The sequence below is a fragment of the Haemorhous mexicanus genome, chromosome 20, assembly GCF_027477595.1.
Source record: "Haemorhous mexicanus isolate bHaeMex1 chromosome 20, bHaeMex1.pri, whole genome shotgun sequence".
Taxonomy (NCBI): Eukaryota; Metazoa; Chordata; class Aves; order Passeriformes; family Fringillidae; genus Haemorhous; species Haemorhous mexicanus.
In genome coordinates, this window is record NC_082360.1 from 4,342,874 (window position 1) to 4,403,821 (window position 60,948).

General features: G+C 56.9%; 3 protein-coding genes across 4 annotated transcripts; 2 read left to right on the forward strand and 1 right to left on the reverse strand.

Moving 5' to 3' along the window:
• Positions 1 to 9,425: 9,425 nt before the first annotated feature.
• CYGB (cytoglobin) lies at positions 9,426 to 25,722 on the forward strand. The gene is made up of 3 exons (XM_059863971.1): positions 9,426 to 9,986; positions 20,168 to 20,399; positions 21,073 to 25,722. Exons 1-3 carry the CDS (start codon positions 9,844 to 9,846, stop codon positions 21,235 to 21,237), a joined length of 540 nt encoding a protein of 179 aa, XP_059719954.1. The 5' UTR covers positions 9,426 to 9,843; the 3' UTR covers positions 21,238 to 25,722.
• Positions 25,723 to 35,210: 9,488 nt separating this feature from the next.
• RHBDF2 (rhomboid 5 homolog 2) lies at positions 35,211 to 55,310 on the forward strand. Of its 2 annotated transcripts, none has more exons than XM_059864367.1 (19): positions 35,211 to 35,287; positions 44,482 to 44,588; positions 46,184 to 46,333; positions 46,422 to 46,528; positions 47,190 to 47,382; positions 47,454 to 47,666; positions 48,217 to 48,342; positions 48,670 to 48,803; positions 49,011 to 49,223; positions 49,358 to 49,469; positions 49,821 to 49,895; positions 50,218 to 50,379; positions 50,976 to 51,076; positions 51,526 to 51,589; positions 51,715 to 51,809; positions 52,023 to 52,098; positions 52,436 to 52,536; positions 52,732 to 52,885; positions 53,469 to 55,310. In XM_059864367.1, exons 3-19 carry the CDS (start codon positions 46,208 to 46,210, stop codon positions 53,886 to 53,888), a joined length of 2,472 nt encoding a protein of 823 aa, XP_059720350.1. In that variant the 5' UTR covers positions 35,211 to 35,287; positions 44,482 to 44,588; positions 46,184 to 46,207; the 3' UTR covers positions 53,889 to 55,310. The 2 variants fall into 2 exon arrangements, with proteins under 2 accessions (XP_059720350.1, XP_059720348.1); XM_059864365.1 differs by having other exon boundaries at positions 46,184 to 46,332; positions 46,403 to 46,528.
• Positions 55,311 to 55,721: 411 nt separating this feature from the next.
• Positions 55,722 to 59,035, reverse strand: AANAT (aralkylamine N-acetyltransferase). The gene is made up of 3 exons (XM_059864362.1): positions 58,762 to 59,035; positions 57,872 to 58,026; positions 55,722 to 56,703 (listed from the first exon to the last, which is right to left on the reverse strand). The coding sequence occupies exons 1-3, from the start codon at positions 58,916 to 58,918 to the stop codon at positions 56,398 to 56,400; spliced, it is 618 nt and encodes a 205-aa protein (XP_059720345.1). The 5' UTR covers positions 58,919 to 59,035; the 3' UTR covers positions 55,722 to 56,397.
• Positions 59,036 to 60,948: the final 1,913 nt, after the last annotated feature.

Here is a 60,948-nt window from a genome sequence, read left to right on the forward strand (position 1 = left end):
CTGGATCTGCCTGTCCAGGGCTGGGGCACTGGGCTGTCTGAACACTGCCAGCTCTGTGCCATCATTCCCAGTAACTTTTCCCCCAGCCATGCACCTTCCCATTCCTCCTGCAGTTTCCCAAGGGATGGATCTGCAGTCTGCCAGCCTTGCCAGTTATCCCTGCACCCTCTGCCCAGAGACAGCCCCTACCTCTGCAGCTCATTTGCTCAGACTCTTAATGAGTGTTTCATCCAGCCAGTGCTGCAGGTAGCACGGGGAAACCCAGGGGCACAGAGGCCAGGAGATGCCTTCCCTGCTTTGAGACTTCTTTCTCCCTCCCCTGACTTAATCGGCTCATTAAGTGCCAATTTGACCTCCCCACTTTCAGATGTCTCCAGTCTCCACTGGTAAATATATTTGTGCGTCTCCAGCAGAAACCTCCCGAGCTGAGCCTGGCATTGGAGCAGGCACAGGGAGAGAGGGCGATGCTCGGGCTTGCCATGAGCACGGCCCTGCTGCCACCGAGCTGAAGCCAAGCGAGCGCTGAACGGGAGCAGGACGGAGCAGGAGCTCCTCCCAAAAGGCACGGGGAGCTGCAGGTAGCGGAAGCCGCAGCCGCCGGCACCGTGCCCGTGGCGCAGCGGGGATGCACCGAGCAGGAGGTGACCCTGCCCTCCTGTCGCAGCTTTTTCATTGCCTTGGTGTGGGACTGCAGCAAGTCCCTTCCCATCTGCTCCCTGCCTTCGCCTTGGAGCCGGGATGAGTGTGAGCGTGTGTGAGCACGGAGCACAGCGCAACAGGGTGTGGGGGGGTGGCTGCTGGCTGTCCCCAAAGCCCACATGCAGCTGGTGCTCTCAAGCATTCCACACAGCCAGACACTCATCCAACCTCCCAGAACAGCAAGGGTGGAGTGGGACCTCCCAAGGGCTGTTTAACATCAGTTGAGTGTCAGTGTCAGCCTGGTGATGTCCCCACAGCTGAAGTCACTGCTCAATCTCCTCTCAAGCCAAGGCATGAAGACAGTCAGGCAGCCAGGCTGCAGGACTGCTCCATTTGGGAAACCTTGTTCAGTGCATTTAAAAGCATCCCAGTGGTTTATCCCTGGCCCTTCACACCAGACAAACAGGAGGACCAGTCCTGCATTTCCTCCTTACTGGCACTGGCGCACAGAAGGCTCCTCTCTACCCAGCTCGAGCGAATGTCTCCTGGTGTCATCCAGAGAACCAAAACCAGCAGGAACCCAAATATCTCCATGAATCTCCATAGGCTGAGGAGTGAGATCCTCCATCCCAGCCCCCGTCCCCCTCACCCTTCCATCCCCAGACCCAGAGCCCAGGAGGGGGTCAGGAGAGCACGTACGGTTCCACTTTGTTGCAGAAGCGGCGCCGCAGCAGGAGGACCAGTGGACCCAGGATCAGGATGGTGGTGCACATGGTGCTTCCTCCATCACCACCACAGCCCTTCACATCCCTCTGGAGGCACTGCTCAGCCCAGGGCTGTCACCCGTGCCTGGCTGGCCTACCACCCCAGCTCAGGGGCGCCTCTCCCCAGCAGCCACCTGAAAGCTCTCAGGGAGGGTTTTAGGAGGAATTAAGGCAGGATCAGATGTATTTAAGAGGCAGCAAATGAGGACGCTCTCCTCTGACCTCTGGATGGGAGGGAGCCCTGGAGCTGGTCTGTGACCCCTTGAGCATTTAATTGGTTTTGGCGTGTGGTGCTCCTGTCCTGGCTGGTCCCAGCCCTGCACCTTGGCCAGGTGGGTGCTGGGGTTGAGGTGTCATGGACCAGGCCAGTTCCCACCTCATCCACTCCATGGCACCCCCAGTCTGTCTTCCTGCCCCCAGCAGCCCCACACCACCAGGGTTGGGTACTCCCCTCTTCTCCCCCCTTTCCCGTGTGCCTCCCTCCCCTCTGTGCCCTGTAGGAGTGACAGTGGGTAGCACGGTCAGGACGGATGGAGATAAGAGATCTCTGAAGCCAGGTCTTGGAAATTGTGGTTTATTGCAAAGGGCCTGGGTGCAGGGGCCCTGCTTGGAGCTGCTAGCCACAGCTCGGAGCAGGCACAAAGAGGAGCCTCAAAGAGAGAGAGAAAGAGAGAAAGCAAAGAATAAAAGCAAGAGGGAAAGAGAGCGAGGTTCCCATTACAATAAAATGAATCATCTTCTTCTTTGCTGAATATTCTAATTTTCACTAGCCAATCTAGTACAAGATACGAATCCTATAGCGTTTACATGCAGCCTATAAGAATCATTACATTACCATACTGTGTTACATTTTAAACCCTAAAAACTCCTCTTTGGGCCCCTTCTGCCAAGCTAGCAGGGTCTGCTCTGACCCTTGGACCTCTCTGCAAGCAAAGGGTATTGTCTGATCAAAAAGGGATTACCTTCAGCTGGCCATACCATTGTTTTCCAGTTGTTCAGTAACTAAGGTATCTCAAAGCTGCTTTCATTTCAATCTTGCCTATAGTTTCTATATTCTCAAAATCTTTTGCCAGGCAATCATATTTATAAGACTTTCCTGTTTTATCTTCCCTTCTGTGCCCACCTTGCCCTGCTCTTCTCTTTCCCTCCAGCTCCTCCATCCCTCCTCCTGCCAGACCTGCCTCAACCCACTCCCCCCCTTCCCGGCTCCAGTAATCTGACAGGCTCAGACCTGCTGTAATTCCCTGTGGACTCCTCTCAGCCAGCTGATCCCAAGACCTTGTCTGCATCCTTCCCTCACCCGGGCTGGGTTTGCCTCCTCCTCCCTGCTCTCCCATAGCTCAGCAGCACACTCACCTTTCTTCTCAGAGCTTCTCTGGCCCTGTGCTCTCCCCCAGATCTCCTTGCCCATCCCATTCTCCTGACAGGGAAGCTTTTCCCTCTGCTGAAGCTCCATGGGCAGTGAATTGCCTTCGCACATCTTGTCCCAGCTCAGCCCTTTGCAAAGCAGAACATGTTCTGGAGTGACTTTGTGGGTTTAGGTTAAAGAGAACAAGTGGCAAGCCCCTCTGCAGGAGGGGCAGGGGGAAGACAGCTTTGTGTGCCATGCAGATCTGTGGACACACACATGGGGCTTGATGGTGATAATGGTGCTGACCTGGAGAGGAGCCCTGGAGCAGGCAGGGAGCTGCAGACCCTGGCTGTGGGGTTTTGGGCCCAGGTGGGGTTTCACCATAAGGGTCCTGCAGTGAATGCTCTCTGCCCCCACCCCCAGCACTGCCTGTCCCACATGGACACTGTGGCTTGGACTCTGATCCATGGAGTCCAACACTGGTGCTGATCAAAGTTGGGATGTGTCTCCCTTTGGGGCTGTGCACACAACCCTGAGGGTTCTCCCCATGCCCAGTTCCATTGTGGCCCCAGGGCATGAGACAGGGGCTGACATGAGATGGACATTGACCTCAGCAGGGCAGCTGAGAAAAGCCCCAGTCTGGGCATTCCCATAACTCAGGCAGAAAACAGCTTCCTCCTGCAAAAGGGTTTTGAAACCAGAAGCAAATGCAAGCAGACTAGAAGGGTCTGGGTTCATTGAGTGCTTGAGTCTGAAAGAAAGCAAAACTGAGCTTTCCAGGAGGCCTGGCTTTCCATCCCCACCCAGCCAGGGCCAGAGATGCCCCCTGAGTCCAGCCATGGCAGGGGTCTGGGACAGCTATGGTTAATTCTCTCCTGGTGGACATGTCCTCTCAAAGTACTCCAAGCCCTGAAAACAACAGTCTCAAGCAGCTCTTGAAATGTCAGTGAAACCAAATTCCTCTAAGGCAATCCAGTAAACAGCCCCCACTCCTGAACCTGGGGGTCGGCTGGGAGCAAAGGGGATGGATTTGGCCTCGTTACTGGCACCAGCAGGATGGGAAACCTCTATGAGAGCGGTGGAAGAAACATCCCAAGTGTGTCCTGCAGCCAGATGGAGACAGGAGTGACTAATTCCTTCCTGAGTGTAAGTCAGGCCGGCTGGAGGAGCGGAGCTGCCTTGCGCAAGGCACCGGGGAGCGCATGGGGTGGCCGAGCCCCGTGTCCCTGCCAGCCAACCCAGAGCATGCTGAGCCCCCAGGAGGCTGCTATGCTGGGAACTCACTGGAGCCAAACAAACAGTGGCTTCTGGCTGAGCTGAAGCCCAAGAGGCTGAAGGACCTTCCTTTCCCTGGCAATTGGCAGCCTGGCTTTTGTAATCCCTGGGAGGACTCCATGGAGGAATCCATTGCTGCTTGTAAACTCTGCTCCCCTCGCTGAGACCCAGCCAGGCTGACACCAGCAAAGTCCCCGTTCTTGCGCCCCAGATGCTGCCTGAGGCCCTGAGCTTTCTCCTTCAGGGACTTGTTTATAAGTACACAGCCCTTCTTAACCAAACAGGGCATCATCACTGGGCTGCTCGAGCATCCCCCTGTGGGCATGAGCTCTGGGTGCCCCCCAAGTGTGAAAGGCAGCATGGTGCAGGGGGCAGTGCCTGAGTGCTGGCTCCTGCACTCACTTGGGTGACCTCTGCAATGCAAAACACATCTTCTGGAATCAATTGGCTCTGGCACTGAGGTCACTGGGTGATCTTGGCAGCCAAAACACGCCTCCTGTGCAGGAACGTATCACCTCCAAACACTCTTGATTGATGCTGAGAGGTGCTTGGTTCAAAGGCAAGGTAATGTGAGCAGATTAGTTAATGCTTCTTGGCCTGGCCCTTGAGAGCAGGGCTGGAATGACGGGGCAGACAATGGGTTTTGAAGGCTTTCCTTGTTAAGATATGAATCAATGAAGCTGTACAAGGAGCATGGATGATGTGATCGGAATAAGAATCACGGCTTGCCTTTGAACCAGAGTGAAGTCCCTGATGGTGTTTACTTCATGTCCTGGCACCAAATGTGAGATGATATGAATATATTAGCCTATTGGCTTTCCTGAGCAACCCCTGCCATGCTCAGACCAGCTTCAGGAAGGAAAAGAGCAGCAAAGAGAATCAGTTTGGAAATGTCAACTTGTTTGCCAATAACCCTGTCACTCTTGCTTACCACTGAAGGGTCTGGCTGTGACAGGGGCTCTGCTCCAGGGGGAAAGAGCTGGGCATTGGGGGTGACACCGGGGGCTGTTTAGGATCTGGGGAAATTTACCAGCTGGCTAATGCCTTGTTCATGAAGCCCTGTGGTGCTGGATCTGTCATCTGCTTCCTGAGTGTCTCTTGCTTCATCTCTCCCAGTTGCATCACAGGGTTTCAGTTTCTTCCAAATGCCAGTGGGGAACTGGGAGTTTTTGCAACATTCCCAATCCAGGAACAGGTTAATCTGGGTTGGAAATGTTCTCCAGGGTTGTCTCACCCTGCCCTGCCCCACCTTAACCTGCCCTGTCCTGACAGAGAGCCCTGGGCAGCACCAGCCCCTCTCCCAGGGCTCCATTTTCCCTATTGCCCTGGATTTCCTAATCCTTGGAGGTTTTTAGATTGTGTGAGTTGGTAGGGATTTTTGGGGGAGGAAACCAGCAAAACTGTCCTAAGGTTTAAGGTCATGGGGAGGTTGTGCTGTCCCCATCACACTCAGTGCCTCCACCCTGCCTGCTGCTGCCAAGGGTCTCCAACCCATTCTTCCTTCCCAGGCATCACGTCAGTGCTGCTGCTGTCCCAGTCCTCCACATCCCACACCTTCCTGCTCCCACACATGGGGGTGGGAACTGAGTGGCCACAGGGTCCCTCTGGGAGCTGGGGGCTTGGGACAGGGTCCCACTGGAAGGTTTGCTCTGGTGGCACCTCAGTCTACACAAAGCCACATTTGCTGCACTGGGAGCCCAGGGCAGAGGAGCCCTGTTCCCATGTCAGAAGGAGCACCTGGGCTGGTTTGGTTTAAGCACATTCCCCACAGCTCCAGCAGCACCTCCTGCAGTCTGGATTCCATCAGTTAGGAATGTCTGCTCCAGGCTTTGCCTTTGGGATGGAGATTCAGGCAGCAATCCAACCCCAGCTGGATCTGGGGGGGTTCCTGCTGCCTGCAGCCCCTTTTGCCCTCCATCCTAACCCTGCAGAGATGCTCAGGCTACAGGTACTGCCAGCACAGAGTTGGAGCATCAGAATTGCACATGGATCTCCTGGGATCAGAGAAGCTGGGGGAAGGAAACCTGCAATAAGCACAGAGCATTTGTACAGGCTTTAGGCTAAATCCTTCCCTCCCTGGGTAGCAACACTGCAAAGCTGTTTCCTGAAGTCTTGTTATTCCTTTTCAGGCTGGGACACTGCAGCTGGCAGCAGAGCTGGATTAGGAAAGGGGAGAGAGACGCCTGGCCTGCTGAGGGCATTGCTGGGTGAGCTGGGCTGGCAAGCAGAGGCTTTGCTTCAGCAAAGGTCAGGGTGACAATCCAATATCTCCAGGTCAGTAGTCCAGAATGTCTCTGGGAGGAGAATGAAGGAGGAGCTGGTGCCTTCAGCCTAATTCCACTCAGAATCCCAGGACTGCTCCTGTTCTGGCCAGGTTGGTATCTTGAGGGTCTGGAGAAGGGATCCTCGCTGCAGCCCCGGAATGCCACCTGCACCAAAGCCTTGGGGCAGCTCCTGCAGCTCCTTCCCAAAGCACTCCCTGGTGGATCTCATGTGGTGTCTTCTGGGACCACCCCAAGTAATGGTGTCTGTCAGAAGGTCCCAGGGAGCTGACATTGCAAGGGACAGAAGAAATGGCCTGTTATTCTCCAGGAAACAAATGACAAGGCTGTCCCCAAGCACCAGGAAGGGTGGACTTAGACCCAAAGGTCTGGATTTGAGGTGTCTGCCTTCATCCCAGAGACAGTGGAGAAGTCAAAGGTGGGGATCTGCCATCATCCACATCCCACACGCTGTGGAGCTGAAGTCTTGGGTTTTTTGCCTTTACCTCCCACTCAAGGATTAGGAGCCAAGTACATTTCTCATTGCACCCAGCACATGAGAAGGGGAGAGGCAACGTGGGAGGGCACGGGAGGAGTGGGAGAAGCCATCAGCAGGTGGGGACAGACCCCTCAGGAACATGGCATGCCACAAGCAGAGGCTTGGAGGGCCTGGAAACCCATCCTCACCCTCTGCAGCTGGCATGGAGGATGGCTTGGACAAGCAATTGATCTCTTCCTGATGTGCAGAAGCTCTGGGAGAAGCAGGCTCAGGCTCAACAGGGACAGGGCACCACAGTGTCACCCCTTCATGGGGACAGTACCACAAGAAGGAGATGGAAAGCCAGGGGGCTGTGATGCTCAGCTGGTGAGGGGAGAGGGATCAGGGTGCTGAATCACCTGAGAGAGATGGATTGATTTCTTCAGTATGGATTATGTAGGCTGACCCCATCTCAGTGTCTGCACTGGCCATGGGGAGAGAGTTCTCTGTCCCCCTCTCTGAGCCCCACAGGCCTGGACTGCCCTGTCTGAGCAGCAGGCACCAATCTGAGCTCTCCCTGGGCCAGCAGGCAGCAATGGTGTCAAGGCAGCATCTTTCTCCTTCTGGAATAAGGAGAAGCAAGCCTCCTAACCCCAAGCCCTTGAGAGCAACAGTCATGGGAAACCATGGAAACGGGTGGCAGGCACGTGACAGCGTGTGCTGCACTCCTGCCCTTGATTTATGTCCCACCTCTGGGACCAGATGCAAAAATGCAGGGCTGTTGGGATGGTTTGGGATTTTGAGGCAATGGAGAATCACCACTGCTTCACTCCCCACCTCCTTTTGTGGAGCAGGATGGCAGGGCTGGGCTCCTGCCAGGGCCAGACGTGATGAGCCCAGGGAAGGAGACAGAAATCTGGAAAAAGCTGGGGATTTCTCACTTACTTTTCTAATGTTTTCTAATATTTCTAAATTGAGACTTCTGAGCCCAGACATTTTGACTCCTGGTGCCAAGGAGAGAGAAAAACTCCTGCTGCACCCAGGAACCATGTGCCAGGCTCTGAGCCCGGGGTGGACTAAGGCACCAGGTACAAAAGCTTGAAGATTTCTTTTCTTTAAACACACAGCAAGTGATAACCAACACTTGACCCACATTATCCCCCCAGCGTACACATTGGTCAGTATTTGATTTTTCCCCTTTTTGAAATGGGACTTTTTCCCCTTGCACTGCTCTGCAATTTTGCTGTGGGTTTAAGCTGGGTCTCTCTGGGTTTAAGCTAAGTCTAAAGCACCTCTTCCCCTGCACCTCAAGGGAAGGTGATAAACTCAGCTGTGCCATCCCATGTCCAGAGGGGTTTCTCTGCTGCCTGGTGACCACCCGGGGACATTGTTTGAGCTGGGGCTCATGGCTGTTCATCCCAGTGACTAATGGGCAGAAGGGAAATGCAAACTTGGTGAAAATCTGATGATTCAGCAGCTGCTGGTGGTGTTATTGAACAATTCCTGACCTCTGGCAGGGTTGGGTTGGCCACACTGCTCTGTTGTCACACTGGTGGGTTCAGCAGCTCCCAGCTGAGCTTTGCTCTTGAACCAAGGGGTTCAAGGCTGTGTGGAGCTCCCAGTCTGTCCCAGCACGTGTTCCCTGAGGGACCCACAGTGGGGGATCTGTGGGCAGCATGTTCTCTACCAGCTCCCACTAGCTCTACAAGAGCAAGTCTGCTGACACCACCAGCCTGGCGGCTGCTAATGGGGAGGTGGCCAAGGCTGGTTTGGAGAAGAAATACAGCAAAAAGCCTCGACACCTCTGCAATAACAAAGCTCCAGCTCCTCAAGGGGCTCAGCCATCCCTCAGGCTGTCAGAGCAGCACCCGCAGCCCATCTGTCCGTCTGTCTGCCCGTCTGCCCTGGCAGGGTGCGCAGGGCACACCCGCAGCTCCTCTCGTCTCTGATCCCCCCCGGGGCACTCGCGGTTATTACAAGTCTCCGTAGGATTTTCCGGCTCTCTGTGCTAATGGACTGTGCTGTGAGTTTAACATGCCGGATTGCCAGCGAGCTGGGAATGGCATTTGGGTAAAAACCAGCCCCAAAAGCACACCCACGAAGGCGGCGGGAAGCCTGGAGTGGAGGTGTTCCCTGCCAAGACGCTGCCAGGAGCGATGCAACAGACAATAATACCTTCATTTCACGAGTGCCTGAACTCTGAATCCCTTTCAGCTGGGTCGTGCCACGAGAAGGGAGAGCAAATTGTCAGCATTAAAAAAGTCCCCATGGGACAGACCATGATCTCTTTTGGGGTGGCAGAGAGATTCTCGCAGTGGGGAACCCTCGTGCTCCCCTCTCAAGCCGAATCTCTTCGCAGCCCAAGAATTGGAGGTGAGGGGTCTGTCCTTCAAAACATCACCTCCTGCAAAGAGCAAAGCCGGGGCAGGACTCGGCGCAGCCAGCGGTTGGGCTAACTTTAACTCAGCACTGGATTCTGAATTTCCTCTGAGCTGTTTACAAAGGGCTGAAAAAAAACTTCTAGCACTACCTCCCCACGCCAGCCCCGTCCTGATGTTGCCCAGAACATCTCTCTCATCCCTCCCTTTCAGGGAGGAAAGGAAAAAAAAAAAAAAAAAAAAAAAAGGAAAGGAGGGAGGAGTGGGAGAGAGGAGGAGAGAGGGAGAAAGTGAGCTCACGTTCACACATTGGTGAAGAGGCTGGTCTTGCAATGCCTTTGAATATTTTACTTTTAGGCAGTTCTCATCAGTCAGCCACACACATCCGAGGCGAGCTGAAGCTAACTACAGCCATGGACAGCACTAGGAGATCTCAAATCTAATCGCACGCATCATTCCTCCGGGATATTTTTTAAATTCCATATCCAAACACGCTGACAGGCAGCGGCACTCACACACACGCACTCACGCTCACACACTCACACACACACACACACACACACACACACACACACACATCCACACGTCGCAGAGACGCCGAGCAAACACCTTGTCTGCTCTCGCAGGATATACCCGCTCACACACATCTCTCTTTATCTCCTCCTGGCTTCCCGGAGGATCCTGCCGGCTGTTTTTCATGGAGAAAGTCCAGGGAGAAATGGAGATTGAGAGATGGGAAAGAAGTGAAGAAATTTCAGACGCAGAAAAAAAGGTTATTCAAGACATATGGAGCAGAGTATATGCAAACTGCGAGGACGTTGGGGTCTCCATACTCATCAGGTATTTAAAAAACAAACCAAAAAAAGGAAGCAGCAAATCCAACTCAATCTCTATATAGCTCAGAAAGAGGCAGAACAATATATAGAACTGAGTGGAGATGAATGACAGCGAGTGGGGAGCTGGCTGGGTGTATTTGCTGCCTGGGAGCAGGGAGGGATTCACAGCGCTCCTCGGATTCCCACACCTTTGAGCCGGGTGGCAGCGGCGGGGGGAGCGAGGGGAGCCTTGCCGGGGACTTTGGGGGAAGCTGCTTCCATGCTAAGGTCACCTTAACCTGCGGCCGGCGCCGGGGGGGCGGCGGAGGCGGGGGGAGCTCAGCCCCGGGTGCGGGCGGGTCGGGGCTCTGGGGTTTTTGGCCCCCCCAGGGAGGGCGTGCGGATGGCACGGGTCCGTTGCAGGCTGGCGGGTGAAATAATGCAAGTTGGGAGCCAAGATAAAACCCAAGCAGGTGTGTCTCCGAGGGCACCATCTGTCCCTCCGGCGGCAGCGTCGGCGGGAAGGAGAGCGCTGAAGTTGGCGGTGGAAGGGGCTGTGGGGGGCACGAGCAGGAGAGGGGGCAGGGGGGGACAGCAGCCCCGGAGGGGGGTGTGGAGCATCTCCCGATGGCAATGGGGCACAGACAGCAGCTCAAAGCTCTGCACCTGCAGCCAGAGCAGGGGAGATGCTCTGGAGCTGGGGAGCAGAGGCAGGCGGGGGTTATGTTGTCTGGGAGTAAAACCATACCCAGGTACACCGGGAAAGAGCCAAGAGGAAATCCCACAGGGTCCCACTGACACTGGGAGTTTGAGGTATCAGTGGGGTATGGCACCAACAGGCCATTTCCCTTATTGAAGAGGACAAGGAGAGGGGCAGGTGAGATGCCTGCAATGGCCAAACGGCAAAGAGCAAAGATCCTGTCCAGAGCCACACCACCCATCCCTGGTGTCAGGAATGCTGGGATGTCCCTGGTCAGACCCCACCTGGACCAAACACCAGGCACCCCAGGTAGGGGTTGTGTCCTTCCCGTTTTCTCCTGAACCAGGGCACTGTGGGTGTGCAGGGAACCCCTTGGAAGGATGTGCTGTTCACTAATAATCATCTTGAAAGTTTTCCACTTGACTGAGCTAAAGCCCTGAGCCCACAGGGTCTGCAGGGAGCAGAGCCTCCCTGGACATCACAATGAGCAGAGCCAGTTCCCCTCCAGGCTTACTGCCAGCACTGCAATGGGATTTTCTTACCAAAACCCCTCTGCAGATTCCAAAATGACATTGGAGACCCCTCTCCACCTCCTTCACAAACATTTCCTTCTCTCAGAGCCAGATGATGGCTGAGCCCATTCTCCCATGGCCCCCACTCTGTGTAGGCAGTCAGGGCAGTCGGGAGGTGACAGTTCCATGGCTGGGGACACCAAACCCACCTAGGCTGGGTCTGAAATGGAAATGGCAACAATCTGTGGGTCACAAGATTCCCTCAGCCCCATCTCACAAGGTTCAGTTCATGGCTTGGCCACCAGCCATGCATGGCCAGCCCCTTGCCCAGCAGCTGGGTCATGCCACGGTCCCATCTGCCAGCCCTTCCAGGTGCCCACTGCCCACAGACAGAGGGAGGGTGGCTCTGTGCCCACAGCTGGCACTGAGGGACACGTGGAAATGCCAGATTCACCCAGGGCAACTCATTGCTTTTGGAGTCCCCATGGTACTTGGAGCAGGGTTGGGCATGAGGGGAATCAAGGTGTAGCAGTGGGGACTGGGTGGCCGAGCTCTGATCCCAAGTCAAACTTTCCCAGCAGAAGTTTTTGGTGCAGTTTGGGGTTTTTTAAATCCAGACAGAGTTGTGCACTGTGGTGAAGGTTTTCTCCTGCTGTGACAACAGGGCAGGACAGAACTGCCTGCTAGGGTGAACCCTGGCTCTTTGGGAACCTTTACATCCTTAGTCATGGCACGTGCCCTGGCCCATCCCAGTTAAACCCACCACCTGCTCCCTCAGCCAGAGCTTCCCTGGGATGCTTAAAGTGAGGTCTGGCCTTGTGCATATCCCTGGGGAGACCCATGCCATGTGGGAGAGGTACCATCCCCTCCAGCAGCACCGGCTGGAGCAGCAGATCTGCCCGCACCCGCCTGGCACAGCCAGTTTGTGTCCATCCGGTGACAATCCCTGTCCCCAAAGTGGTCTTTGCACCGCCACTCTGAGCCCAGCTGTGAGCTCGGAGCTGCACCTGAGGTCCCAGGGGAAGCACGTGGCGGCCCAAAGCAGGGCAGCTCTGGCCGGGGCTGGGAGCACGGGGCTCGGAGCTCAGGGCAGCTCTGGCCGGGGCTGGGAGCACGGGGCTGGGAGCTCAGGGCAGCTCTGGCTGGGGCTGGGAGCACGGGGCTCGGAGCTCAGGGCAGCTCTGGCCGGGGCTGGGAGCACGGGGCTGGGAGCGCAGGGCAGCCCTGGCCGGGGCTGGGAGCACCGCGCTGCCGCGCCCCCAGCTGCGCTCGCAGCTGGCAGAGCTGCGGGAGAAGTGGGTCACGCGTGGGGGCCGCCGGGAGCCCGGGCCGGCGGCAGCCGCTTCCCAAGACGTGATTCAGCAGCTCCAGAGGTCGGGGCTGGGGAGGGGGCAGCGGGCGGCCGCTGGTGGGGTCGGTGCGAGGTGACCCCCCCAGCACATTTTGGGTGGGCACACACACAACGTGCCAGGGGCTGGGAGCTGCCCCAGTCAGCCTCTGCTTCACCACTGCCTGTCTGGTGCTCCCGCTCACCTTGCTAGGGAAACTGAGGCAGAGAGGGGTTTGCACAGGTGGGGCCAGGGAGAAGAAAGGGGGTGCGTGGCTGTGGACCCCCCTTTGGTGCAACCCCCACGGGCAGAGTGGTGAGAGCAGGCAAATGTGTCAGCACTTCTGTGGCTGGGGTTGTGACCAGGGTCTTGGCTGTGGGTCTGTCCCAGGTGGCAGAGGGTCTGTCCCTGCTTACCTGCTCCATCCTCTCTACATCCCTTCAGAGCTGCTGAGGGCAGGGAATTACATTTTCCCATGTGGGAAGGGCTGGGGGGTTGCAGCTCTTCTGAAATTAATCTGGGACCTGATCCTGTGCTCCGAGGCTGGAGGCAGGGGGGCAATGCCCACCCAAAGGCAGTGATGGGGGGATCTGCAGTGCTGCCATCCTGCAGGAACCCAGCCCAATTCCCTTTGTCCCTAACCAGCATCCCACCCCTCCACCCCCAGCCTTTCTATGCATTGCAGGTGGGGAAACTGAGGCACAGAGCTGGGCATCATGTTCCCATCCCTCATGGCTGCTTCTGATGCTTGAACCCACAGCAAACCGCTGGGGTCCTGCCCAAGCACCATGAGTCCCTGATCTCACAGAGCTCTGGGACCCCGGGGAACACAAACAAGAATAATGGGGACTGTGGCTGAGCAGCCACCGGATCCTGGGAATCTGCACTCTGTGGTTAAAACGATGTCGCTAATTGACAATTTCCTCGGTGGGGAGCCTCGCCCCGGAGGAAGCAGAGTCTCCTCGACACGCTCAGCTTCCTCCTCGGGAGCTCTGGGGCCTCTGCAGGCTCCATCTCACAGCTGCCTTAACCCTTGCTGGAGCTGGAGCAGGAGTTGGGGCTGGAGATGGAGCTGCTCATCTGGGGCTGTGCCTGCTGGCAGAGAGGTTCCCAAGGAGGCTGGCTGGGACCCCTGGGCTGAAGCTCCTCTGTAGACTCCCCATGGCCCCGGGCTCGTTTCTGTGCCTCAGTTTCCCCATCTGTTATTCAGGAATGAGTCTTTTTTGACCCCTCTGTCAGCACAGAGCTCCCAGCCAGAGAGCAGGGCAGCCTTCAGAGCCTGCTGTGCAGTGCAAGAGCCCTGCAGCCCGTGGCTGTCCCTCCCCAGGGTCCCCCTTTTCTCCTTCCAATAGTTTATTGGCAATGCTGTGACACAGGGCTGGGGCATGCAAACACCTGGGGATGGCTCAGCCCTCCACAGCACACAGGGGCTGAGAGCACCCCGGGGTGAACATCAGAGGGGCGTTGGGACCCTCTGTCCTTTGCAGACCCCAGCACCCCAGGGCTGAAAGCTCCGCCTGTCCCGGCCGGCGCAGGCGCTCACTCCCACACCCACACACACGTACCATAGGCACAGATGTGAGACCACAGAACTTTGTGGATTCCAGAGGGGATAAAACCCAGTTTAGATCCCAGGAGAACCTGGACCAAATGGTAATGCCATGCCAAGTGCAGACAATGCGACCTGGCTCAGCCACCGCAGGCTGTGCCACCTTCACAGGGCTTCTCCATCACTGTTCCCTCTGTCTGCACTTCAGAGCCATCAGCTTTCTAAATTTCCGCCTTCTCCATTGCTCCTGATGTGCTCTTTCCCCCTCAAGAGGTGTAGGAGGGGAAGCAAAAGGTTTGCCAATGCAGGATCAGGCCCCTGGATTTTGGCTGCTGCTTAGTCTGAGCAAACACACCTGGATTCAGACACTTTGCAAAGAGCTTTAAAATATGAAAGCACTCCTTGGATGCAAGGTATTATTGTGAGTTCTAGGTTAAAATAGTAAAAATTCTGACTAATGAGTCTGGCAATGCAGAAAAAACCTTTTTTTTTTTTTTTTTTCCAGCTGAATCAAAAAAGTATGGGCTGATTCTACCCAAAAATGGCATTTAAAGAAGTGATTTTGCAGCTACCCCCAAAGCCAGCATGTTTTGTGGAGGCGTCCATAGGGAAAGGCTCCATTCCCGGCTGCTGAAGGACACATTTCAGGGCAAAGTGGCTCAGAGAGGTGCAATATCTCTCTTTGAAAAGGGCCCAGTGAAGACCAGCAGCAGTGTCCCTGTCCCACCCTCATGAATGGTTGTGGTCAAGCTGGGGAGATGTTTTTGTGAGGACAAGGAGAGCCAGAGAGCAGCAGGGCTCTTCTCTGCTGGTACAGGCACGCATAAGGGACATTTCCCAACTAACAAGCACTCCATGAGCACTGAGGGGGTGAGTGAGGCTTTAACAAGCTCGTTCTCAAAACAGCCCCTTCTCCTACCGCTGCACTGTCTCTGATCACAGCTCCCAGGACCAGCCCTTCTGGCTTCTCCATGGCCAAGGCAGCCCGGTGGCAAAACCTCGGGGCTGCCAGCAGCTCTTGGCATATCCAGAGAAGAGCCTTTCCCATGTCCCCTCTTTCCATGCTGCCCTTGCATCACCTGCAAGCCACGTGGGGGTAAATCTCCCACTCAGCACCCCGAGACCCGCAAGGATATCGGGGACCAAGGCAAGCGCAGAGAGCCAGCAGTTTGCCCGGGCAGTTTCCCTGGCTGTGGAGAAAGATGGGTCGGTCCCAGCGCTGACAATTCCCCTCCAGAGCAGGCGGGGATGGCCAAGCCACGGCGGTGCCAGCCGGCCCCGCTAATGAGGCTGCGGTGGAGCGGGGCCGCACCCGGAGCGGCTCGGCGGAGCTTCAGGGCTCATTAAGTGCAGGGAAATGTCAGGACAGCCCCGGCCAGGCTGGCAGGCGCTCAGAGTGCCTGGGGAACGCTGAGTGCCGGCTGGCTGGTGATCCTGCCTGAGCTGAGCCGGCTGGAAATCACCCAGGGAGTGCTGGGTGGGTGAGGTGGCGGTGGGCAGCAGCCACACACAGGTTCACAGTTTGAGTGGAACATGGACCACGTCCTTGTGGATGTGTCTTACTCACCCCTCTACCCAGCCAGGGGTCTTCTTCCAGCTCCAAGGGAGGTGGGTCTCCAGAGACACGTGGGAAAGCCACTTTGGTGCTGTTAATTCACTTCTCCTGTGAAAGCTGTCCTTACCCCTGCCCTAAAGGTTCATCTGTGCTTGGGCTGAATCCACTTATGTGGTAGGGAAAACAACAGCAACGAGGGCTTGGAGGTGTGAGCTGTGCACACAGAAGTGAGCAGCACCTGCCCCTGGGGGTTTCTAGCTCATGTCCAAATGTATTTGGTGGAATCTTTGCTGAGGAATCTGCTCCCAGCCTCACTGGGATGTCCTGGTCCCTCTGCCTTGGGCATTGGGGCATTACAGCCTCTGAGCATTGTGCTGGATTCTGCTCCCAAGCCTTTGCAGTGGGATGTGGGCTTCACCTGGAGGAAGGCCAGCTACACATTTCTCTCAGCTGCAGAAGAAGTTGAATTTAGCATTAGTGTGTGGATGGGGGGGCTTGGCTCTTTTCCCTCCAGACCTCCCATGGCAGAGCTGGAGATGTTTCCCACCACCATCTCCACCTGCCCAGGAGCTTTCAGAGAGAGGACACAGGAGCAGGCAGGCACCATCCTCTTCCTAGTCATTGGATTTGCCTTTTTCTGTCTTGCTGAGCTGTGGCATCGACATGGCTGAGACCTTCCTCACCCTGGGCTGGTTAAACACCCAGGCAGCACCCAGCAGCCTTTCCCCAGCCTGAAAAGGAGATGATGGGCTACAGGTGGCTGGGAGGAGCAGGGGGAACATGCAGGCAAAGCAGTGAGCCAGCCCTCGGCATAATAAATAGCAGCAGCACACAGCACCTGCCTACCCATTATCAGCTGCTTTGTAGGCACCCCAGAGAGGAGCTGGAAGGAGAGGTTTGAAAGGGACACAGAGGCTCCAGGCTGCCTTAGAGTTTCTCCCACGTAGAGGGACGAGGCGAGAGAAAACATGAAAGCATTGGTAGGTTGAGTCACCAACCCTGGAGGGATTTAAGAGATGTGTAGATGTGGCACTTGGGGATGTGTTTTAGTGGTGGGCGTGGCAGTGCTGGGTTAAGAGTTGGACTTGGTGATCTTGAAGGCCTCTTCCGACCTAAATGATTCTGTGGAAATCTAGGAAAAAAACCAGTCTCCTAGTGCTGGCTGGGGGTTCAGCTGAAGCCTCCCAGCAGATCTGAGGGCTCACGAGCATTTTTACCCCACAGTTTGCAAACAGGGGAAGTGAAGTAGCAAGGGTTTAGGTGCCTGGGGGGACCAGGCAGCATCCAGGTGTTCTCTTTACAGCTGGGGAGGAAAAGATGGCTGGGCTTGGAGCTTTGCTCCATGCAGGATTTGCTCTGTATGCTCGGGGGAAAGGGAAGAAGGTGGGGGAGATGGAGGAGATGCCTCTCCTAACAGAAAACAGGTTTCCAGTAACTGCAGTGGGTTTGCACCTAATTATTTCCTTTGGCTCTGCTACTGGGAATGGTTGTGTCCTTAAAGTTGTTACAAGGGCAAAAGAGAGAGGAAAAGCAATGCTGACATCCTGTCCTCTGGGTCCAGATGTAGCTGGCAGAGTACAAATTAGCGGGTGGAGAATGGAGTCGCTTAAAAAGAAATTTAATGAGATTGGTATGCAGGCATCTGGTTCCTATCAATCATCATTTTGTGTGATATGCAATGGTAAATATCATCTTTTAATGACTCTGATGGAGAAAAAAAAGCCCAAACCACACACATGCACACATAATGATCCAAAAAACTTCCAGAGCCCGAGAGGTTTGAAGTCTCCAAATTTTCTGTAGATGGAAAAACCCCAACAGACACCTCTTCTTACTCACTATTGTTGGATTATTTTATTTCTTTTTTTTTTTATCCTTTCCTCTGGTTATATTTAACCTTTGTGTTAAATTAATCTTCTCTCTTTATTAACAACTACCACTGAGTGAGCATCCTTCCCTCTTCTTTGAGGTTTGACAGCTCAAATATTTGCTCCAGGGTGAAGTTCTTGCTGCAGGCGCCTGCTGCTCTCCAAGGAGAGGTTGCTGCAGGTCTCTGGCCATCCATAGGTTTGCTCCTGAAGATGTTTTGGGCTCCTCTGTTTCAGTTCTCCACCAAAGAAATCCAGCAGAGAGAGGACTGAACACATGAGCTGAGGGTTTGCTGGTTTTACATCCCCAGGGAAAGCTGCTGGGCTCAGCTCCTGTAAGGGCATCAGCCTGAGGGTCTGCAAAGCAGGGAAATGTTGGAAACCAAGTATTTGGATCCTTCATTGGTCTGCTTTCATGCAGGTTGGGATATTTTGAGGGTTTAACCAGTCTTTGTTCCTGGCATAGCTGGCCAAAAGTGGGGAGAGGTGGAGGTGATGGTCCCAGGGTCTCTTTTTGGCCCTTCTCTTGTTGGGGACACACTGTAAATCCTCATGATGCAGAGGTCAGTCCCCCCTTGCTATTACCTTCGTAGTTCAGACCAGGAATTTTTCTCAACTCATTTCCCATGCCTTGAGACCATGCTGCCCTTCAGCTGAGATCAAATACAGCTTTTCAGGGAGCTTCCCATGGTTTGGGGTTCAGAGGCTGAGGCATGCAGGGAGCAGCTGGCAGCCTCCATTCCCTGCCTGGGGCAGCAGGTCCCGCTTCCAGTGACATCCCTGGCTCCCAGTGCCTGGGGGGAGCCTGTGAAGGGGAAAAATCCATGAGCAGGGATGGTTAAACCCACAGCTCTGACCCCAGCAGGATGATCCCTGCTGGGGCTGCAGGGCTTTGCTGGGTGACTGGAGCTGCAACAGCTTGAAGAGAGGTGGGGAGGGATGGAATGGAGGCAGAGGGATGCTGAGTCCAGCTGGAAAAAGTGCTTCCATTAAACCAGAGTGGAACATTTGCCCTTCTGAGGGGAAGTGCCCAGGGCAGAAGTCACAGATGCTGGGAATGATGTTATCCATGAAGCCTTAGCCAGCTTCATCCCCCAGCACCTCTCTGACAGCTCTGGGCTGAAGGACTGAGCATCTCTGTGGCAGCAGGAGCTGGAGACAGCCAGGCCTGGGAGTGATTTCTCCTGACAGGGACCAGATGTGTCAGGAGGAGCTGTGCTGGGGGGAGGAGGCTGCACAACAAGAAGAGGAGTTTTGTCATGGGTCCCCTCTGGGTTTCAAAAGCAACACCTCATCTCCCCCTTCCACCTTCCTTCCTCCCCCACCCTTTCTGCCACACATTCTTCACACCTCCAAAACCTATTTTGGGCCATCTGATGAATCCCAGCTGCCTGAGGAAGCAGCAGAAGCCGTGGTGCACTCCAGGCACAGCTTCAGCCGCTTCCTTGGCAATGCCCCCAAGCTTTCACAAGCCAAGGGAGCGGGGGAAGGAAGGGAGGGAGGGGGGAAAAGGAGGATAACAAACTGGTAAAGGAGACTGGTACTCAATATTGTGATTATTCACTGAGTGGTGAGTGGGGAAGAGGATCCCACCTGGTTCTGGAGAGGAGGAGTGATGGTTGGAGAGAGAGGTGGGATGGGTTCAGGTTCCTGTGGTTTGGGATGGTGCTTGGGAAGGGGGTTAGGAAGGGAAGCAGGCAGTCTGCCTGGAGCCAGGAATGATGGGGGACAGCCTGGGAGTACTCCACTGCCTCCTGAGCATCCTTCACCAGCCCAGGAGTGAGGGACAGCCCTGTGGGAGGGAGGGAGCTGGGTGCTAGTGGGGAACCAGCACTGATGTGGTTCTCTCCTGTATAAACTCCGTGGAAGAGGGTGGTTAATGTGACTCAGGTGTCAGCCCCAGCTGCAGTCCTGGCATGGGTGCTGTTGGCATTGGTAGCTCCAGCCTTGGTCCCCGTTACCTTGTGCCCTTCAACTCCCTGTCCTCTCCAGCCCTCCACCTCCCTGGGGAGATCAACATATCAGCTGTGACCGCAACTTCATTTCTTTCAGCTGTATTTCATTGGGGTTGATTTAATCCTGCAGAAAAGAGGGTCCCCAGGCCCCCCCCCACCCCCCCACAGAGGGGCTGCTGAGTTTTTGAGTATCCTTGTGCCGGGAAAAATATCCCAAAGGACCAGTGACATCAGCTCAGGCCTTAGGTCCAGCTGGAGACTCTGGTTGGGCCAGTTGGACAAGGGGAGACTGTTCTGGGTGGCAATGCAGAAATAAAGCCCATGGGAGCAAGGAAGAGGGGTAAGGGCAGGCTGGATGGGATAAAGAGAGGTATTCATGTTCATCTCCAGCTCTCTGAGGCAGGATGAGATGTTTTGATATATGTGGGCACATATCCAGCATCTGGCACCCCTGGGTGGCGTCTCTGGGCATCAAGAACTCAGTCTTGCTTCTGCTTGGAGAATGAATATCCAGCTGTGATGACCTTGTAACAGATGGGTTTGGGGACAAGGCATCAACCTGCTGGTTTTCAGACAGCTGAATGCTGCAGCTCCTGGGGAATTTGATGATAGGAAAATCAGCCCTGGCTGTGAGAGACCCGGGGGGTGGATTCCACCATCTCCACCCCCGTGCTTTGCTTTAACCCCTCAGCCTGCTCTCCCCCTCCTGATGGTATTTTACATCTGCTCTGTCTGGAAGGTTTTTTGTGAACTTCCCCTCGGCCAAGCAGTACTTCAGCCAGTTCAAGCACATGGAGGACCCTCTGGAGATGGAGAGGAGCCTGCAGCTGCGCAAGCACGCCCGGAGGGTCATGGGGGCCATCAACACTGTGGTGGAGAACCTCAACGACTCTGAAAAGGTCTCCTCTGTCCTGGCCCTGGTGGGCAAGGCCCATGCCCTCAAGCACAAAGTGGAGCCCATCTACTTTAAGGTAAAATTAGGAGCAAAATAACCTTTGGGCGCCTGCAGGAAGAGGGCAGGGGAGCAGGAGCTGTGGTGGGCTGGTGCTGCCTGGCCTTGGCTGGGTGTGGGGGCTGCTCCCCACACAGCTGGAGTGTCCCACTGTGGCACTGTCCTGTGGAGAACACCATGCCCACTCACAGCCAGTGCCAGAGCACCCAGTGCCTCCCCCACCCAGGGAAACCCACCCGGCTGTGCCCACATTTGTGGCTGTGTCCCTCTTCTTCTGCAAATTAAGCACAATAGCAGGGACTTAATTAGTTGGCTAATTAGCCCCCCTCCAGCTCTACTTGGTTTCTTTTTGATGGGAATAATAACACCAAAACCACAGGTTTTATCCCCACATGGGCATTCAGTCAAGAGGTGGGGTTGATGATGCTTGTGGGTTCCTTCCAAGCTGGAATATTCTGTGATTCTGTAAATAATTTGAGGTGCCCAGACTGGGGAGATGCCTCAACCTGCAAGCAGCTCCCTCCTCTGCTGCCTGTCCTGTCTGCTCCCAGAGGTGTCACCAGACCTCCAGGATATCTGTGTCCTACAGACAGCAGCAGGATTCAAGTGTTTTTGTAGGAAAAAGCTAAATTTGCTGTGAGCAGCTCCCTGGCAAGTTACTAACCCCTTCCTTGCTGTCGGCCTCCCCTCAGAAACTCACTGGTGTCATGCTGGAGGTGATTGCTGAGGAATACCCCAACGACTTCACCCCGGAGGCACACGGAGCCTGGACCAAGATGAAGACCCTCATCTACACTCACGTGACAGCAGCCTACAAGGAGGTGGGCTGGGCTCAGTACCCCAGTGCCACCCTGTGAGCGCCCAGGGGGCCACCAGAGGGGCAGGGAGGGCTTTGCTCACCCCAGGACTTCGCTCTGGTCTCTTCTCAAGATCTTTGCTCGGTTTGGGGAGCCCGGTAGGGCCAGTTCTGTCAGCTGCCAAGTCACAATTTGATCTCCATGGGGTTTAAAAACTAACTAAATAAGCCAAAAAAAACACAGAACCGTGAAGGGTGTGGGTGGGTCGGGGTGAAGCAGTTGCAGGGGATGCTGGAAAGGGGATGCAGAGGGTGAGGGGAGAGCTTTGGTTGTTGGCTCCACCTTCCTGTCCTGGCCTGTCCATCACCACCTCCCAAATCCTGCACCTCACTTGCACCATCTCAAAGTCCTTTGCACAAGTGCTGCTGCCCCGTTCACTGATGAACAGCACAACCCTCATTTTCCATGTGAAGCCCCTGGCTAAACCTGGCTGTTGGGGGCACACCTGGAGCCCTCTGACTGCACCGAGAATGCTTTGCTTTGCACTTTGTGTGTCACCCTGCAGGGCTGACAGCCAGAGCAACTCTGGGTGCCCATCACCCCGTGTTCCAGGTGGGCAGCAGAGCTCCCCTCTCCTGTCACCCACAGTCCCTGTCCTTGGCTGGCTGGTGCAGACCCTCCTGGGGTGGGAGAGAAGCTCTCCCACAGCATCAGAGAGTGGAAGGAGGGGGATTCCCTTGGGGGGATCCCTTGTGGCTCAGAGCATGGTGTGTGGGTGGGATCCCTGTGCCATAGGTGGGGAGTTGGTGAGTCCACCCACTGCCCTCCAGCTCCCTGAGGAGGGGCTTGGATGGAATATGGTGTGCCCTGGGAGCTGGTGTGTGCAGGTCTGTCTGCCCAGCTCTGCCCTGTCAGTGACAAGGGGGGGTCAGGCTGTGACTGGAGGAGGAAAGATGCCACAGACATATCAGGAGGGATGTCTGTCTGGTTATGAGGAAAGGTCCCTTCTCTGTCAACACTAATAAATACCTTGTATAGAGCATATTCCCGCCCTTGTGGTGAGACTGGGCTCCTCTAAATAAAGTGCCTGGTAGAAATCAGCCCATGCAGGAGCTGTGTCCTTCCTGGGACAGCAGTGCTCCTGCCTGTGCCTGACAAAGGCTTCTCCCACACCCCCAAAACGTGGCTGCAGGGCTTGGAGCACTCATCCCTCTTCCAGCACCAACTCCTCCTGAACCTCCAGGTCAGTCTGCCTGGTTTGTGCCTCAGTTTCCTCTGTGGATATGAAAAAGGGAGGAGGAGCAGTCCCATTGCCTCCTGCCCACATGTGGTTGGATTCATAACATTTCTGGGAACTGAATGGCAAAGGATTGAGGATGAAATGTCAGATGTGCTGGGAAGCTTTGGAATCCTTGCCACCCAATATTTCCCTAAAGGCCTCTGCTATTTTTAGAGCTCAAGCATTAAGGGCAATGTTATCTGTTGAAGAGGGAGGAGGGTTCCCTTCTGAGATTTCCTCTGGCCTTGCTCCACCACTGTCCTGGAGAGCTGGCAGCTTCCTGAGAGAGACCAGCTCCACTCCTGGATGCCAGCTGGACGGGCAACAAGCCCACAGCTCCAACTGGGATCCCCACAGCCACCCTGGGGACATCCCTCCACTGTGAGGGCAGTGGTCACTCCCCCAGGCTGACCTCCCTCCTTCAGAGCAGACAGACAGACAGAAACTCCTGCTTTGCTCACCTGTGCTTTTCACCATCCCCAGGAACAGAACAGGTTTATTGTGTCTCAAAATAGCCCCAGCACTCCAATAATGTCACTGCAGCCACTCTGGCCTTGCAGTCCTTTCCTTCCTACATCCCACAGTGCCACTGATGGAGAGGAACAATGGGGCCTGGGGCAATGGCACCTCCTGGGCACCCATGGAGAGCTGGGTGGCAATCACAGCTGGGCACAGCTGTCCTTGGCATGGCAGCCTGCAGGATCCAGGGGGGTGTCAAAGGAAGGGACAGGCACAGGGTGACAAGTGATGCTGCTTTGCTCATGGGGTGGGCTCTCAGAGTCAGCATCCCCAAAATTCAGCCCCCCAGCCTGCACTGATGAAGGTGCCAATGGCTGCAGCCTCCAGCTCCCACTGGGGTGTCACAGTGGCTGCTCATCCCTTGGGGTCAGTGGAGGCATCCCTCCAACAGCTGCTGCTGCCTGGGGTGGGGAGGGATGGGAAAAATCTGTTCAGCCATTGACTTCCCTCCAGTGCAGGACTGGAGAGGGATCACTTGGATCAAGACTGTTAGATGATGTCTGTGTGTGTGCACACCACGGGACTCATGAGCTTGGCTGACTCCTGCCAAGGCCTTGGGGCCAGCAGCACACATTTCTGAGCAGTTCATGCACTCCCTGTGTTCTGCAGATGCTGGGCCAGGGGTGTTTCCGTACAGGGATGTTTCATCTTTAGACAAAATTTGCACATTGACCTTTGAGGTTAATAATCTCCAGGTGGGAATTTTATTTTTACAGTGCAAACCCTTTCCCTCCCTTCCCACAACCAAAACTGAGCTCCCAGTCTGCAGAGAAGCCACTTTGGAATGTCTGGAATTTCTCCATGTTCATACCCAACCTACCCTTGTGCCTTGGCTTTTGGGGAGCAGCAGCAGGGAGGTTCCCCCAACCTCCCCCTTAAACAGTGCTTTGGTTTCTCCTTTCTTTTCTTACATCCCTAGAAAAGCTGACCCACGGCCTCCTGTGCCCACGTGTGTGTGTGCTGGGCTTGGGGTTTTCTCCAGGCACTTTTTCCTAAAGCAGATCCAGATGTGTGCAGCTGCTGTCCCTCGAGGAGCACCCCCCATCAGCCAAATCGCAGCCCACTCCAATAGATGCGAACAAAACCACGTTTATTTTTATCAGCTTGCTAGGAAGTGACATGAAGCAGGAGGGCGGCGGGGCAAGGCTCGGGAGGGGAGGAGATGGAGATGAAACGAACGCCCCCTCTCTGCCGCCCGCAGCAGAGGAGGCACTGCTGGAATCCAGGAACATCCTCATTTGGGGAGAGATGGAGATCAGCAGAGTAAGGAAAAAGCACCATTCCAGAGTGACAGGGCTGATAAATGCCGTGTGGAGGAGCAGCAAGGGGGGCCGTGTCCTGGCTCTGTGCACGGCTCTCTGGCACAGACACATCCATGCACAGCCATTGCTGTCACTGCCAGCCCACTGCTCCCCCCAGTCCCACCACAGCTGACTGGGGCCCCTTTATCCCTGTTTTGCTCAGGTCTTGCTTTCTGGGGCTTGACCTTTCATTTCCTGGCACGCTTAGGCTGAGCTTTGCTCTCCTTGGAGGGGGCAGGTAGGGGCCAGCTGGCAAAGTCCTTTCCCCAGGGCTCACAGGTGAGAAGCTGAGGCTCAGGGCATCACTGCCAGCACATGTTGGGGTACAGCTGGTCTCTCCCCTGCCCGTGGAGGACCCTGTGCCCCCCAGACCCAGCCAGCCCCTGGCTTTGCCAGCACCTTGGCATTATCATCAGGGCTGGGCTTGGAGCTGTGATCCAGGTGGGAAAGCCTTTGTGCCTCCTGCCAGAGGTAGAGAAATGCTGAGTGAAGGGGAATTTGGTGTCCCTGGGGCAGGGTCTCCCCGGAGCACCTCATCCTGTCTCTTTGGCAGCACCTGCTCACATCAGCCAGCTCTTGTCCCCTCCCCTGCAACTCAGTGTTTGGTCAGAGGGAGCTGAGCACTGGGGGAATGGGGGGCACTGGGCTGGGATGGGGCACAGATCCCACCCACTGCGTCTCCCCCTCCATGGCCAACATTCGTGGCAGGTTTAGCTCTGCAGACACCCAGCTAGATAGAACCCCCAACACCACCAGAACCCCTATGGGCCTTGTGCCACCAACCTCACCTTCTCTTGGAGGGTGACAAATCCCCAGGGCAGCCGAGCCATGAGCTCTCCCGGGGGAGGTCCTCACATCTCTGCCACTTTGTCCCAGGAGAGAGGTCACAGGGTCTCCCCAGTGTCTGAGGGGATGCTCAGAGACTTCACGGGGGGACCAAATTTCACCTGGCTGGACTCTGGTGCCAGAACTCAGCCTTCCCTGCCCCTGGCCATAGGGAAGCTGCCCTGGTGTGGGGATGTGGGGGCCAGCACCACCAATGCCCGGCAGAGGGATCAAAGAGAAACCCACACGCTGACCTTGGACCAGCTGAGGGAAAGGGAGGGCCAAAACCACCCGCCTGGTCTGACCTCTGTGCCAGGCTGCCAATTATTTTCCATAGCTGAAGTTGTCTCTAACTGTTGGTATGTCTGACCCAGCCCCAGCGTGACCCACAGCCATGAGTGTGGTCTGATGTAACTCCGTGTCTCTCCTGTTCCTGCTGCAGATCCTGTTCCTGTTCGTGTTCCTCCGCGCTTCCGTGCTGGTTTTATACCTGCCTTCGTGTTTATGGGTGTAACTTTGTTTTCCTTTTTGTAGGTTTTTAGTATGTTTGTAACCGAACAAAATGGTGTTATTAAACTGAAACTTGTATCTTCAGTGGATAAATCAATCAAACCCCCTTCAGCTCTGCTTGGTTTCTTTCTGATGGGAAGGTGAGGTATAGAAATAAATACATCACACTGCTACAGTGAGGGGTGTCAGGGGCAGCCCGTGGCCGTGTGGGTCTGAGGGTTCCTGCTCACATTGAGGGAGTTTTTTGGCAGGAAAGCAGCAGCAAAGGGAGTGGATGTGCCCACCAAGGGTGGTAGAGGGGGCTGGAGGCATCTTAGCAGTGCACTCCTGTGGGGAGGGAAGGGTTTGCCCCTCCTCCAGCCTCTTCACTTGGCTTTCAGGTACAAACCAGAGGGGTCTCTCCTGGATCAGGAGCTATTCCTGTGCCTTTGCCAGCCCAGCCAGTCCAAAACGCTCAGTGATGGCCACAACGCTCAGCAGCCATGGCCACCGAGGACTGTGAGACTGTTCCCAGCCTGTAAAAATAACAAACAACTCCCTGAGCAGCAGCAGCCCAGTTTTCCACGTCTCAGTCCCTGGGGCTCCCCCTGCCCCTCTCACTGAGGCTGGATCACGTTGCAGGGGATGGGTCCCAGAAGGGTTGGGTCACTTTGTGGTTTGCCCCCATGGGTCTTTCCAGCTCCCTCGTTTGCAAAACAGGCCCTCTCAAGTTCAGCTGACACTAGCCAACCTTCCCAAAGTTGCTGGCCGAGCATGGACAGTCAGACAGACTCGTGCTATGGTCCTATAAGCTCCATTGCCATGGGATCCAAGGCTTGGAAAACAAATTCCAACAATCCTGTTTATTGTGCTCCTCTTTATCCTGAATCCAGAACTATCTTCCAGTGATGGGAAAGCCCATCCCACCAGGGTGGTAGAAAATAGCAGCACCTTACCACAAACAAATTTAAGGGGAGCAATCCCAGTTTTGGGCTGAGGCTGGGGGGACACTGTTCTAAGAGGGAGGAGGGCAGAGATTGATGCCTTGGAAGCTGCTCAGGGTCTTGGGGAGCCTGGTGCCAACTTCTCCTGTTGGGCTGAAGGCAACAGCGCTGTTCTCCAGCCCCATATGCTGGAAAAAACAGCACTTGAGTGGTGTTTTTTCCAACACCACTCCAGAGTGGGGACTCTGGAGTCCCCAAGCCACAATTAGAAGGGTGGCCTTGCAAGAGGAACCTTTTTCTTTCCCTACAGCTTCACAAAACTGAGCCCAAGCAGCCATGGCCACAGAGAAGGGATCCAGAGGCCCACTCATGTGGGGAGGGGAATTAGGGCCTGGTTCAATCTGTCTTCTCCTGCTGTGTCTTTTCTTGTGGGGCAAAAACCACTCAGTGCTGTTAATGTGATTAATAAGCCATCCTTGGAGTCTCTGCCACATCCTGTACACGCTTCCAGGCAGAAGTGAACAGTCAGCAAAGCCTGCACACTGCTCCAGATGGGAAACATCAGCTGGGAAACCATGAGCAAAAGGACTCAGCTCTGCAGTGGGGAGGCTGCAGTGGGCACCCAGAGCTCCCGGACCTTTGCACGCTGAGCTGAGAGTAGCCAGGACCAGCAGTGGCCAGAGGGTGCTGAAATGGGGCTGTTTTTTCTAACAGCTTGTTGAAAAGGAGCAGGGAATTTCAGCATTACCTTGCAGGGAGAAAATATGTACACAGCCCTTCACTTCATACTAATATTTACCCCCAGATCCTGTCACGTCAGGGTGGCTGTGACGATCACACCCTGACCCAGACCGAGTGGCCTCACCAGAGCTCTGCAAGTGCTGCTGGAAAAGGAGGCTGAGGCTCACACCACCCCAGAAAACTGGCCCAGGGGCTGGGACAATGGGCTCACACCCTCACTGCCCTGTGCTCATGGAGGGTCAAACCCACCTTGTTCCCAAGTGTCCCAGCCTGGGGATTCTGCTCTCCAGGAGCCACCCTCCACCTAAGGGAGCTGGTGGAGATCCAGCTCTGAGAAAACACCTTGGTGGCCCCAGTGATGTTTTGTGGGCTGGGAGATGGAGGGGAGGAGGAATTTGATAGCTAAGGCATGGCCCAGGTTGTGCTCCTACTCCACTTGCCATGCTCCAGCTCCAGGAGAGCCTCTCCATCCACACCAGTGGCCACAGGGCCAAGGTCTCCTGCCCAATGCCTGTCACAAGCTGGGGGAATGGTGGCTCCACCATCCTGGTGCTGGATGGGATCAGAGGTGACACACCTGCACTGTGTATCTGTATCCTGCTGGCACCTGGTGACAGCTGAGGGGAGGGCCAGGAGGTCACTGTGAGGGACAGGCAGGAGCACAGCTGCAGGGGGGAGATTAAGAAAGAGAACATGCAATAACTGCATTGCAGTTTTTAACATGGCTATTGAAATTCCTAGGAAACCCCATCCCATGGAAGCTGGCAGTAAGGAGAAGTGGGTGTGGGGGTGGCACAGGGTGAGAAGCCTTGGGACACACAGCTTGCAGATTCCCACCAGCCTGAAGGACATGTCCCTTCTTCCTCGGTGTTATCTGCACCAGGGTAAGAGCCAGGAGCTCCAGGTTTCTCTGTACGAGCCCTGCCATGGCCACCCTCACCAGTGGGGGGGTTTGGTGGCTCCTCGCTCTGAGCAAAGCCCTCGGGGAGAAGAAAAAAGGCAGGAAAACACCCTGGCAGGCCAGAGGGGCTGACACTGAGCAGGAGCCAGCCCTTCCTTCCGCGGCCGGCTCCTCTTCAGCTGCACCGGCTGATATGGTTTATCTGAGCAGCGCTGAATGTAAACGCTGTCAGCGCCGGCCGGGATTAATTCCCGGCAGTTTGGCAGCCGAGATGAAATAACAGCTCTGCGGGGGGGGAGAAAGGGGGGAAGTGCACATCTCCGACTGAAAAATCCTCCCTGTTAATTTACAGCCGGGTTTCTCTTCTCCCAGGCACTCTGGAGAGAGAGCAAAGCCGGGGGCAGAGGAGGATGGGGAGGACCAGCAGCAGCAGGAGGGTTGCTGGAGGGAAAGGCTGGGATCCCAGGGAGGGGGGAGGATTGGGAAAACCACGCTTTCCCCACGCTCAGGAGCTGCCCCCCCGGTGCCAGGGACACGGCGGGGTGAGGCCATGGCCCGCAGCCCCCAGCCCAGCCCAGTCACCCCCAGGACCCCCGGGTGCCGCTGGATGGAGGAAGCAGCGCCGAGGGCACCCGGATGCTCCGGACGCCTGAACCTCGAGAGGCGGCGCCGTGCCCTGACAGGAGCCCCCTCTGCTCCCCCCGGCCTGGGGGCCACTGCCAGCCCCTCTCTGACGAGCACCCACCACCCTCTCTTTGGGGGACAAACCACCAAAAAACACATTCTGGCTGAATATCCCCATCTGCCACCAAGAGATCACCCAAGGACTTCGCTGCTGGGGGGATTCCCAGCCCGAAATAGGTGGGACTGTCACTGCTGTTTATAACAAATCCTTTTCATTAATTGACAAATGTATTTCCTTTAAGGGAAAGCTTTGGAAAACTGCCCTGCAGACGCTGTTGTTTCAAGGTTGATGTTCCAAACAGGTCCTGAAATAAAATAACCATCGGGCTCTGCCACATTGCTATAGCTTGTAGTTTATATTTATACAGCAGAGGAGTTTGGTTTGAGGATACTTTTCTAAGGTATAGTGTGGTTTTCATTTATTTTCTTTGGATATTTAAGTAAATAACCACAAATGCTTTCTCTTATTTTCATTGTTTTCTTGGTAGAGGATTGGCTGGACTAAAAGCCAGGCAGTGCACGGGAAGATAAATTGATTTATTTTGAACTTAGAAAACCTATGCCCCATCTGTCTGCCAAGAGCTGTGCACCACTTGGGGCTCTGCAGCCAACAAATTATGATTATAGTCAGGATTTGATTTTTTTTTTTTTATATTTTATATGTACCTACATAAAATGTAGTCCCTGGCCTTCATCTGCCAGGGCACTGGTTGACATCCACCCCAGGTGGAGAGGTGAAGAGAGGGTGCAAAATGCAGGAAGCAGATCCTGGAAATGATACAAATGTCAGTTTGGAGAACTGATTTAAAAATAATTCTCATGCTGGTGGCTGAATAGGTGATCAGTGAGACAGTGGTTATTCCCTGCTCCATGCAAACCTCCCTGTGCCATGGCTCCCTTTTGGATCAGGGGCTGGCAGAGGGTTTGGGGTGATGAGAGAAAGGTCTGGGGTGTCTGCAGAGGTGTTGTGCCTACAGGTGCCTGTGGAGAGAAGGGGCTCCAGCAGACACATGGAGCTGCTAACAATGCCCAGGGCAAGTGCCTGTCTCGGCAGCCCAGCCTTGCTCTCTACCAAGCCCCCATCTCACCTGGGATGTCAAACCCCTCTGGTCCCCCAGCCAGGAGGGGCTGGGGCTGATGGAGCTGTGCCTGTGCCCCGGCCCAGCGGCTGGGCTCGGCGGCGGGGAGGCTCTCGGGGGGTGAGTGCCGGTGAACACCGCCCTGCAGCCCCTGCCCAGCCAGCCGCGGATCCGCCGGGCCCTGCACGCCGGCAGGCGCGGCAGGAGAGCCCTGGGGATGCTGGATAAATAGCAGTGGGCGAGGAGGATCGCTTCTCAAAGGTCAGCGCTTCCTCCGTGCCGCTCTGAACTCACCCACTTGCATCCCTCCTCCTCCTCCTCCTCTCCAGGGCATCCTTGGAGCATCCTCTGCCCCAGCCCCGCTCCCAGCAGCTCCCGCTGGCCGAGCCCCACAGCCGGGGGCACAAACAGCTCCCCACCAAGCCAAGCTGTTCCCAGCTTTGACATCTGACTGAGCAGTCACTAGAAGGAAAATTCCCAAGGCTGGACTATCCTAGGTTATTTCAGAGTCACAGAATCTGCTGAGTTGAGGGAGCAGGCAGCTCCCAGCCTCCTGACCTTTCCTGCTCCAATAAATCACTCCAGAGTTCTCCCAAGAGTTTATTCTTTGAGAAAGCAATAAGAGAGGAGGAAACCCCAGAAGACAAACTCCCACCAGCCTGCCTTTGATTACATTTGATATTGTTTTATTTCTTAATGCTTTCCCACTGCAGGCTGGCCAAGGAAGGAGGGAGGGAGGCCCAGAGGGCAGGAGGAGACAGTGCTTGAAAGGAGTAAATACACAAATTTTCCCACTGATATCTGTGGCTTAGGGTGGCTCAGTCAGGATCTGAGGGTAACAGTGGCTCTGAGGATGGGTGCCGGGGTCCCCCAGTTGCCCAGGCTGTGAACTTGGGGTGAGCAGGAGCATCCCCATCCCTGCTGGGGTGCCAGAGCATGGGGACAGCTGCAGAGCACGGCACAGGTGGGCAGTGGGAGGTGGTCCCCATGTCCCAGCCCCTCGATGGCTGAGGCAGGTGAGAATGACACCACAAGCTCCATCTCCCACACAGACAGGTGACACCACTGCCACACAGCTGGGTGGCACCTCTGCCACCAGCCCTGTGATGCCGGTGGGGCGACCTTGGAGGAGCTTTCCGTGCACTCTGCCCTCCCAGAACCAGACCTGAGCTCCCAGATTGCCCGACAGGAAAAACTTCTGTCTCTGCCTGAAGCACCGAGAGCCACGCTGTCCCCAGGGCTCCTGGTGTGATCGGGAGCCGGCCAGGGGCGACAGCTGCGACACCCGGCGTGGCACTGGAGGGAAGGAGGTGAGAGGGAAAGGAGCGCTGAGCCATGGCAGAGGCTGAGCATCCGCTGCTGCTGCTGCTGGAGCAGCTTCCATCCATTCCATCCCTCCCATCCCGCTCGGAGCGCGGCCGCGGGCTGGCCTCTGCCGTTCGCAGCGGGAACAGCAGCGCGGCTCATCCAGCTGCTGGCGCTGCCCCCAGGGCTCTGCCGGCTGCCACAGCACCCCGGCGATGGTGGCAGCAGGGACACGCGTTCTGCAGCCCTGAGGGATTAAAGCAGGGCAACCCCGACAAAGGGGAGAAATTATGCATCTGACTCTATTGATACCAGCAGGCTAATTAATTACTTATTATACTATATTATTCTATATTATATTACGCTATATTACATTACATCTAAACTGAATTTGTACAAGCATTCAACTCAACTGTACATAATTTTGTGACTGTTAGCTGACAGTTTCCCCCCCCAACACACACACGGATTCAATTAGTTAAGGTATTAAAAGACTCACATTAGAATCTAATTAAGCAAATTCCTTCAGGTGAATAATCTTCCTCAATGCATTCTACTTGTTCTAAAACACAGGAAGAGTAAATGAGATGAGAATTGATTTTCCTTCTCTGAAGTTCAGAGAATGTGAATCCTAGAAATATCCTTGGGAAGTTGTGCCTTGCTTTTCTCTGTGAAGAGAAATGTGGCTACAGTGGGACATGGTGGGGGTGGGACACAGAGTGTCTGTACCAGGGGTAGGGCTGGGGCAAGGTGTGTCCCCTCTGTGCAGGTTTGCTCCCCCAGGTTGTGTCCCAAGAGATCAGGAGATGAAGGGATGGGGGGCCAGGTGTCCAGAGGGGCTGTGGGGACACAAACCAAACCCATCTGCCTTCGTCTGGGAGCAATTCAAGACAAGCAGAGGGGTCTCACATCCATATGGAGGTCCATAAAGAGCCAATGATGGAGGAAAGAATCCTGGAGAACCTGGAGATTTAAGGAAGAAGTTGAAAAGACTAGAAAACCTTGGACCACAGCCTTGGGATGGGAGTGGGGTGTTTCTACAACACACAAATTCTGAGGCTGTGGAAACTGGGATTTTTTGTCCCAAGCATCCTCATGACACTTCCTCTGAGAAGTCACTGGAGCCGATGCCAAGCTCCTGGAGCTCCTCTGCAGGTGGAGACCCACGTCAAACACTATTCCCCAGTTCCATCCAGTTCCAGCACATCCCATAATACTGGCCCTTTCCACCTGTGTCCCCCAGCCAGGGCTGGAGATTTCTGGTGAGGGGGAAGATCAAACCCACAGGATGCACAACTCCTTTTCCACAGGGAGCAGGAGCCTCTTGGCTCCATCAGCTCTCCCAAAACACAGCAACAGGGTTGATGCCACATGTCACAGCCTCAGTGGCCCCTGGGTTTGTTCAGCAGCATCCTTGGGAAGAACAACTAGCTGCCATGCCTCCTTAAAACATACCTGAATGGCAATAGAATCACAGGATGGTTTGGGTTGGAAGGGATCACAAACCTCATCGGCTGCTACAGGGTACACAACCAAGGAAAGCTGGGCTCAGTTTGCTTCTGAAAATCCTCTTTTAAACCCCCTGAAACCTTCCGTGCTGTGGTTTCTGGAGAAGACTGATGCTGCTCAGGTCTTCTGCAGTGTTCCTCCACACCCAGGGACAGGACCTGCCCCAGCAGCAGCCCCCTGCCAGCCTTGGGTGGGCAGTGAGCAGCAGGACCTTGCTGGCTCTGAGCTGCTGGGGACAGATCCCATGCTGGAGGGTTTCATGGCACAAGAGGGAGGGAAATCTCTTGCTGAGAGATCCCAGCCCTGGGCCCAGCACATCACCCCACACAGGATGGTCTCCCATCCTGGGATACAGAGTGCTGTGTCCCCTCCCTGCCTTCCTTGGAGCACAGAGCAGCCAGAACACTTCTGGCCAGGCCGTGGAGCCGTTTGCTCCACAAGGGAAGTGCTCTGCAGAGCGTCTCCCCAGGAGTGACGCAACACCCTGTCCTTGCTGCCTTGGGGGTTTTCAGTCATTTCTTTTGCTTCCTTATTGCCCAATGCTCAGCAGGGCTGGCACAGGTGGCAGTCACCCTCCTCCCCTCCCCTCTGTGGGCCTTGCCATCCCGCCTGGCTCCTCCATGGAAAGACACATCCCACAGGACACGAGCTTGGAGCAGGACGCAGGCAGGGCCACGGCAGTGACAGGTTTTGTCAGCCATTGTTTATCCCACCAAAAGGTTGTTCTGTCCCTTCCCAAATGCCAGGAGAAGACCTGGCACCTTGGCACAGGTCCCTGCTTGCCACCTGCACCTCACCCTTTGTTCACCCCTGAGTCACGGGCAGGGAACACCCCCACCCCTGGCCCTGCCCGCGTCGGGCTGTCTATGCCCAGACACCCACCCTGGCACCTGCTGGGCTCTCCCTTCTCCACCCGCTTCCAACCACACCTTCAAAGGAGCCGGCAGGAACCAAAGCTTCCCCCATCCTCCCTTCTAACCAGAACCAGGAGCAGATTTGCTGAGCGTGAAGCCGTGGAAGGCAGAGGGCAGATGAGAGCACGAGCTCAGCGCCCGAACAGGCACCAGGGAATGCAGGCTGCACCACCCGAGGTCAGGCTTAGCACTATAGGTGTGCAGGGAAAAGAAATATTCGGGGAAATTGTAGTTTTGGTTAGCAAGGCATAAAGTTCCTCGTCCTGCCTGGTCCCAGCTGTAAATTCAGCTGGTGCTCACCTGGAACCTGTAGCTAGTTGTGCATCAAGAATTTATTTTGTGGCAAAATCCAGGGCATATTGTCCTGTATAGACCCCTCAGCAACAAAACTGTGCCAAACCCGATCTGCAAAGGTCTCTCCTCGGCACAAACCCGATCTGCAAAAGTCTCTCCACATCCTGCCAGCACAGAGTGTCCCCCTCAGGGACGGAGGGAGCTGAATGTGAGGCTGTTGTGGAAGAAGAACAGCACAGTGCTGATGGCGATGGAGCAGGTGCAGCTCCCGAGGGGCTGAGCTCGGCCAGCACCGGGATGAGTCAGGCTGTGAAAGCCGACAGGACCGGCCCTGCGGCCGCTGCCTGCCCGCTGTCCCAGCCCGGCTGGGCGTCACCACATCCGGCCCGGGCAGCGGGACATGCCTGGGCCCGCCGAGCCCGCGGGGCTGTGCCAGCCCGCCCCTGCCTGCCTCCCCGGAGTGCCCACCGAAGGGTGTGGGGTCAGGGGGGCATGTCTTACAGCACTAACGATGGCCAGTTCTACTGGTGATTGGTCCTAATAATGACGGGTCCTAATACTGAGAGTTCTGATAGTGACCAGTCCTGATGGTGATGGATTGTGAGAGTGATCAGTCCTGGGAGAGGCTGATCCTAACAGTGACCAGTCCTAATGGTGCCTTGTTCTTATAGTGGCTGGTCCCAATAATGCCCAGTCCTAATTCTGCCCGGTCCTAATTCTGACCAGTCCTAATAGTGAACGTTCCTAATAGTAACGGGTCCTAATAGAGACCAGTTCTAATAGTGCCCAGTCCTTCTGGTGACTGGTCCTAATAGTGCCCAGTCCTAACAGTGACCAGTTCTTATACTGAGCAGTCCTAATAGTGATGGTTCCTAGTATTGACCATTCCTAATGGTTAGTAGTCCTAATAGTAACGGGTCCTAACAGCGGCCAGTTCTAATAGTGACCAGTCCTAATAGCGCCCCGTCCTAACAGTGACCAGCTCTTATAGTGGCTGGTCCCGATAGCGCCCAGTCCAGACAGTGCCGGTACCGGCGGTGCCGGCTCCGATCTCCCGGTGCCGCGGGGCGGGAGCAGGGGCTCATTGCCCATGAGGGATTCCCGGAGATGGGGCCGGGGCCCGGCGGGACCGGGAGAATCCCGGCTGGGGCGCGGGAGGACCCCGGGCGGAGACCCCGGGAGGAGACCCCGCCCCCGGCCGCGCCCCGGGCCCCGCCCCCGCCGAGCCCCGCCCCGGGCCCGCCCCCAGCCCCGCCCGGCCCAGGTGGAGGCGGCGGCGGCTGCCGCGGGACCGGCACCGGCACCGGGAGTGGCACCGGGAGCGAGGTGAGCGGGGCCGAGGAGGGGAGCAGAGCAGAGCAGTGCGGGGCGGGGGTTCCGGTGCCTCCGCGCCGCTTCTCTCCGTGACCGCCCGGTTTGTTGCTGCTTTGTGAGCGCCGCGTCCCGCCAGCTTCCTCCTCCGCCCCGCGCCTCCCGCCCGGCCCGGCCCGGCCCGGTCCGGCCCCGCGGGGCTGGCTGGGGGCTGCCTCGTCCCAGCCCGGACACTTTGCGGGGCGGGGGGCGCGGCGCGCATCCCCCTGCCCGGGGCCGTGCCCCGCACCCTGCCCGGCGCCTCCAGCGCGGGCATCCGGACGGATGGCGGGGGCCGAGCTCTTCCTCCTCCTCCTCTCCATCACAGGGGGAAGTGGGTGCGTGTCCCGGCGTGGTGACCCGGCCGGAGGGAAAACCCTGCCCGCTCCCCGGCCGAGGCAGGCAGTAAAGCTCTAACCTACTTTCTGGCGCCGATAACCAGGCGGGCGGGTGCTTTTTGTTTGTGTTTGCTGCTTTTCTCCCTGCCCAGGTGAGTGGGGCTGGCAGCGCCCCTCAGCAGCGGCAGGCGAGGGCAGGTGGGCAGCGGAGGGTCCGGTCCCTGACCCCAGACATCCTCCTGCCCCCCGCCCGCCGGGGCTTTGTTGTTGTCGCTGCTCTGAGGTTTGGTTGAGGTCTCTGGGACGCTCCCACGTGCCGCCTGGAGTGGCGAGTGCTGCCACCAGTCCTTCGCAGGCGAACAAAATCCTTACACAGCAGGGGTTGGGTCATCCTCCGTCCATGTGTACATCCCGCCGGGAGCAGAGGGATGCTGTGCGTGGGTATTTTAGTCAGATTTTTGCTATTGGTCCTCCAGGTTTGGGATAAAGGAGTGAGGCTGACCTCTACCCCATCCTGCCCTGCCTTGCTGCCAGGCCAGCAGGACTGGGCAGAGCCCATCCTTCCAGGCTTCCTACAGCCAGGCCGTGGTGCCCATGGTGATCTGAGACCCTGCAGTTCTCACTCAACCCCCCAGGCCCACGTCCTGCAGGGGGAAGGGGACCTGAGAGGCTGCATTGTCTCCGCTGGGACCCTGTGGCAAGAGGAAGTGTCCGCCTTCTTCCCCAGCGTGGCGTCATACGTGCCACGAGGAGCCAGGACATTCTCCTACTTGCACGTTCCCAGTCTCTGGATGCTTGCTGCTGGGGATTTCCAGGGTGAACTCATCGTGCTGCTGCTGCCCTGGACACACAGCCTCCAGCCCAGCTGGGGAACTGGGGAGTGCTCCCCACCCCAGTGCCAGGGCTGTCCTGAGTGAGGAAAGACTGCCCACTCAGCTCACTCCACCGTGCCCTCTGGAGCAGCATCCTTTGGCTCCTGCCTTTTTCCCAAGTGGGAAATAACCAGTTTGGAATTGTCCCACCTCCAAAATGAGCTGGAGGGTTCAGCTGCAGCTGAGCCTGGGAGAAACCTGAGCTGCCTCTGCCTGTGCTACCCTGGTCAGCTCTGGCTTCACATGTGGCTCCCTGGGCTCCCAGCTGCTGCCCCTGGGCTCTGCCCTTCCCAGCTCCTTCGCAGTTAATGGGGTGATCAGCACCTTTTGCTGCTTGCTCATGTGGCCAGCAGCTTCTGCCAACCCTGCCATAAAGCAGGTGACCATTTACCACTTCCCTTCGTGGGGGTTCTCTGGCACCGCTGCAGCTGCGCTGGGGCACCTGGAGGTGCTGCAAGCCCCGGAGTGAGAAAGGGCAAACCACAGAGTGGGGTTTGACACCACAACAGAGCTCTGATGCAAATTCTGCGAGACGGGGCCGAGCCCGATGTTGTCCCTGCCGTACACGTGTGAGCGCTATGCTGAGAGCGGCGCTGCCGGAGCGGGGCGGAGGAACAATGGATGCCTGTGGATGCCTGGAGAGCAGCTCCGAGCTGGGGATGCAGAGCACGGGGGCGTGAATCCGGTGGGGAGGGGGCTGCTGGGTCGCCTCAGGGGGAATGCATTCATTGGGAGGCACTGGGGGACCTGGGCAATGTGGGCTGTGTTTGGGCTGGGATGAAAGACCAGCTGTTCTCTGGTTCTGTGTTTTGTTCTTGGATGCTGCTCCTGTTTAGCTCTCACAGTGAAGCTGAGGGATCCCCCAAATACATCCTTATTCCTTCCCTTCGGTTGTTCCTGAGTTAGAAAACAGCCCTTGGGACAAGCCAGGAATCAGAACAGAGCTCATTACCAAAGAAACTAGGAGACAGGTGATGGAGAACCAGCTGCTGGGGAGGTTGCAGAGCTGCCCAGACCAACATGGGGCTCATGAGGCATTTCCACATTTCCCGTGGGCATTGGGAGTCCTGCAGGGACCTGACCCGGAGGAGCGAGTGCAGGCTTGGTGCTGTCAGGGGCTCAGCACTGAAGGAATCAATTAGTGAAAGCTGAAAATTAATTACTTAAACTTCTATGAGCCCACAAGTGATGGGATCATGAACTCTTCTCCTCTGGAGGAGCTTTTTACCTAATGACTTTCAGTTTCCACTGTCCTGCCGGCCCGAGATGTCTGATAACACAACAAGCTCCCAACGGGGGTGGGCACAGTCCCTTTTAATTACAGGCATCCAGGAGTTGTGGTCATTTGGGGCTGTGCAGTGCTTTGAGTTATGGTCATTTCCTGGCCTCCGAGTCAGCCTGGAGAGCTCTGAGTGTGCTGGTGGGTATGCAGGAAACCCTTAGTGCTGGTACTTAATCCCTCTTACTTAAAAAAAAAACAACAAAAAAGCAGTTGTGTGGTGGTTGCTCTCTTAATGAGGCATTTAGGGTGGAGAATCGACCCAGGGAGGACCCCAGGCCAACCCTGCCTCTGCTTGCCCACCACACAGGACCCCTGTGCCCCCCTCATCCTTGGGGACTCACACTCCAAGGTCAAGCACTGCAGGGCACTGGGCACGTTAGCTGAACACAGGACTGAGGAAACCCCCAAATAATTGCTCTGGGAGGGCAAGGGAGCAAATATTTATGGGGTTTGCATATGAGGGCTTCCTCCTCCACCCTTGTCCTCCAGGAACTTAAAACTGGGAGAGCTGTGTGGGCTTTGATGGAGAGGGAGCCAGCTCCCTGCCTGTGGAGCAGCAGCAGGGTGAGGAGGCAGGGAGCCTTACTGTATTGCAGTGCCTCAGTTTCCCCACTTACGAAATGCCACAAAGGACTCACAAATCACAGAGGTGTCCAGTGAAACCACAGCTTGTCACCTCGGGGACAGTTTGTGCAGCCACAAGAGCAGGGCTGATGCTGTGGCTGTGCCTTGGGGGCAGGGGGAGTGAGGTATAAACCAACCCCCTTGATGCTGTGCTGCCAGAGGCTGCAGTAGGACATGGGACAGGAGGGAGCAGGACAGTGCCCAGGGATCTTCTTGGCCTTTTCTCAAGCTGCTGATATTGGATGGGAGGAAGAAACCCACCAGTGTGGAGGGCACATGGGCTCTGTGCTAAATGCCCAGCCCTGTGAGAAGCCATTCAGATGGGTGGTGTGTGGTCCCCCAGCGGATGCTCCTGCCTTACACCCATCCCACAGGACCATCCCTCCCATCTCCAGGCACCTTTTCCAGCTGCTGCAGCTCCCAGGACAATGGAGCACTCCTTCAAGCAGCCTCTGTTCGTTTGTGTTTTATTGATTTATTGCATAAAAGTGGCATTCCTCTGGTTTAACAGACCCACTTGGGGCAGAAGAGAAGTGGCTGGTGCCCCCCAAGATGCCCAGTGTGCTAGTGCCCCCTCCCACGCCATGGGGTGGCTTCACGCCCCACGTGTCATGCTGCAGCTTGTGCTGGGGCCCTGATGGAGTTATTCCTCTAAGGGAATTCCTGAGAATGCCAGGCAAGGCTGGGAGTGACCTCCTGTCACCTATGAGCCCAAAGGCTGCACCCTGTGCCCTTGGGCAGCCAGGGGGAATCCCCAGCCCTCGGTGTTGGTGTGTCCTGCCCGGCCTCAGCTCCTCCATGGAATGAGCAGGGACGTGTCACCAGGGCTGTGCTGCTGTCATACAGCTTTTCCAGGGGTGATCCCATAACCAGTCACCTCTTGTACATGGTGGCTTAACCCAGTCCAAGCTCTCCTGGGAGGACATGGAGGTGGCTCCTTATAAAGGAGCATCTCCAGCTCCTGCTGAGCTGTGGAGAAGCATCCCAGAGGTGAGACAGCAGGCAGGAGGAGCATGAAGATGGCTGAGGAGACCCCATCTCCAGCTCTTGGCAGCTGAGAGGCTGCAAAGTGCCTGGCTGGCACAGGTCCATGGAGATGCTGTGGTGGGAAGAGCATCACAGTGCACAGGTTTCAGTGAGTGTGGGATTCCCTGTGCAGGGTTTGCACTGTGCTGGATGGGGTGAGCTGTTCCCAGTCAGGCTTTCCCTGCAGGGTGCAGGTCTGGGTGCTTCAGGCCTCTGCAATCAGGAGGGAAAGGAAGGAAGCTGAGGAGTGGCCCACCCACGCTTGGCTGCTGCTGCTGGTTGGGAGGAGGGAGGAGCAGCTTCCCCCAGTTGTCCTGGGGCAGGGAGCACTGAGAAGACTTAATGGGGTGTTTGGGGGACAGCCCCCTGCCAGCAAGGTGTCACCATGCACAGCCCAAAGGGACACCACAAGGTCCTTTTCTCCCCTCTCCTCAGAGCACTGCTGGCCCTGGAATGGGAAAGAAGGAGGCTGCTGGTGTCCACCCAGGGCTCCCCTTTTGCACAGGGCCTGTCAGGGCGAGCAGCACTTTCTGAAAACCTTGGAATGGCTGTGTTGAGATAAGGACTCTGTTCCCAGAGATAGGGGGCTCCAGCCCAGGGCTCATCTTATCCCTGGGCTGAGCCAAATTCCTGCACAGGGCTGAGCACCACCTCCCACTGCTGCCTCCCACACAGCATGGGGATGGCCAGAGCCCAGGGCAAGAGAACCCTCTGTAAACATGGGGCATTTCTGCCAGGCCTGTGCTGCTCTGGGGGAATTGGTATGCTCTGAAACAGGCAGCAGGGGACTGGGGAAGTCTGCAAGCCCAGCCAGGGCCCTGGCACTGAGAGCTGCTGGAAGAATGAGTGCTCAGCAGAAGAACCAGAGGGAGGAACGTCCCCTCCAGCCCCACTGACCTTTCATACAAAGAATTTTGCTTCCAGGAGGGAAGTGGGAGTGAACTCAGTAATGACCTGCAGCATGGGGATGGCAGGCACGTGGCCTGCAGGCAGACTGTCCCCTTCCCTTGGGGAAATACTGACCTGGGAGCCCTCAGCCCCTTCCAGAAGGTGCAGCCAGGGCTGAAACACTTGCATGACTGTGCACTCTGTGTTTAAGCCAAGCTAATCAGGAGTTGGAGTAGATTTGAGTAATTAATCAGTTTTTAGATAAATCCAAGTTAAATCAATCCTGGTAGGCTGGGGAAAAATGAAAAAGAGCTTTCCTTGTGTGTCTGTGACCCTGCCTGTGGAGCAGCTGACCCCTCTGCACATTCACCAGTGGAGCTGCTGTGCTTCCCTTGCTCCTGGTGGAGACTTTGGCCCCTTGCTGTCCCCAAAGCCTCTGGGGTGACCCAAAATCTCCACCTGTGTGTTCCTCACTTGGCTTGAGCTCCAGCCTGAGGAAGGGTCCAGTGGGCTGAGGGTCCCCTTGTGCAGCCACAGCCACTCCAGCAGCTCCCACCACCTTTGCAGGAAGCAGAGAAGGGGTTTGTGCAGTGCTGCCTGGTTGGGGCTGTTGTTCTGGGAGGGTGTGTGGGGACACGAGGGGTGGGTGGCCAGTGGCACAGAGGGACCCCAGCCCACTGGGACTTGCTGCCCACCCCAGCAGGCTGGGAAGCCTTTGTCTGCTGGGCTGGGTGGGGGTTTTTGTTCTGGTAAACATTAACGAGAGTGGGAAATGGGCTGTGGGAAATCCTCCCCATGGCTCTTCCACCCACTCCCAGGCACCGCAGGCAAATCCTTCCCTCTCCGTGCTGACGGGGATGGCGTTACCCAGGACTGCCAGGGAGCCCAGGGACACATTCCTGGCCCTCCAGCCCTTGCAGCAGGGAAGCCCAGCCCAGGCTGCCATGAGTGGCCCTGTTCCCCATGTCCCTGTGTCCCCGTGCAGGGCTCTCCTTATCAGCAGGCACAGTGTAAGGCTCCCCCACCCGCCATGCTCTGTCTCCCCAGCTGCTTTCCTTCCTCCTGGGGCGTGCCGTGCTCCCAGCCCAGCAAGCCTGCTGCCATTGCCCAATGTTCTTCCTGATGGAGGAGAATGGGAGAGGATGTTCTAAAAGCGGTGTGGGTGAGGTGGTGCTGGCTGCCCACACGCCCTGGGATCAAGCAGGGTCTCAGCACTCATCTGTACCCATCTTCCTACCCCGGCCAGTGTGGAGGTGTGGACTTAAGCCCCTGTGGGTGTCCATGCTGTCTGTGTGGCTCAGTGATAAGGGAGAGGGCAGCTAACCATCCCCTCTGAAGCACAGAGGGCCTCTCTCAAGACTCAGAGCAAAACCCTGCATCTCACAGTTTTGCCATTTAGCTCCTTTGTGTAAGGGTTGGGGCACGTGAGGAAAAATGGTTTTTCTTTTTTTTCTCCAATAATATGGTTTTATTTCAAGAGCTGTTTATACTTTGGCTCCTTTTCTCCAGCCCTGAAACTTGAGACTGCAAAATGGTTAAAAGCTTTTTGAAAGGGAGCAGAGGCAGAGAAGGTGCTGGGTCTCTGCTCGGGTGTGAGCCCACAGGAGCTCGATGCTCAGAGCAGCTGCACAGATTGACTTTCCTATCTGGAGCTCTTAATAACTGGGAGCACCTTTTAACGTGGCTCCAGCCTTGAGAGAGGTCTTTACGTGCTCATGAATCATTTATGGGCAGCAGCAGCAGCTCTGCCTGATGGGCTCTTGGGTGCCAGCAGTGGCAGAGGCTGTGGGGGTGTTTGGGGGCCCTGTGGCACTGCTGGCCCCTTTCTCCCTGCCCTGTGGAGGTGCAGAGGAAGAGCTGGGGCTCATCATGCTCGGGGTGATGGGTATGATGGGTGCTCCTGGGGGTCCCGCTCCCTGCCCCACACCCTTGGGTAGCTCAGAGCTGCTTTCTCCTCCAGCTGAACTGCAGCAGATGGAGACAGTGTTATTCCAGTAATGTCCCTTCCCCCAGTGCCAACAGGCTCGGGGAGGGAGATCCTGATCCTTCTCCAAGCATCCATGATCCCACTGCACACACCTCCCTCCAGCCAGGGCTGCTCTGCAGGGTTCTCTCTGCTGTCTGGTGCTATGGCTGTCCTTGTCTGTCCCAGCTCTGCTCACCTGGCCTTGCTGATGGTCCCTTTGTGCTGCTTGGACCATCCCAGCATGTCCTGTGGTGACACTTTGTATGAGCCACATCATTTTTTCCATCACTTTCTTCCTTGGTGTGCTTCCTCTTGTTGTGGTTCGTCCTGGGGCTGGGAGCCAGCCCTGGTCACCTTCCTTGTGCCTTTTTTTGCTTGAAGACTCATCCCCAGTGATGACAGCACATCTGCCCTCTTGGGAAAGGATGGGGCCTTCACCTCCTGCTGCTGTTGGAGCACAGGCTGTGTCCCTTGCTGCTGGATGTCAGGCTTTGGGGACCTTCAGTGGTCAAGAGCTTTGGGAGGGGAGATGGTGGTAGTGGGGGATCTCTTCTTATCAACCAGACCAGGTGGTCCTCCCTCCATGCCCTGCCCATCTATCGCTCCAACAATGGCAGCAGCCCCAGTGCATGGAGATCTTTTCCAGCCTAAAGTGACAATGTGCTGCTCCCAGGACCCTTCTTCCAGCCCAAAGCACAGCTCCTACCAAGCTCAGGACATGCTTGTTGCTGCCAAGTCACCCCCTGCTGCTGTGACCTGCCTTGTCCCCACAGCAGGGCATGTGCTCAGCCACCCTTCCCCCCCCCCCGCTGTGTCAGCTCCGCACGTCACCTCTCACTTCCTTTTTCTGTCCCCGGGACAAAGCCACCACGTCCACCCTGAGTGTCCAAGGACTGGGCTGAGGCTCCCTGGGGACCTGCAGCCGAGCTGTGCCCTGTGATGGGGTGGCTGATGCTGGGGCTGCTGGGCAGGGAGCCGTGCTCCTGGTGGCAGAACCCTCCATGCCGAGGCTGGGGGGTGACAGGGACCTGGGACCCCAGGGGATCTGGAGGGCCAAGCTTGGGGCAGGCTGTCTCTGGATGGAGGCACTGTGTGGCCCATTCCCACGCTGAGCATGCCAGCTCCAGAGGGCTTGGGCACCAGCACCAGGCATATGGTGAGCTGGAAAACACCTTTCCAGCACTATCCACTGGGGATTTCTCTGCCTGGCACGGGATAAGGCTCTTGTGGCTCAGGATCTGTGCTTAGGGGGTGGCTGCTGCCTCCAGCCTGTGTGGCAAAGTAGCCTTGAGCCCTCAGGGGCCGCTGCCCTCCTCCCCCTCCCTCTCAATTCCAAGTGTGCCAAGGCACAGAGCCGTGACAAGCGCCGCAGCCGCGTGACCGTGACAGGACAGCAGGTGCCCGCCAGGCTGTGCCAGCTCCCCTGGCCTGAGTCACCTCGGGAGAGGCCAGTCCAGCCCTCCACCCTCTGCGTGGGGAGCTGGGGGGAAGCCAGACCAGGATTTTAAACATGCTGCAAACCTGCTTTGCTGGGAAGCACAGAGGTCTGGGGCTGTCCGGGGTGTGATGGGAGCAATTGGGCATGGGATTCTGGGAGGAGGTGTGTAAGAATTTGGCTCTAATTTCTGTGCTTCTTACCACTCAGAGCCATTCCCCAGAGGGGAAGGAGGATGAGGGTGCCCCTGGGATTGCTCTGACCCTGGCATGTTCCCATTCCCAGCTCTCCAGAGCAGCTGCCATCTCAGGCTCACTGCTGGCTGCCCTGGGTGGAAAACAAACAGAGCCTCCAGCTCACCAATGGGATGGAAAGTTTTACTTACTGGGGCTGGCACTCTCCCAGTTTAGCAGCTATGAAATACCCCATGAGGCACTCATATTCCATGCCTATTCTTCCTGAGTGTCTTGCTTCCCAAGAGTCGGGAAGGCAGCAGCAGGGGAAAACTCCTTGCCTACCCCATGCTATTCCCTGCCATGGAGCATTGCTGTAATGGGGGCTTTTCCTCCTCCTGCTGCCCTGTGCCAGCAGCTGATCCCTGTCCCTGGTGTCCAGCTACCTGCAGCCCTGTCCCCAGGGTCTAGGGAGCACTGAGCTCAGCTCTCCCTCTGCCAGGATGCTCCTGCAGTCCTTGCCTGCTTTCCCATGCATGGTTTTTCATCACAGCCTCTTCCCACAGGAGAAATCAGCCGTGTCCTGGGGCTCCCGTGCGTGAAGGACGGAGGCAGAGGAAGGCTGCTGTGGGTGTTTGCCATCACTGCACAGGATCCCTGTCACTCTTATGAGGTGAGGAGACCCTCGTGGGGCCAGCACTGGCTGAACCCCAGGGGAAATTTGGGAATTGATTGCTCCCAGCTTTGGTGCTGGAGAGGGAGCCCAGCACCCATTTTAATGCAGGAGCAGAAGACTATCACATGGCCCAGGAGCTGATGGAGGGCAGCAATTCCTGCCAGTGCTGCCGTCTCCTGACTGTCCCCGCCCTGGGGAGCTGTTCTGGACTCCTGCATCCCCCTGAAGCTGATCCCTTGGGCACCCCATGCTGCTTAAGCCAGACTTTGTTTGTGGTGTGTTCTGAGGGGAGGGTTGTGTTCAGGACTCCAAGTGCCAAGGGAGCTGCAAAAGTGTCCCCGTCCCTGACTCTTGCTGTGGGAATGGGCTGCCAACAGGATCCTGTTGCAGAAGGGGCTGGTGGGATCTCAGTCACTCATCTGGTTGCTCCAGTGATGTTGCCTAAGGAGAGCAGAGCTGTAGGAGTCTGGTTGTTGGGATCTTGGGCAGGGAGAGGGACCAGGCCTACGGATCAAGCTGGCATTTTGCAGCCAGTGACATTGTGCAAATGTGGCAAGTGACACCATTTCCATGGCCATGACTGTCCTGGGGGACAAGAGATGCTTGTGAGATCTGTGTGAGTCCCTGGGCACTGGCACATGGTCAAGCAGAAGAGGTCAGAGAGGGCTGTCCCTCCCTTTTGATTGCCCTCGTAGTCCCTAATAGGATCTGGGACTTGTTCTCTTGCACTCTGATGGAATTACTTTTCCTGCAGAGCAAGCCCTGCCTGGTAGAGCAGGCTGCAGGGACCCTTGGGAGGGGATTTCTTGAGGAATTAACCATGTCTTGGCTGTTAAGCTTCCCTCTCCTTGCACGTGGTGCCAGGGTGGATTCAGTCTCCTAGCCTGGTGTGTGCATGCACGTGCCAGAGGGGAATGTCCTGCATCTCCCCTTTGTGGGGCACCCCAACACATGACAGGTCCACGTGGGAGCTGTGGTGCATGTGGGAAAGTGGATCAGGTGTTTTCAGGCCTTGTGCACCCCCCCCCTTCCTACTCTGCCCAGGCAAGAGGAGCTCCTTGCACACATCCCCTGCTATCTCCCCTTGGCTCCCTTCCCAAACTGGGAGTGCTGGTGTTCCCATGTGCTGCAGCTGTGTGCCATGGCCCTGGCCAGGCCTTGCTGGGATCCCCCATATTTCCAAGGCACATGGTCAGGCTCATCCAGGCAGGGTGTGAAGCCTGGGTGTCTCACTGGGATGTGCTGGAATGATGGGGATGCTCTGACTTGATCACTGTTGCCCCTGCCCTACTCCCAGCAGGTGAAGGAATGGTGTTGGTGACCCCTAGGGGACTGGGAGTGAGTGGTCAATGTTAGCCTTCCTGTCCACCCAAACTCAGGGCTGGAAGGTCGGTTTTGGGGATGCAGCAGCTGGGTTCACGATGGGTTCATGATGGCCAGGTCTCACCAGCACAGCCAGGGACACAGGGTGCTCAGTCTGGTGACATCCCACTGATGAGGCCTCATCTCTTACTGGGACTCAGCCTTTCCTCACACTCAAGCTCCTGGGGGAATTCTTCTCCCCCTGTGGCTGACTCCCTGCACTCTGCCAGCCTGCCAACCACCACCAGCTGGAGATGTCAGCCGGGGACAAGAACGGGGGCAGCCGCTCCAGCAGCAGCCGCCTGCAGAGCAAGAAGCCTCCCAACCTGTCCATTGTCATCCCGCCCCGGGAGGCCGAGGAGGATGGCGCCCGCAAGGAGGTGAGTGCTGGAGCGGCGCCTGTCCCACACTGGCCTCGGGGGGCTGCCAGGCGCCATCGTGTCCCTGATGCCCTGCTCTGCCTTCCAGCCCTCCAAGGTGCCCGTCTACCGCAAGAGCAAGAGCCTGCAGGAGCCCCACCCGGAGCGCCGGCCCGGCTTCCGCCGGCAGACATCCCTGTCCCAGAGCATCCGCAAGTGAGGGCAGGCTGGCCTCCAGCCCTGGCTGGCTCACTCAGAGGGAGCCATGTCAGGACATTGTGGGTACTGCTAGAGGATTTGGGGTGGGGTTGGAGAGTTGTGTCTCAGAAGGGAGTGCAAGAATCACTTTCCTCCACTTCCCTTTGACCCATAGCCAGGTCAAAACTGCCCTGCTGCAGGCTGGGCTGAGACACCCCAACCCCAACTGCCTGCCAGAGGGGATGGCTGGGTGGAATGGTGGTACATGGTGTGGGGGGCCAGCTGTGTGACAGATGTGCCCACCCTGTGGAGGGGATGGCTGGGTGGAATGGTGGTACGTGGTGTGGGGGGCCAGCTGTGTGACAGATGTGCCCACCCTGCAGAGGGGATGGCTGGGTGGAATGGTGGTACGTGGTGTGGGGGGCCAGCTGTGTGACAGATGTGCCCACCCTGTGGAGGGGATGGCTGGGTGGAATGGTGGTACGTGGTGTGGGGGGCCAGCTGTGTGACAGATGTGCCCACCCTGCGGAGGGGATGGCTGGGTGGAATGGTGGTACGTGGTGTGGGGGGCCAGCTGTGTGACAGATGTGCCCACCCTGCGGAGGGGATGGCTGGGTGGAATGGTGGTACGTGGTGTGGGGGGCCAGCTGTGTGACAGGTGTGCCCACCCTGTGTCCAGGGGCACAGCGCAGTGGTTTGGCGTCAGCAGCGACTGGGAGGGGAAGCGGCAGCAGTGGCAGCGCAAGAGCCTGCAGCACTGCAGCATGAGGTACGGCAAGCTGAAGCCTGCCTATCGTGACATGGAGCTGCCCAGCCAGGAGGTGCCCTCCTTCCAAGCCACCGAGTCGCCCAAGCCCGCCAAGATGCCCAAGGTAGAGCTCAGGGTGAGGCGTCCCACTGCCAGCCTTGCTCTCCCAGCGCTGACAGCTCTTCCCTCCCTCAGATCGTGGACCCTCTGGCTAGGGGCCGTCCCTTCCGCCATCCCGACGAGACCGACCGTCCCCACACGCCCCACCACGTGCTGCCCCCGCTCACCCCCGGCGTGGTCTCCTTGGCATCCTTCAACAGCATCCGCTCGGGGTACGGCCGCCTGCCGCGCAGGAAGAGGGAGTCTGTGGCCCACATGAGCTTCAAGGCGGCCGCAGCCCTCCTCCGTGTGAGTTTTGGGAGTGTGAGGGGGATCACCTTCCTAAGCTGGGTTTCAGTTCTGTCCTTCACCCATCGTCTTTGTTTCCTGGCTGTTTGTTGAGCGTGGAGACTGCTGTCTCTCCAGGGCGGGGCTGAGGGGGGAGATTGTTTTTTTTATCCTGAGCTGTACTTAAGAGTAGAAGTTTTGGTGGAAATTGGACAATCTGAGAAAGGAACAAATTTTGGGTTCCATTGCTGAGCGGCAATGAAACCTCTCCAGCAATTTTCTTGGTTCTGAGGAGCTCTGGGCAAATCTTGGGGATGGCTTTGTGGGTATGAGACCAGATGAATTCAGAGGTCACTTGTCACGCTGACTAACGTGGCCATGGTCCTGTGGGGAATCTGAGGGGCTAAAGGCTACATCTTCTGCCAGTTCTCCCCACACAAGGGGCTATGGTGGCTGATTAAGGTTTAGTCTTTGCCACTTGTCTTTGGAGAGGGAAGATCTGAGAAACCCTCAGTGCTGCAAAAACTGAGGGCTTCTGGTTGCTTACCTTCATTTGCTTGTGCTGCCAAAGGGGCGTTCTGTCCTGGAGCCACTGGCTCCCAAGCAGAGGAGCAAGAGGAGCTTCCTGTACCCCAGCTTCATGGATGAGGACATGGTGGATGCTGCTGATACCCTGGACTCGTCCTTCTTCAGTAAGGCAAGCAACTTTCCATTCTGGCTGCTGGAGCTGGGATGCGTCCCAGTGCCCTGCACAGGGGGCTGGGTGTGGAGCAGGGCTCTCACAAGGACCCCCGTGTTGGCACTCCACCCAGCAGTGACAGAGGCATCGGTGGCTGCTCTGCCCCAGCCCTGGTGATGGCCCTTGGGTGTGATGTTGCCATCTAGGCACATTTCACACCCTGTGATGGGCTATTAGTGGGATGTCATTGGGGGTCACCCACTCCCCCTGGCCAGGGGGATGCTCAGTCAGGGGGCTTCTGACCCATCACACATATCCAAGGACACGTATCCAACCCCTTTCCAGATGGACATGCATGATGAGACATACTCCATGCCCGATGACGTCTTTGAGTCACCTCCTCTATCAGCCACGTACTTACGCATGCACCAGGTGGCAGAGGAAGCCAGGGTGTCCCCTGAGGTGGAGCAGCCCACCCCGTGAGTACCAACAGCGGGTCTTGCCCCCGAGGCTGCCCAGGTGCTCTGCTGCAGGCAGGACAATGTCCCCAGCCATGAGCACCAGGGACTTCCATGATGATGCTGGAAGAATGGAGCCAGGAGGTGCTCAGAGCCTCACCTCTGGCCATGGGGTGTTTCTCAGCTGGTCCTTTTTGGAGGTGTGATGGGTTTCTCTTCTCTCGACAGGCGGGAGGGTGCCCGGCTGGCCTCGGTGTCGGGCGGCGCGGGCCCGGCCCCGCGGCGGGGCAGGCGCATCGCCTCCAAAGTGAAGCACTTCGCCTTCGACCGCAAGAAGCGCTACTACGGGCTGGGCGTGGTGGGTAAGTGGCTGAACAGGACCTACCGGCGCAGCCTGAGCAGCATCGTGCAGTCCCAGCTGGAGATCACCGACAGCCACCGGTGAGGGGCACCGACAGCACGGGACACCCTGACTCAGATGTGTATCCCCCTCAGTGCTTGGGGATCACTGCCTGCAGTGTCCGTTTGCTCAGACATCTTTGACCAGCTCCAGTTTTGGGTCCTGTCCCCTCCAGGCCGTATTTCACATACTGGATCACCTTTGTGCATATTCTCATCACCCTGCTGGTCATTGGCACCTACGGCATCGCCCCCATTGGCTTCGCCCAGCACGTAACGACAGAGTTAGTAAGTTTAAGAGCCATCCTTCAGGGGGACTGTAACCACCAGTGTCCCATGGTGTCATGTTCCCTGCAAGGACTGGGAGCATCTTGTGGGAGCATGACACCATGGGACGCTGGGAGCCAGCATTTGAGAGGCTCTGTGAAATGGCCAGACAAGGGGATGAGCAGCACAATGTTGCAGCGGAATATGTGGTGGGAGCAGAGCTGTTCCCCTCTCCTGCCTTGCTGGTGGGACCCACAGACCTTCCCCTCAGATGAAGGGGATGCTCAGCCCCTTTTGAGTGGAGGGAGACAGGGGTGCCCTCCCTCAGCGCTTATCCCTTCAGCGGGAGCTGACCCTGGCATCTCTTGGCAGGTGCTGAGGAACAAGGGTGTCTACGAGAGTGTCAAGTACATCCAGCAGGAAAACTTCTGGATCGGGCCCAGCTCGGTAAGGTCCCTGCCAGACCCTTGGCCCCTGGTCTCACACCCTGCCCTCTGCTCTGAGCTGGGGGGGGGGGGTTCTCTGTGGTGGTCCTCTCCTCAGGGGAGCAGAGCTTGACCTCCTCACTTCAGCCTGCTGTTCCAGGCCCCCATCCCACTGGGACATGTGGCATCACAGTGGGATGGTCCTGCCTTCCCTCCACTGGGATAATAGAGACCTTTGTCTATTGCCTGTGAAGACCCCCTGCCCCTACTAACCTCTCCCTGGGGATAGCTGGAGTGAAGGGAGGTGCACAGACAAATCCCGTTTACTGGCATCTCCCTGCCAGATCGACCTGATCCACCTGGGAGCCAAGTTCTCCCCCTGCATCCGGAAGGACCGGCAGGTGGAGCGGCTCATCCAGCGTGAGCGGGATCGGGAGCGGGGCTCCGGGTGCTGCGTCCAGAACGACAACTCTGGCTGCATCCAGACCCTGCCCCAGGACTGCTCGGTGTGTGCTCCTGCCATGGGAAGGGCTGGGGATCCCTGGGGAAAGCAGGAGAAACCATCTCAGCCCTGCACTGCAGCTGGGCAGGATGCAGGTGGGGTCAGAGCCATATAGGAATGTGCCGCCTTTGACGGAGTGACCAAACTATTCTTTGTCTCTTTAAAAAGGAAAATGTCCGGAAGTTTCTCTCCTCAATTAGGTAAAAAGACACCTCATAGGACCTGGGGGATTTCACCTCAAACTTAAGGACAGCCAATTGGACAGAAGCCAAAAAGTCCCGCCTAATCAATTTACTAGAAAAGGAAGAGAACAAAGAAACTAATCGCTTTTGTGGGGTGTTTTACCAGGAGCAAGAACCTCTTGCACCAGGCTTGTTTTTTCTCTGCAAAGAGTTTTGTTATTTTGCCTTTTATTGAAACTTTTCTGTTTCCAACTCTGCCACATAAGCCATCCTGCTGATTTTATGCCTTCTAAGGTAGCTGAGCAATCTCGGATGTGATATAGATCTCCAAGAGCTTATGAGACCTGGCTCGAGGAGACCCTATATCAGAGCCGTGCATTCCCTGCTGCATCCTCAGTTCTCTCCATGCTCCCTGCAGGAGACACTGGCAACGTTCATCAAGTGGCCAGGCAGCAACGCGCCAGCTATGGGCTCAGGAGAGAAGAGGACCTCGGGGGCTGTGTGTCACCAGGACCCCAGGTAGAAGTAGCAGCTGGGTGGAGGTGGCCCTGTCACCTGGCTGTGTGTGGGACACAGCAGAAGGGGCTGCCTTTCCAGCTTGACTGCCTTGAATCCTCTTGTCTGAGGGGATGGGAGGTTTTTGCTCACTAGGAGAGTGATAAAGAAGAGGGAATCAGTGGGGAAACTGAGGCAGAGCCTGTCCTTAACACATGGAGCAGCAGGTGATGCTGTTGTGTTGTGCTTGTCCCTGTCCTGCTGGGATGGGACCATCCATGGGCATGATTGTCCAACAGCTCTGAGTTCTGCAGGGTTCACCTGCAGAAGGAGCTGTGTGGGGTGTTGTGGGACACCCACGGGTGGGCAGGATCGAGGCAGGTCCCAGAGCTGGCTGTGCCTGAGGGGATTACTGGTCTGCAGGGGGGATATGTTGGGGGCACCCACCCAACTCACCCCGCTCCTCCTGCCAGGACGTGTGAGGAGCCTGCATCCAACCCACCCCATGTGTGGCCAGATGACATCACCAAGTGGCCGGTAAGAGCCCGATGCCACCATCAGCTGGTGGCTCCATGGTGGCAGTGGCAATGAGCCCAGCAGGGTTCTGCAGGGACAGCCTGGGGCTGGGCTCTGACCAGGGCTCCTTTCCCTCCTGCTTCTAGATCTGCACCTACGAGACCAAAACCAACCACACTGGCTTTGCCCACCTGGACTGCGAGATCAAGGGCAGGCCCTGCTGCATCGGCACCAAGGGCAGGTGGGCTGTGGCAAAGGGGGCACCTGGCTTGGCTCCCCCCTCTGCCCTCCTGCCTCGTGCTGCCCCATCAGTGTCCAGAGCTGTGCCTGAGGGGGATTACAGAGCCTTGGGGGGTGGGAAGCACAGTGGCAGCAGGCTGGGAGCAGACGGGGATGCTCAGGGGTGTCCTGAGTGTGCCCTGCCCCCAGCGAGCCCCCTCCTGCCCCCTGGCAGCTGTGAGATCACCACGCGGGAGTACTGCGACTTCATGCACGGCTACTTCCACGAGGAGGCAACGCTCTGCTCGCAGGTGAGCAGGGCCAGGGAGGCATGGCAGGGTGTGTGGGATTCAATGCTAGCAGCCATGCTGATGCCAAAGAGTGTCCTACCAGGAATGGGACATGGCTGGGATGGGTGTGAGCAGGAACGATGCAAAGTGCAGGGACTTGCCCAGCTGTTGGCTGGGCTCCTGCTGCTGTGCCCACCTTGCTGGTGTGGGGCAGGAGGCACCTTTACCTGCACCACGGCAATGTGGGTGCCCCACACCATCCAGAATCCCCTCACAGCTGCTACATGGCATCATTGGCATCTTTGTGACCCATCCTTTTCTCCCTGTGGCTCTGGGGACAACCCTGCTGCCTTTGCAGGTGCACTGCCTGGACGAGGTCTGTGGGCTCCTGCCCTTCCTGAACCCAGAGGTCCCTGACCAGTTCTATCGCCTGTGGCTGTCTCTGTTCCTGCATGCTGGGTGAGCCACAGCCCCCATATCCCCAGGGATGGGGGGACTGGGCACTGGAGTGCCCACTGGGATGGGCTGGGAGAGAGGAGGGAAGGGCACTCCCAGACTGTGACAGGTGCCTTCAGTGGGGGTGTTTTGTGAGCTGTCTTGTGCACTGGGTGGGAGGGCTGGGCAGGGCTCTCTAACCCAGGGCCTCTCCCCCAGCATCATCCACTGCCTGGTGTCGGTGACGTTCCAGATGACAGTGCTGCGGGACCTGGAGAAGCTGGCAGGCTGGCATCGCATCTCCATCATCTTCATCCTCAGCGGCATCACGGGCAACCTGGCCAGTGCCATCTTCCTACCCTACAGGGCAGAGGTGAGGGTTTGGGGGTCTGTCCCAAATCCTGTCAGCTCCCAGGGACCAAAGGATGCCCCTCTCCATCCCCATCCTGGGCAGAGGTTTGGGGAAGGGGCTGGAGCACAGATTCTCACCCCCTGGCAGGGTTTGCTGCAGGGAGAGGGGGAGGGGGGTGTCCCTGCCCCACGTGTGGTGTTGGCACATGTCATGTGTGTCACGTCACGTGTCCGTGAGCACGCGGGGTCCCTGGGCAGGCAGATGGCTAATCTGCTGCCAGCCAAACCCTGTCAGGCTTTAAATGAGATCATGGCGAGGGCCCTAATCCCCGTACAGGTGTGCCAGGATGGGGCTGTGGTCTGCAAGGGGGCAATGCTCTCTGGCTGCTGAGTCACAGAAAGTATCAGCTCTGCCAAAACAGCACCACCCTGCTCCCCTCCTCATCCTCCTGTGCCAGGGCTCCCACTCCGGAGCCCCATGCAGGATCCTACGCAGGGATGCAAGAGCCAAATGTGCTTTGCTGTGCGAGGAGATGATCCCTGGGGAACAGGGGGTGTGTCTGGGGTGACACAGAGTCCAGCCCTGACTTTCCCCATCCCTGCAGGTGGGCCCTGCCGGCTCCCAGTTCGGCTTGCTAGCCTGCCTCTTCGTGGAGCTCTTCCAAAGCTGGCAAGTGCTGGAGAAACCCTGGAAAGCCTTCCTCAACCTCTTTGGCATCGTCCTCTTCCTCTTCATCTGTGGCCTCTTGCCCTGGATCGACAACATCGCTCACCTGTTCGGTTTCCTGAGCGGGCTCCTGCTGTCCTTCGCCTTCCTGCCCTACATCACCTTCGGTACGCTGGACAAGTTCCGCAAGCGGGCCATGATCATCGTGTCCCTGCTGGTCTTCCTGGGGCTCTTCGCCTCGCTGGTGGTGTGGCTCTACGTGTACCCCGTGAACTGGCGCTGGGTGGAATACCTCACCTGCCTGCCCTTCACCAGCAAGTTCTGCGAGAAGTACGAGCTGGAGCAGGTCCTGCACTGACCCTGCTGGCAGGGATGGGGCTGGACGGGCCATGTTTCCCACGGGATGGGTCCTCCCCTGCCTGTGGGAGATGGTGGTGGCTGCTCCAGGATGGGGCAGATGCTGGCATGGCTCCGTCCTCAGGGAGAGTGGGTTTGGGGTACCCCTTGCTCAACGCTGGGGTTGCTGGGCTGAGGCAGCCCTGCCTTGAACCCCTTTGGGGCTCCCTCCTGATGCTGGAAAGCCACAACTGGCGTGGGGACTGACTCTGGCTGCTGCCTGTGTGGGGAAAGGGCTGAGGGAAGCGGGATTTTGTTGTATCCATGGCCAGGCTGGACTTCCAGTCCTGGGGTGAAGTTGCTGAAGTCTCTAGCCTGTACCCCTGCCTGCCTGGGGCCCCGTCCCACCTCGGTGCCCTGCAGTGCTGCAGCTCATACTGTGAACACAACCCCCTTTTTGCAGGGGAACTTTTTTTTATCCACAGCTCTTTAGGGCCAGGGTTTCTCCCTTTTGGGCTCTCTGGACTCTCTGTCTGGCTGCAAGATGTTCAGGGCTGAGCTTTAAAGATATTTTTCAGTCCTGTTCTCCCTGAGGTCCCCAAGGAGGCTTGTGCCTTCCTGCCTGGGTCCTCACTGGATGGAGAGGCAGGACTTGGGCAGGGGGCTTTTCCTTCCCTTATTTCAGTAAAATTCTCCTTTTGGAAGGGGAGAAGTGGCAAGGACTGCGTTTATAGTGCCATGGTGGGAGGCAGACATGGAGAAAAACCCCCTGGAGGGCTCATGTGGCTGCTTCTGGAGCCCACAGACCTCTCAGGAAGCTGTCAGTGCTCCCACCTTCTGCCTTGAGTCCCTGCTGTTTCCCCTTTCCCTTTTTCAAAGCATGGAGACCCAGGCAGCCCTTCCTTCCTCCAGTGGTGCTGGTCAGGTGGAGAAGTGCAGGATGGGACAGTCACCTTCCCTCTTCCCTGCCCAAGGCTGCACAGTCCCACCTGCCCTCCCCAGCATCTCCTCCTCCTCCTCCTTGCCATCAGCCATGGCACGAAGGCAGGTCCTTCCTGGGGTCCAGGTGACCCCTCTGGGCTGGTTTGGACCCAGGCTGGTGCCAGGCTGTCTCTCCCCTGACATGTGTTGCTTAGGTGCTGGAGGCCTCTGTGCTTTTAAGTGGGGGCAGGGTGGAATGCCCCAGTTAGGATGTCCTGGGATGAACATTCAAGGGCTGAGAGCCTGGCTCCCTGTCCACAGCCACTTGCTAAGTGAGCCCAGGAGCATCTGCACCCGTCCCTGCATCCCTCCCTCCACCCTGGGCCAGTTTTCAGCCCCACTCTGTCCCTCCAGTTGTTGCTCCAGCCAGACAATTCACCTCATTTTTCTCTTTTTGATACTTTTTTAAAAAGCTGTGGGTTCCCCCCCATCCTTAATAAATTTCTACCTGTATTTAATGAGATGCACAAGGTCTCTTCTCCCTTCTTGGGCGTGGGGATGCAGCACTTTTAGGGGGTTGTGGTTGTTCTGGTGATGGCTGCTGTGGCAGGGAAGGAGGACAAGCTGGGCTGGTGCCCTGAGGGGCCACTCAAACCCCTCCTTGGGAGGAGAGAGGGTTTGGAGAGTCTCAGGCAGAAGGAGAAGCCAAACACTTGGATCCATGGAACCTCCTGATCCTGACTGAGGGCAGAATCACCCCTGCCTTTATCCCACCCTTCACTGAATGACCTGAGGCTGGATTTGCCCCTTCTCCCTTGAGGCTGAGGTGCCCCAAGGGGTCCTGGATTTCTCCCCTGATACCAGCTGGTGCCCTCCCTCTGGCCATTGTTGTGAGGTCATGATCAAAGCATCACAGGAACACACACGGGCTGTGTAGAAAATCACCACCACATCTTTATTTGCTGCTTTCCAACAACCTGAGTTGTTTGCAGAAGGCTTGTCCTGGGCTGGTTGTGAGTCTGGGACAGGGAGGACCAAATGGTTTGGGCTGGTTCCCTGGGGAGGCTCTGCAATGTGCAGCTCAGGGTGGCTGTGGGCTGGGAATGTGCTCCAAGAGGGCTGGAAGGATGTCTGTGGGCAGGGGGGTGGCTGCCATGGCCCCTGCCTGGCCTGGGGGCTGCTCAGGGAGGCCTTGGCCTGGTGTGCTCCAGTCATGGTGGTGGTGATGGTGGGAGGGGTGCCACCCTGGGGCACGTGTTTGCAGGGGCTCTGCTGGGTGTCTCAGCAAGCCATGGTGGATCGAAGTATCCCCAAAACAGCAGAGCCCCCAGCCATTCCCAGGGCAAACCTTTCCATCCCAGCGGGCTCGTGGCCCTGCAGCCAGCGCAGCCCTGGCTAAAGCAGAGCCCAGGGAGCTGATGCTTCCAGCAGGATCTGGCAGGAATTCCTGTGCCCAGCCCTGCAGGGGCGGGATTGGGCCAGGCTGGTGTGGCTGGAAGGCAGATGCGGCAGAGGGAGCAGCTGTGGCCAGGGCCAGCTAGGGATGATGGATCACAGCAGTGAGGATGGAGAGGGGCTGCAGCCTCTCATCCCCCCGGGGCAGTGGGGCCTCAGCAGCCGCTGTTCCTGCGCATGAAGGCGTGGCCCCGCACCGCGTGCTGCATCTCCACGAAGGCCAGGTCCCCCACGGTCACCTGACAGGGCCCCAGCGCCTGGAAGCCACACTTCTGGTAGAAGGGCACGAGGAAGGGCTGGCACATGAGCAGGGCGCGGCGGGCGCAGGGCAGGCAGCGCAGGTGCTGCAGGTAGCGCCACATCAGGATGGAGCCCTTGCCCTGCTGGCGCACGGTGCGGTGCACGGCCAGCACGTGGATGTGCACGGCCGAGCCCTGCGGCTTGTGCAGGGTCAGGGCTGCCTGCGGGGGGAAACAGGCCTTAGCAGGACCAGGGGTCCCGTCCTGCTTCTTATTCCCCACCCCAAATGTTGCAGTGTGATGTCATGGGTGGCCTCAGATACCTCGGGTTTCTCCCTGTAGATCTCTTCCCCAGGTGTGTCAGCCACCTCTCCCTCCCCCTCCCTGACCCCCTGCTGAGTGCTGTCTGTCAATCTTGGCATTCCAGAAGGGAGTTGAGTGATTGGCAGATTCAATGTCCCCTGGAGGGACATTGGGCCATCCAGGTGTCATTTGTCCCTTAAGACTGACCCCCCTACCTGGTTGGTGGCTCCCTGCCCCTCTCCCTGGGGTTAAAAGGAATAGCAACCACGTTCAGGGAGTTCTGTTGGAGAAGTTGCTGGATTCAAAGGCCTGTGGGCCAGACTAAAGCTCTGGATCGAAACCCTCCAGCAGAACCGACTCCTTTCCTTCACCATCGCCTTAAAGCTTCTCCACCAGAGGTAAACCTGAGCTTCTGCATATCTGGACTTGTCTCCATGTGCCCAGCTGCACCTTCCAGACAGCCAAAGGTGTCTCTGAGGTGAAATCACCACCGTTGCTGCCTTTGATCAAGCAGCAAGGGCCAGACAAGCCCAGGCATGTCCCGTCCAGCTATATTGGTAATTATTCCAATACCCAAAGAACCAGGGTCCTCATCCTTCCCCATGCCTCTTTGCCCCCCCCATCATCCTCAGAGGGTTTTTAATTTTAAAATGAATGTTGAAGGGGATTACTTGGCATACTTTTCAACAGCATAGTTTAAGTTAATTAATGAGAAAGTTCATTTCTACCAGAGCAGCCCTGTAGCCATTAGTCATGGGAGAAGATTTTTGGAGTAGCCTCAGGGCCCTAGAGAGCTTCTGATCCCCAGGCTCTGGCAGGGCTGGTGCCCTGATGGGCCACTCAAACTCCTCCTGGGAGGAGACAGGGTTTGGAGAGTCTCAAGCAGAAGGAGAAGCCAAACACTTGGATCCATGGAACCTCCTGATCCATGCCCCTGCCTTTATCCCACCCTTCACTGAATGACCTGAGGCTGGATTTGCCCCTTCTCCCTTGAGGCTGAGGTGCCCCAAGGGGTCCTGGATTTCTCCCCTCATACCAGCTGGTGCCCTCCCTGGTGGTGCACGAGGTGGGAAGGACTGGGTCATACCTGGCTGAGCCTCTCCTGGTCCCAGAGGGAGCCAATGATGAATGCCACGAGCCGCCCTTCCTCAAACCAGCCGAGGGACAGCTCCGGGCACAGGTTCAGGAAGTGTCGGATCTCATCCAGGTGCAGGGGACAGTCCCCAGAAACTGATATAAAGGCTGGAGGGGGCAGTGGTGAACACAGTGAGAGAGACAAAGCACACCCGACCCAGAAACACTCCCAGCACTGATGTAGGGGAGGGAAAGTGGGATGTGATGGGGAAAGATGGCATGTGTCCTGCTGCCTGCTAGGTCTAAAGGAGTTCTGAGGGACACAGATGGTTCCAGGGAGCAGTTCTGCTTCTCCAGAGGCAGTTCCCCATGGCCCAGTGACTCTTGACTCTGCTGGTTCCAGAGCTACAGCAGAAGGTGCTGAATTGAGCCCTCCCTGTCAGCATCTCCCTGGCTGCCCCTGTGCTTGGAGAGCAGGGAGAAATGGGCTGGGTGAGTCTGGGTGAGGGAAGCTACGGTGAAGGAAATGGGGAAAGGTTGCCAGGGTGGCACCTCAAAGTGTCCCTGTGCAGGAGGATGCAGAGCATGGTGTCTGTCCTCCCACCTCCCCTTTTCCTATCCTGTCTTTCACAGGGTTGTTTTGGGGTCCTACTCAGCATCACCTCCCACCATCCCCACCCCAGGGTGAGCTGGGGCCGTGGTTCTCCAGCTCATTAACCGCAGATCCTCCACCTCGTTAGGGAGCCGAGCCCGTGGTGGCCTGGCCACAAGCCACGGCCACTGCATCCCTCCCACGAAGGCACCCACAGGGGAATTCACCGCTACAAGGAGCACAAAAGACTGAAAACAGATACCAGGGGATCCGGCTGATGGCAGCCGACAGAAACCCCCGGTCCCCGGTACCTTCGCGCTCGATCTCGAACACGCTGACGGCGTCCCCGGGGCTGAGGCAGCGGAACTCGCTGGCGGGCAGCGTGTGCCGGCGCTGGCCCCCGGGCGGGCTGCGGGGCGAGCGCAGCTGCACCGGCTTCAGGAAGGGCAAGGCGCTGAGTGCCGACATCCTCCTCCTCCTCCTCCTCCTCCTCCCGCCTGGCTTCCCACCGCTCCCTCAGCTCGGGGCAGCCTCTGCCGGCTCCCACACCTTTTATTCCAGCCGAGCTCCTCCAGCACTGTTAGCCAGCAGAAGTATCTGTTGTTCACAGAGGATTAGGCTGCTTGCCCCCCTTTTCCTATGGATATTTGTATGTACAGCAACTACCCACCCCCAGAGACCCCAGCTGCCCTTGCTGTGAGTTGGAGGACACAGGAGGCTGGCACCAGCTGTGAGCTGAGCGAACCGCAGGGAGCGGGGGGACAAAAGCACAGTGATCCAGGTGGTGGGACAGAGCAGGGAGAGGGGCCAGAGCTCTTAGAGCTGGAGCAGGTGGGGGGCTGAGCATCCTGTCCAACATTGCCCAGCCCATGGCAGCACCAGGCAGTGGGATGGGCAGGAGAACCCTGGAGCTGCTGCCCTGGGGACAGGCAGGGTGGGGTGTGCCTGCAGGAAGACAAAAGCTGTAAAACAAGCATCTATCTGTGTGAAATTCCCTGTGATACTCTGGTGTTTGTGGAACAGCACAGCTGTGCTGGAGTAGGAGGCCACAGAGGAGGACACACATCAGGCAGCCACAGCCACCTCCTCCAGAGCACAAGCTGGCAGGATTTACAACTTCTCTGACTCACTGAGCAGGTGAGTGACACAAGCTGGCAGGATTTACCCCCTTCTCTGACCCACTGAGCAGGAGAGTGAAACAGCTTCACCTCGGCTGGCTTCTTAGGTCATGTCCACGCTCACAGAGGTGGGTCCCTGGCAGGGCTGAGCAGGTGACTGAGGCTGAAAGCCTTGGCTGTCCTCCTTGGTGAGGTGGCCTCAGGCTTTGCCCCCTGCCCCAGCAGCTTTGGGTAGCTGACCCCACCAGACACAGCCCAGGCCAGGACACTCCACCTTTAACATGGGTTCCCCCAAGAGGGTCACCAGCACCCAAGGTCATCTGGCAGCACCCATCCTGCACAGCCCAGACCAATCCCTTGACCTGGATCAGAGCCTGTATCTTCAATCTGCCTCTGCTTTCACGTGTGAGTGAGCTGAGTCAATAACCCCAGAGAGAACCACAAACTGAGTGAATAATTTCACTAAGCACAGAAATAGTGGGAATGGCTTTCAGAGCCACCCACTGAACCATCCATCCAAACTCAGAGCAATATGCAAGCAATTTCCAGCGAAGCCAGAGCAAAGCCAGGTCATTTTTGATTATTGTTTCAGAGGTGCTGGCTTTCCCTGCTAATTATAGGCTTGCCTCCAGCTAATAGGATTTATGGAAACAAAAGCATTACCAGCACAAACATTGCACAGGGCACAACTGGCACAAGCTGGGAATTTTCCATCCTAAAAGGCCAAGGGCTGGATGCTGAAATGCCAGTGTTATCCTGCCTGAGGTGAGACAGGGTGGCCAGGATTTATTTTCAATGAATCGCTGGTTTGGCTGTGAGTGTGTATTTGAGGGATCAGATCCATCAGGGACAGAGGGTTTCCTCGGCAGGGGAATTATTTAGCATCCCCAGTGCTCACTCCAGCCACCGAGGACTGACTGAAGTCGTGCTGGGAATGGGTGTTTCATGCTCCTGCAGGAGGGAAGTAAAGCAGGGTGAGCTGGCAAGGAGAGTGGGGTGCTGGTGGAGTGGGGGTGGGTCTAATGTTCACAGAGCTTATTATCAAATCTTCTGGAACTCCTCATCCTACTAATTGGATTAGGGACTCCTCTGCATGAATAAATCCCAGAGTAGGCAAGAGGGTAAGCTCAGGGGACCCTGAAAATGCAGTGGTGGTTTGATCCTGGGGGTGCTGAGTGCCTGGGGTGAGTTCTGGGGATGCTGCTGGGGACCTGCTGCTAGATCAGGCTGGGATGGCTGTGCAGGGGTGGCAGGGCAGAGAGGGCAGTTGAAAATGGCCTCAGGCAGGGCCAGCATTTCAGTTTCCATGGGAATTATGGAGTTGGATCGTGGAATCACAGAATGATTTGGGTTGGAAAGGACTGTTAAAGGTCATGCAGT

Bases quoted from the DNA above. Each gene is read 5' to 3' on its own strand.
- CYGB (XM_059863971.1), top strand. From the start codon at position 9,844: ATGGAGAAAGTCCAGGGAGAAATGGAGATTGAGAGATGGGAAAGAAGT. The intron at 9,987-20,167 runs GTATTTAAAAAA...TCTGTCTGGAAG, and splicing joins GGGGTCTCCATACTCATCAG to GTTTTTTGTGAACTTCCCCT. The intron at 20,400-21,072 runs GTAAAATTAGGA...GCCTCCCCTCAG, and splicing joins TGGAGCCCATCTACTTTAAG to AAACTCACTGGTGTCATGCT.
- RHBDF2 (XM_059864365.1), top strand. From the start codon at position 46,208: ATGTCAGCCGGGGACAAGAACGGGGGCAGCCGCTCCAGCAGCAGCCGC. The intron at 50,380-50,975 runs GTGTGTGCTCCT...TGCTCCCTGCAG, and splicing joins CCCTGCCCCAGGACTGCTCG to GAGACACTGGCAACGTTCAT. The intron at 51,810-52,022 runs GTGGGCTGTGGC...GCCCCCTGGCAG, and splicing joins TGCATCGGCACCAAGGGCAG to CTGTGAGATCACCACGCGGG.
- AANAT (XM_059864362.1), bottom strand. From the start codon at position 58,918: ATGTCGGCACTCAGCGCCTTGCCCTTCCTGAAGCCGGTGCAGCTGCGC. The intron at 58,027-58,761 runs GTACCGGGGACC...TGCCCCCTCCAG, and splicing joins GTTCGAGATCGAGCGCGAAG to CCTTTATATCAGTTTCTGGG. The intron at 56,704-57,871 runs GTATGACCCAGT...TTCCCCCCGCAG, and splicing joins ACCAGGAGAGGCTCAGCCAG to GCAGCCCTGACCCTGCACAA.